This window comes from Cryptomeria japonica, chromosome 9 (assembly GCF_030272615.1).
Source record: "Cryptomeria japonica chromosome 9, Sugi_1.0, whole genome shotgun sequence".
In the NCBI taxonomy this organism is placed as follows: Eukaryota; Viridiplantae; Streptophyta; class Pinopsida; order Cupressales; family Cupressaceae; genus Cryptomeria; species Cryptomeria japonica.
This window is the reverse complement of record NC_081413.1, coordinates 738,048,578-738,120,666: the sequence shown is the minus strand read 5'-3', so window position 1 is coordinate 738,120,666 and position 72,089 is coordinate 738,048,578. Positions and strand designations below refer to the sequence as shown.

General features: G+C 36.5%; 2 protein-coding genes across 3 annotated transcripts; both read left to right on the top strand.

Moving 5' to 3' along the window:
* Positions 1-38,472: 38,472 nt before the first annotated feature.
* LOC131038681 (uncharacterized) lies at positions 38,473-66,362 on the top strand. 2 transcript variants are annotated; one of them, XM_057971199.2, is made up of 3 exons: positions 38,473-38,817; positions 52,667-52,760; positions 65,637-66,362. In XM_057971199.2, the coding sequence occupies exons 2-3, from the start codon at positions 52,688-52,690 to the stop codon at positions 66,107-66,109; spliced, it is 546 nt and encodes a 181-aa protein (XP_057827182.1). In that variant the 5' UTR covers positions 38,473-38,817; positions 52,667-52,687; the 3' UTR covers positions 66,110-66,362. The 2 variants fall into 2 exon arrangements, with proteins under 2 accessions (XP_057827182.1, XP_057827181.1); XM_057971198.2 differs by having other exon boundaries at positions 38,476-38,817; positions 52,670-52,760.
* Positions 48,842-50,125, top strand: LOC131858617 (uncharacterized). The gene is made up of 2 exons (XM_059211914.1): positions 48,842-49,651; positions 49,799-50,125. The coding sequence occupies exons 1-2, from the start codon at positions 48,857-48,859 to the stop codon at positions 50,123-50,125; spliced, it is 1,122 nt and encodes a 373-aa protein (XP_059067897.1). The 5' UTR covers positions 48,842-48,856.
* Positions 66,363-72,089: the final 5,727 nt, after the last annotated feature.

Here is a 72,089-nt window from a genome sequence, read left to right as displayed (position 1 = left end):
TCTGGACAACCTTATTCCAGAGTTTTAGCCTTCAATGATGGTTTGTGTTTGAGTTAGAAGCTCCAGTGTATTGAGCTTTATTTTATCAATGCAGGGTAGCCAACTTGTGTGGATAATCCTTATGCAGATTATGTGGATCAATTTTGGTGATTATTTTTGTGGTTCAGGTGCTTAGTCTGATGGTTGTGGCAATGTGTGAACAATTGTTTTGGTCCGCATTGGTATTTTGATTTCGGATTTAGCCGACAATAGGTACGTGTTTCATAAAATGCTAAGTGTTCTTGAAGCCAACATGTAGTTGATCTTATATCTTGTTGCAGATATAAGTGATGTATTTGATCATTTTAGAGTGTATGTAAATGCAAAAGGTGTTGGTGATCAACTGAGTGTAGTTGCACATGTGCATATTAGAGACTTATGCTCCAGATCAAAGCAAAATAGCATAATAGAGCAATATAAGGCAGTATATGAAAAGTTTGTATAATATGCTTAACTGAAACTATAATCAAATATTTGTAGATGCTATTATTTAGTTCATGTACTTCAATAATCTTATGTAACTCATTTTGTAGGCAATGAGCCTCTCTTTTTGAGCAGTGAGCTCTAGGAAATGTGCCTGAATGCATATGCATTCCATTGTAAACCTTATATTTGAGTATGCTCATCTTGTGGGTCTCATCCCCATCGTGGTTTTTCCCTTGACTGCGTTTTCCACATATAAAATCTTTGTGTTATGGTGTTGTGGTTGACTGTATTGTGTTCTTGTGTCTTTCTTTTGGTTCAATACATTAAGTGGTTGAATGAACAGATTAATAAAGTTAAAATTTGTAAAACACTGATTCACCGCCCCCCCCCCCCTCTCAGTGTTCCTTGATTCCAACATACCCCTCATCAATGAATGTTTATTTTAATTTTGTATTGCTGAATAATACATGAATGATAGATGCTTTTGGAGGCTGGGTTTTTTGCTCACAAGGATTTTCCAAGGTATATTGTGTGTCATCTTTGATGGGTATGTTGACTATTCTTTGCATGTGAATTCTATGTGATTATTTTTTTTAAATCTAAATTGGGCTATGTGGAAATTGTCATATGTTTGGTTGCAAGTTTCCTTATAACTGGTATCAGAGCTATGGTTTTATGGTGTTATAACCCTAGGCATTGAATCCATGAATGCATGAAAGAATGTAATACAAAACAAGATATGAGGATTTTTTGTAGGTTGTGGAGTTGTAGATTTGTGGGCTTTATTTCGAATCTGGTTTTATAAAAAAATATTTCAAATTGTGTCATCGTCAAAAAAAATAAAATAGAATAATTTTTTACCTGCTGGTTTGAAAAATCCATCAACTCTTGTTTAAATTGATTTTCTTTTTTTTAATAAATAAATAAATGTTGGGGACGTTGGGATTGTCCCCACCCCTTGTACCCCACTGCTACGACAGTGGGGGCCCCATCCCGTGGGAGAACCTTGGGGTGGGGTAACCCCAATTAAAAACTAAAAAAATATTTTTCTACCAACTTTTTAATAAAGTTTTTAAAAGAAAACTTTGATAATTTTTTTATAAAATAATTGTGCTAGCTAGCAATATTAATATGTTAGTTGTGAAGGGGTCCAACTAGGGGCCGACCCAATGTGATTAAAAACTGAAAATATTATTTTATGGCTATTGAGAAAAATAATTTATTGGAGTCCATGCTTGAATTTTTAGTCTAATTGGTTGTTTTTCTTCCATGGACTATAACTCGGGCATATGATGTCAGTTTTTCGACTTCTTATAGTTGTTGGAAAGTTGGTTCAACGTACTTTATGTTTATATGATTATTTTTTCTATATTTTTTAAATTTTGATAGAAAATATTTAGTTGGAAGTCAAAGTTACCTTTATGGCTTTGAGAGGTCTTAACTTGAGCATACAAAGTTGGATTTCAAACTTCGAATAGTCAATGCAAATATCTTAGAGAGCACTACAGTTTGGTTTAGGTTTGATATGATTTATTTAATGATATATTGATCTAATCTATTTATGGGTTCTTTTGACTATGGTGACATTATGTGTTTGTGACATGTTACATATTGGAGATTTACAGTTTATGTCATTGTACACTTAGTATGCATCTCGATTCCTCTTGTGTTGACTTGGTTATTATTTTTTATTTGAACATGTATGTTGCATTGTTGGGTGTATAAGTTGTGTAGTGTTGTAGGTGGTCTATACTTATAGGATTGCATTTATGGCTTGGATATGGGTTGTTTATAGATCTTTCTTTGTTCATGCATATTTAGATCAGTGGTTTGGTTTAGTCACATGGTTTGATGATTTTGTTGTCATGTTGAGGAGGGATATTTTTATCAGGTATAGTCACGATGGAGGACCTATGGTGTTGACTATCTGACACTGATAGATTAGACACATTGGGAGTTATATGTTTGTTTCGTGGAGGTGATCATGATGTCATAGATGTTCCTTGTGTTTAGGAGCTTTGGCATGACATGATTGGATTTGTAGGTACTTTTATTGATGATTATTTGATTTGGATTCCTGATTGGTTATGATACTATATCTTCTTGTTTGAGGATCATGGTTACTTTGGTTTTTGGGAGTTTATCATGTCGACTTTGATTTATTTGATTGTTAGATGGCTTTTGTTGATTCTCATGTAACTAGAGGATGGTTTTATCATGATGTCATGGATAGCTTGGTTACACTTTCAGTGGGAGATTTTGACAGTGATGATGTAGCGATGTAGGATTGGCTCTTGATTATTTCTTGGTGGTTTTGTATCTTCTTTTCTTGGAGTTCATGATTTACTTGATGATATTGACATTTCAGTTGTATATGTGTAGACCTAGATGATCTTCAATTAGGAGATGGTTATCACAATGCTATGGAGAGCTCGATATCATGGTTCAATGGGAGCTTATGGTAGTGATGTGTATTCACCATTGGATGGCGGATGATCTTCTTAGTGTGTAGATGTTTGGAGGATGCCTTAGATTCTATTGTTGTAGAAGGGTCTTTCACATTTGTAGGTACGTTGATAGGAGGTGTTGATCTTCATGATATTTGAGTATGTGAACATGTTGGAGGACACAAGGTTCTTTGGTTGAGGCATGGTTTATGCTTTCATTTGATATGTTATTCTTGTTTGATAGGATGGTAGATATTATGTCATGGTATACTCTTGATTGCATGCTTAGAGTTTTGGCATGATATGGTTATTTGATATGTTCACATGGAGCATGTTATCTCCTTGGAGGGGATAATTAGATCATGTTGTCATGTTTATGTTCCTGATTTTGCAGTTGGAGCTTTGACATTGATCTTGGTGATTCTCTTTGTATTGGGTACATGATTATTTTCTTGATTACTTCATAGTGATGCTATGTTGAATTTGGAGTTTGGCGTGGATTGATTGGTTATAGGTAGTCATGGATACATGGAGACATAGGTGATGCTGATATTCTCTTGTGATTAGAGATATGTGTTGAGATGATTGATGGTTTCCATAGGAATATCAAGGAGCATTCACCTGGTATTGAATTGAGAGGATATTGTTCTTACTATGAGTCATAATGACTTGGATAGCTTGATGAGCATCCTCATTTCCCACTCTTGGTCTACTTAGCGGTTTACTACTTGAGAGGTATTATCCATTGTTCCTTTCAGGTGCATTATGTTTATGCTTATCTTTAATAGATATGGATCTTGAGTTATGGATATATGGTTAGTTTTGGAGGATTACGTTTGAGAAATGTTTGGCATTGGTTATCTCCTTGTGCATTTGAGTTATTATTATGATGGCATTAATTGTTGATTGAGTTTAGGAAATGGTTTATTGGGCATATTCCCTTGGGATTGTGAATGACATTAGTTTGATCTTCTTGGCTGTGAGAGGCTTACATCCATGTTGATTACATGATATATATGTTTGTTTGGTCCAAGGGACTGAATGGTTTTGGGTGTTGTTATGGCTTTTCATTTGGGATTTTATGGAGGAGATCATACTTGACACTATTGGCATTTAGAGGTGTATGTAAAAGGACATGCTATAGGTTTTGATTTGTAGTGTTTCTATCTTTGGTCTTGGTTACATTTCTGGACGTTCAGTTTCATATTATATTAGATTTGAGGTTGTTTGGAGTTATGTATTCACTAGTTTGTGTTCATGTGTTGTCATGTGAGAGATGACATGTAACTAGTTTGTGTTCATGTGTTGTCATGTGAGAGATGACATGTAGGTTCCTTTATCTATTTATTTTGTTGCTTATGGAGAAGATGAGAGAGTTATAGAGACTTGTGGTGAGATTTGTAATTGTGGGTTATTGGTTTACAGGTTATTCATATTGTTGTGGATATTCCTTGATACTACATGGTTACAGTTACACTTTCTATGAGATGTTGTTAGTGGATTCATTGCAACTTTTACATTACATATGTAATGGGAGCTTCTAGGTGTGTAAATGTGACATGTATTGCACTTGGAGCTTATGATTGTATGTTACAAGTTGTATATGTTGATGATATGGGATTCACTTGATATGTATACTTTGGAGGTATGGATAGTTCGATACATTAGCACTAGTTGTGGGTGTTATTTCAGCTATGGTTATTAGTTCTTGACATTTACCTTTGTATTTGATACCTTTGGATTGAGTGTTTGTGTTGAGATATTAGTTGAGATGGGACTTATGATTGGTTGTGATAGGTTGTGTGGCTTTCTCTTTGGATGACCTTTTCTATGTCTAGTGGCAGTGGCATGGTGGAGGGTAAGAGCATTCACGTATTAGATGGTGGTCATTTTGTTTCTTATTGCAGTTATCTTCATGGAGCACATGGAGCACTCTAATTCCATGATGGTATATGTGTTAGAGGGATTGTTCCCTTTTTCATGATATGGTTACTTATTACCCCTTATGCAATGTATACAAGAAGTGGGAGAATTTTAGGAAAATAGGTGTTGCTCACCTTGCATAATAATGCTTATAATTGTAATATTTATTTATTATGTGATTTTCCCATGGACATGTAATGCAATATTCATTTAATTGATGTATAACATGTAGAGTTTCCTTGAGAATATTCTCGAGGCCACTTCATGAGTTGTATTGTAACATTGGGATATTATATTGTATTTATTTAATATTGGGGAAAGTAATCTAATAAAGTACCCAATATTAGATGTGGGGTCAATGGGGTAGTTAGCCTATGGTATTTGCACATGGCTTTGATGACATACCACTTGATAGTTTTGTGGGAGCTTGTGTCTATAAAAGCAACCACAAGGGTAGTTGTTTAGGTTAGCCGGGTTTAGTAATTGTGGAGGTTGGAAGCATGGCATGGGGTGTGTGGTTGCATGCTTATTCACATGGAGTGCTTGTTAATGGTTGAGGTTTCAAAGTCTTTTATGAATGTATTGTAATGTTACATTGCTGAATAACACATGGATGATGGATGCTTTTGGAGGCTGGGTTTTTCCCTCATGAGGGTTTTCCCTGGGTATATCTTGTGTCATCTTTGATGGGTGTGTTGACTATTCTTTGTATGTGGATTCTATGTGATTATTTTGTTGAAATCTAAACTGGGTTATGTGGAATTTGTCATATATTTGGCTGAAAGTTTCCTTATAGATAAATTCTCTAAAAATTTTAGTTTTTCATAACTATACTTGTCCAATCCTCATTTGTGCAACTTTAGGGGCTCTGTTTAGGCTCATACAACCTCCTTTTCAGGTGTCATTTTTTTAAAGTGCATGATTTTTCATCTACTTTATTGTGGTGCTATTAGTTATTCAATGTTATAAGTAGAAATATCACTTTTAGAATTTGATCTTTTTTGGCCTATTTTGGCACATGTAATGCTTAGATCTCAGTTGGTTCTTTTGCATCAATAATTTGAGTTTTCTATATCCTACTTAAGGTAGTTGCAAACCTAAAACTAGATGTCCAATTTGCCTTCGTTTGCAAGTGACCTCTTATACATGCACTAAGTACAAAGTGCCAAATCATCATCTTCTTCTTTTTGCAGCGGGTGAGGGGGAAGGGTTAGGGGTCTTTGATTGAGTGAATTTGAGGGGGTGTCTTGTTGTGTGATTGTGCCACTCTTTCTCTCCTTGTTCTCTTTCATTTTGACTTAAAGGTTCTATTAAATTTCCACTTTTAAGTCCACATAACTATGCAACATGGAAAATGCATGCTTGGAGTAAAGTAATCGACAAAGGACTAACTCACTACATTGATGAAACTATTGGAGCAACCAGAAGATGTGGTTAGATCACCGAATCCCTGAGGAAGTTGCAAGTACCTACTGACCGATCACTGAACCAGAGCAAGTGATGGGAATCACTTTTTAATTAACCTTGAGAGTCTTATGTAGGAGCATCGATCTAGTTCTTATCAGTTGGGAAGTTTTCAGTGGAATTGCTTGAGAGCCACGAACATTTCTTCATGTTTGAGTATTTAGCATTGTGTTTATTCCCTTGTGTTCATGGTCATTATAATGTTTGAGTTTCATAGCTTTTGGCTTTGTTTCCGGTAAGATGTGGATTCCAGTATTATCTTAGTTGGTGTGTTCTTATCGGTTAGTCTGGTTGTATGTTGAGCGAGGATGATTTTGGGTTGTGGTTGATCTCTGTGACTTGCGGATCATTTGAGGCGTTTCTTTGGGCCTTGGACGGTATTACCGGAGGTCGGTGCATCATTTTGTGCTTTGGAGTTTGTTCTTAAGTGATTTGAGCCGACATGTTACAGTTGCACGTTTCATGAACCGGTTGGTTTTTTTGGCCGACTTGATTGAGTTGTAATTGTTTGCAGATGGTATAAATGGAAGCTTGTGAATCATTTGAAGACAACAGAGAAGCTATGCAAATCTGCCTTGCATAACTGATTTGCTATGACTGACTTACACCTTTAGTACTACTTTCTCAAAATTGAGATCACATAGTCTTCTTTCGAGATCACTCCTGCTCAACCCATGTATGCTCTTGATCTTCTTGCTCGGTTCCACATGGTTGATTGCAAGCCTACACCAACTCCCTTTCTTTCAAGAGTCAAGCTTGAGGCCAAGTTTTCCACTCCACTTGTTGATGCCACTTTGTATCGTCAACTTGTTGGGAGTCTTAATTAGTTGACTCATAGATGCCCTAATATTCCTTTTGTGGTTGGCATGGTTTCACTCTTTATGCATGAACCACATGAGATTCATTGGAAAGCTGCCAAATGCATCATGCACATACATGGTACACATCACTTTGGGATTCACTATTCAACAAGTACATGACTTGACTTGGTTGAGTATATAGACTCAAATTGGGTTGGTGATATTGATGATTGTAAGTCCACATTGGGCCACAAATTGTATCTTGGTTTTGACCCTATTTGTTGGTAGAGCAAGAAACAACATACTATTTCTCTCTCTTCGACTAAGGTTGAGTTTGAGGGGTTGTTAATGCTGCCACCAAGGCTATTTGGCTTCATAATATTCTCCTTAAGTTTGGCTTCACCACTCCACGACCTTTAGTCCTTCATTGTGACAATCAAAGTGCAATTTAGATTTCGAAGAACTTGTTTCACCACTAATGAACCAAATGCATCGAGATCCATAGGAACTAAATCAAAGAGTTAATACATGAGCATACCATTGATTTATAGTATTGTCCTACAATAGAGCAGGTTGCAAACATCTTCATCAAACCCTTCATTGAGAGTAAGCACAATCACTTGCGAGTTCTCTTGGGGGTGCGTGATATTTCATTAGGGAGGGTCAATTGACTTCTCCATTTTCTCTTATGGAGGGGAATTTTTCCTCTCTCAAGGTTTTCTTTGCATTTTTCTTTGAGAGCATTCTATGATTTCATCTCTCTTTTGGGGGGGAGATTCTTCCCATTGGGTTTTCTTCCTTTATCTACTTGTGAGAGATTACATTGCATTTGCACATGGGTACCTATATATGGTGAAAATGGATAGCAATAATAACGATACTGAAAGGCTAAATGAATTCAACCACAAAACCCTAGCCTAACAATAACAAAGATCCACCATAACATATGAAGATTACCTAAGACAATGCAAATCAAATGAAATCACAAAGATTATACCATCACGTATCCAATAGGCTTTGGATCTCCATTCTTCCTATCTCCATTGATCTTGCTTGATATATTTGCTCTCAGATTTTATGTGCACAAGAGCTCAACAAAGAACGGAATGCGGTTGCAAGTAGGATCGCATATGTTCAAGAGCGTAGTGTAGTCAAGTGCATAAAATTGATTAGAATCCTTGATTAGGGTTTGATAATAAAGGAAGCATCCCCTTATATAGAAGACACTATATGAAATGGAGGGATAAGATTGAGAGGTGTAAAAGGAGGTCGGCTATGATTAGAGGGTAGGTAAAAGAAATAATAAAATAATGAAAGGGGTAGGTAGTGTATGAATTAAGAGATGAATGACATGTGTCATGGGTAGAAAAGGTTAATGAATTAATTAAATAAATAAAGATTTATTTAATTAATAGAAGAAGTGGGATCAATTAAATAAATAAGATATTTATTTAATTTAGGAAAAGGGTAATTTAAATAAATAAATGAATTTATTTAAATGAGAAATAAGGCTAGAAGAGGATAAATGAATTAATTAAATAAATAAAGATTTATTTAATTAATAGAAGAATTAAGCTTAGATAATTAAATAAAGAAAATATTTTTTTAATTAGACTGGACAATTTTGGGTGTCTACATTTTGCCCCTCTTTGAGACAATGCGGCTTGTCGCGTTGTTTCAAAGAAGATAATATGAACTGATACAAAGTTGCCCCAAGATGGGAATGATATGCCCCCTCGAGAGATTGGATGAAAAAATGTCTGAAAAGATCGCAGACAATCTCTCGATAAGAAAGATGAGATAGAATGGATTGACCGGATAAAGTGACAAAGTCACGGGATAATGAAGATTGACTCGGGAGACGAGGGCTAGGGCTAGGGTAGTCTATAAGATAGACCACGGGGGAAAATACATCCTCATTGTCATACACATCCATGATAGCAGAGTGCAAAGCGAAAATAGAGTAGTAGCAGTCAGTAGTGATGGCTTTGGTTCACAGATTCGACTGCGTTCGCCGATTCCAAAGGCCAGCAGAGGCAGGAGAGCCAGTAAGTACCATAAAACCTCCTTGTACTTTGATGCATTTATTGTTGTCATTAATGCATACTAGGTAATGTAATAAATGCGCTTTAGGTTAGGGTCCAAAAATGTCAAAAAATGTCCAAGTGCGTCTGCGTTGGTGCCAGGCGCGTCTATGCTCGCTAGGCACGTCTGTGTTTGTGCCAGGCGCGTCTGTGATGGAAAACGCGTCTGTGCCAAATGCGGCTGCCTTTGTGATGTGCAGGTGCATTTATGCCAAGAAGGCACGTCTGTGTTGCCCAGGCGCGTCTATGCAGAGCATAGGCATGTCTGTGTGTTTCAGGCGCCTCTGTGTAAAACAGGCGCGTTTATGCAGTCTTCAAGCGCGTTTATGTCAGGAAAGTGCGTTTGTGTCCAAAAAATGTGAATTTGCATCGTCTAGGTCAAATTGACAGTTCTGTGATGAACATACACTATCGGTTGGATAAGCTGCTGAGAGGATACACTCAAGTAGGTCCTCTAGGGAAGACTAGGATTATAAATAGGGCTAGGATTGACAATTCTGTGATAGAACATACGTTGCCAATTAGGAAACTACTCAAGAGGATTCACTCAAGCAGAGGCCCTAGGATAGGATAGATCAAGGCACTTTGTGATGAACAGTGAGTACCAATATATAGTACTTTGTGATGAACAGGGAATACTAAAATATGAGCAGCACTTTGTGATGAACAGTGAGTGCAAATGTGAGCAACACTTTGTGATGAACAGGGAGTGCAAAACACATAGTACTTTGTGATGAACAGGGAGTACCACGAAGATAATCAGCAACACTTTGTGATGAACAGTGAGTGTCACTAGGATAGATAGCAACACTTTGTGATGAACAGTGAGTGTTACTAAGATAGAGTATCATATGTACTTAGATAAAAAGTAGCATTTTGTGATGAACATTAAATGCCACGATGACTGACATGATTGATTTGCTTGACTACAAGAGTATTTGCCTATGTTGGAGTCACGGAAGAGATTCCCATTGACGCAGAGGTTGCGACCTGAGTTGACATTTGAGGACTGAGTTGTGATTGAGGCTATGGGTCTGAGACATATTCTGTATGTGCCTGAGTTTCGGGTGAACATGGGACTACTGACTGCACTGGCGAAGAGGTGGCACTCTGAGACTTGTACATTTCATTTGTCAATGGGTGAGATGACAGTCACCCTTGAGGATGTATACAGGATTATGCGGATACTGATTGATGGGGAGCTGATTCCTTACGATCGAGATGGGGACAGGGAGGCCCTAAGATGAGTGTTCCAGGACCCAGGACTGGAGATGAGGGCAGGGCATGTGGCTTGGGACACCATGACAGCTACAGGGTTAGCACTACCAGCAGTGATAGGAGGAGTAATCAGTGGGTTCCTGTGTCCTGATAGAGCGACACGAGGGTTGGTTGTGGGCTGGGGAGGAGCATTGGAGACACTGGTGACACAACACACTAGATATGCCTGGGGACTGTGTGTGCTAGCACACCTGTATTATGAGTTGCATCACTTTGTGTACCACAGGTCAATGGGATTGGGCTGCGATGTCACATTGTTACAGGTGTGGGCCTATGAGCATCTACTAGTGACGAGACCGATACATTTCAGGGGCAGAGGTCATGGACGCAGTTTCGTATACTTGTACGACATGATCACTTCGCAGCCACGGATTGGCAGGTTAGAGCACTGGCGGCGGGTGATTCATGACATTGATATGGTCATATGGAGGCCATACCTTGGATGTGAGTAGTGGGAGGATGATGTGGTAGAGCTACCTTACACCTTCCGGAGCAGGTATCTAATTGGGTGGACACCCTATGTGCTGGAGAGGCAGCTAGTGGACAGGGTGGGCAAGCAGTTCGGCAGGAGTCAGCGGATGCCACAGGGTTCAGGCATGTATGCACAGACTGTCAGAGATCAGGCGCAGTTTGGGCCTTTATTATCATATGATCAGGCTGTTACACAGCTTGTAGAGATGATGCCCCTACCCTGGGACATGTGGCCAGAGATCGAGGATGCCGGCATGGATGCCGAGTACACAACATACTGGACCGAGCATCTATTCCCACGCCTAATAGATCCAGGAGAGCTACTAGATGGAGATGGTGGTGGGGATGGGGATGATGATGGAGATGATGGGGGTAGAGGTCGATGAAGGAGGAGGGGGGCAGTTGGAGAGAGGAGGATGGCGTCATGGAGGGAGGGTGGAGAGGACATGTAGGCTTGGGTAGTGAGGGGTCGTGGTGGATTACCGCTACAGGGGCCAACAGCATAGGGTCCCAGACAGGTGTAGGTACAGGGACAAATACAGGGACAGGCACTAGTATAGGCACAGGCACAGGGGCAGGCACCCATACAAGGGGAGCCACAGGGGGCTGAGGCAAAGGAGGATGAGCTGACGGAGCTGACGGAGATTTGCCAGGGACAGGCAAATGAGATCCAGGAGCTGGAGAGGGAGAGGGATAGGCTCAGGAGGCAGCTCAGAGATATTGAGCGGGAGCGGGATCAGGCCATTCAGCGCTACACAGAGGCTGAAACAGCACTGAGGGCTAGGAGGCAGGCGACAGAGGATACAGGGGTTGGATATGCCTACGTCCTACGGGAAGGGGAGGAGATCGGTTATTGGTGGGATCTCTATTATGGTGCGGTGCTAGCCGATCAGTGGGCGAGGAGCTTCCATAGACCATCGCGGACAGCGACAGCTACAGGAGGGAGCTGGAGGAGACAAGCATCTAGTGGTGGAGTTATGGGTCCTCCACCACCACCAGATAGAGGGGACAAGAGGGATGATCCTGGGGCGGGTCTTTCGGGGGCTCAGATTCCGTCGAGGCCAGACGGCTCCGAGGGAGGGAGTTCATCATAGCCGTAGAGGGCTCCCTATGTATCAGTATTGTACCATTTTTGTATGATGATGTAGACACCTGCGGGTGCTTTGTAGCCATATGATTTTGACATCATTGTATCATGACACTTTATATATATATATGAGATGATTCATCTTTGCGGCAGCTATATGTATGTGTACCTATGTGATGAGATGTGTCTATGTGATGCTTATGATATGGACACAAATATGTACATGAGGAAATGGAATATTTTTGTTCTTTTATGTTTTATATGTGTATGCATGATGCAAATGTGTATATGTATGTAATGCAGATGAATATGATAATGCAAATGTAAATTGTGCTAACATGTGTTGTGTGCAAGATGTGATGCATTTGGGATATCTACATGTATGTGTGAAATGCTTATATGTAGTAATGCAGGTGAAACTACATGAGATGCAAATGTTTTTGGTGTGTCATTATACTCAGTCATGTGATAGCAGGCTACACGGATTCGAGAAGGACGATGGAAGTCAATCAAGAAAGGGAGATGAAAGACAGAAGATATGAAAGTGAAAGAGCTTCTTGTGCGTTATCATCATTGAGCTTTATTATGGCAAGTAGGTTATGACAATCGAGGCATATGTTCGACCCAGAAAGTCATTGTACCTTTTTGCATGGAGGTAAGACAGTCACAAACAAGGAATGCTCCAGTTCATACTAGACTCACAGTGTCCTCATATCCTTGGACAAGTCATAGCATTACTAAGAGACAATCCACAGATAGCAAATACAAATAGGTGATGATACCCCATCCTCGCCTTTCTAGTCAAAGACATCCTGGAGATAGAATCTCTAGTCAGAGACATCCCGGAAAAGCTAAAAGACATGTCACCAAAAAAAATGAAATCAAAAGAAAACCAAGACTCGACACCAACATCCACTGTAGTCTTCAAGTTTAATGTCTCTTGTCACTTGTATAAGTCTTATTTGATTGTGGTCACAATGTTTACTTTCACAAAAATGGATAGATAGCACTGAACCATATGTTGTCTGAGTCTGTTGAAAGATTTGATTTGTTGAAGCTCATTGTTGCTGCTGTGTCTCATCTGAAACTGACTGAATCTATGAAACTGATACTTTATTGTGGAGAAGATGAAACTTTACTGTGGATCTGTGATGCAAATGTTGCTTTATTGCGGATTGTGCGTGGATAGACTGAAGGAAGCTGGAAGAAACTGTACTCCTCGAAAACATGTGATGTTCTCAGTTCCACACCCATCACTAGACGTAGGATTTGCCTTAGCCACAGATAGGATCTGATTTATTATGGATGGAAAGGAGTGAAAATGGATGTTTATTATGAATGGCTAACCAATCTTGGGTAGATCAATAACAAACCATGATGGGAATGGGTAAGTTTATTATGGATGAATTGGTTGTGAGTGTGTGCAAAGTGAAAGGATGAAAGTGAATCCTGAAGGAGGGAGGAGCAATGTCTCTACGCATGGCGCTGGTGATCCAGTTTTCACCATGGTACTTGCCCAGGGCGCCACCGAAGTGGTTTTCACCGTTGGACGAAATTATTTCTCTTTATTTTTTTCGATTTTTCAATATTTTTTGTGTCACAAGGCGCCTGTTTGCCAGGTTTTCACCAAGTAACGATTTTTGTATTTTTTTAAAAAAATTTTAATTTTTTTGAAATTTTTGATTTTTTTGTATTTTTGAATTAGGATACTCTGAAGAGTTATGTGTAGAACCTGCGAAGGTGCATGTTGTTGATAGGATCCTCCAAAGGTTCACCTTTTGTAGTTGAGAGTTGATATGCCCCAGATCCATATGCTGCTGTAATGATGTAAGAACCAAGCAAATTTGGTTCAAACTTGCCCTTATTCTCTCTGTCTTGCTGATTTTTGGGGTTTTCTCTGAGAACCAAATCACCTACCTCAAATGTGCGAGGCTTGACCTTGTGATTGTAGTTGCGACTCATTCGTTGTTGATAAGCCTTGAGATGATTCAAAGCAGTTTGTCTTCGTTCATCTAGTAGTTCCAGTTCTTGTAAGCGAGAGACCCTATAGTCTTCATCACTGATAATGTTTTGTAAAGAGACTCGTAAAGAGGGTAGCTCAACCTCAATAGGAAAGATGGCTTCAGCGTCGTAGACAAGTGAATAGGGTGTAGCTCCTATAGGTGTGCGGACACTTGTGCGGTAGGCCCAAAGTGCAGGATTAAGTTGGATATGCCAATTACGGCCAACATCGTCGACTGTCTTTTTTAGGATTTTAAGGATTGTCTTATTAGACGCCTCAACTTGACCGTTACCTTGGGGATAATATGGCATGGAGAAATGATGGGAAATATGGAAGCGGTCACAAAGTTCACGAACATCCTGATTTTTGAAGGGACGCCCGTTATCAGTGATAATGGAAACATGAATACCGTATTGACAAATGATATAATTGAGGATGAATGTAGCAATCTGTTTTCCAATGACTTGTGTGAGAGGCACGACTTCAATCCATTTTGTGAAATATTTTGTGGTAGTGACAATGAATTTATGACCATTGGAAGAAGGAGGGTGAATCTTGCCTATGAGGTCGAGTCCCCACTGACAAAAGGGCCAAGGAGACGCAATTGTTTGAAGTTCTTGTGCTGGCGCATGTATGATGTCTCCGTGAATTTGACATTGCTTACATTTCTTGACAAATTAATATGAGTCCTTTTCCATATTGGGCCAGTAATATCTAGTCCTGATGAGTTTCTTGGCTAAGGTAGGACCACTAGCATGTGGACCACATATCCCTTCATGTACTTCATGTAACGCAATCTGAGCTTCGTCGCTTTCTAAACATCTAAGAAGAGTGCCATCTAGACCTCACCAATATAGGATATCAGCTAAAATGACATATCGAGAGGATTGGCGAATGAAAGTGCGACGTTGGTTATTTGATAGATCAGGAGGTAGGGTATTGTCACGAAGGTATGTGATAATGGAACCATATAACTGGGACTCAAGACCGACAACACATATCATCTTAGTAGGAATGATTTCATATGAAGGAACCAAAAGGTTATCCACCAAGAACTCATAGCGAGTCTCATTTGGAGGTAGATCGATCAGTGAAGCAATTGTAGCCATGGCATATGCGGCTCGATTCTACTCTCTTGTTATCTACTCAAAATCTATCTTTGTGAAGTGTTGTTTCAGGTCTGTTATCACTGATTAAAATTGGGCTTTTCTTTTCCCATAATTGGCTATAGTTTGTTGAAATTTTCGAATAGGGTGTAGTTCCAAGTGCTTCAGTTTTGTTCTAGACCTTAAGGGTTTAAGGGTTTTTGTTTTTAGATCCTATCTTATTTGTGTTAAACCCTCTGGTTTCTAATCTGTCGTTACTTTATTCACTTAAGTAATGGGTCGCGGGGTCGTAAGATGTGTTCCCCCTTGTTGTTTGCCTAGGCAGATTATGTTGATTAATCAAAAAATTTATGCCTTGTGTATTTTCCTTTTAAAGTTGTCGGGCCCGGTAACTAGTGCGCATCTCGCGGATTAATCCACGACTCGCGCTATTTCGCTAGGTGAAGTTGCGCATAGTTTAAAACCCGCGAAGTTGCGAAAACCACATGGCATGCCACATAGATGGTCCAGCTGGTTGTTGACAGCGAGTAAAATGGCGGCACATGGCATGGGTCACAACAGTCAGTGGGTCAAGATTAAAAGCTGAAAGGTGGGCCCCGGAGGTGAGTCAGGTTGCAGATGGAGATGACCTGGCAGGTACAGCTGTTAACAATTTATTGAAGCCCTATGTTTTCCTTCTGGCGAATGACAGAGTGACAAGTCAGCTCCGACAATGACTGGGTGTCAGGTGTTCGTGACAAGTCAACGGGCCCACCATTCCTGAGAGCCCTTTCAAAGGATTAAATGCCGATCATCTTCAGAGATGATCCAACGGCCCGCGCTATTTCGCAAGGGTAAAGTGCTCACTCTTTATGCCCGCGAAATAGCGAGAATGAACAAGAACCGTCCACGTGTCGTGATGATGACCTGGACTATAGGGCTGTTGAGACGAGAGTGGGGCCCCCGTGGTTTCCTTCTGGCGAATGACAAAGTGACAAGTCAACTCCGACAGTGACTAGGTGCCATGTGTTCGTGACAAGTCAGCGGACCCACCATTCCTGAGAGCCCTTTTCAAAGGATTAAATGCCGATCAACTTCAGAGATGATCCAACGGCCCGCGCTATTTCGCAAGGGTAAAGTGCTCACTCTTTATGCCCACAAAATAGCGAGAATGAACAAGAACCGTCCACGTGTTGTGATGATGACCTGGACTATAGGGCTGTTGAGACGAGAGTGGGGCCCCCGTGGTTTCCTTCTAGCGAATGACAGAGTGACAAGTCAGCTCCGACAGTGACTGGGTGCCAGGTGTTCGTGACAAGTCAGCGGGCCCACCATTCCTGAGAGCCCTTTTCAAAGGATTAAATGCCGATCAACTTCAGAGATGATCCAACGGCCCGCACTATTTCGCAAGGGTAAAGTGCTCACTCTTTATGCCTGCGAAATAGCGAGAATGAACAAGAACCGTCCACGTGTCGTGATGATGACCTGGACTATAGAAGAAAGTGTGGGCCCGTCAAGGTGGAAACGTCGGTATAAAAAAGAGACACACAACCAGTATCAAGTAGAATGCAAAGGAAATTTTAAGGCCAATGATTCGACGCCACATGGTATTATGCAGCCAATAAGAAAGCGGGACCCAGAAAAAGGCCAAAATCGTCAGTTAATCTAATGTTCGATCAAGTTTCTTTTGATCGAACGGTTGACGCTATTTCACAGGACTAAGCTGCCCGATGGTTATGCCTCGCGAAGTTGCGAAAGAGCAAAATGGAACACTTGCAGGAATGTTGTGACCCGTTGGGGTGAAAAATACGAATTTTCGTATGAATTCAATTTCGAAGGGACGGCTGAAGCATGCGGAATCAATGTTATAGTTAAGGCCCTGAGTACAAATATTTGATTTCCTAACTACCAAGTGAAGATATCTTTTAAAAATTTGCAGAAGAGCAGACGCAGAGTTATCTTCTTCATATTCAGAGCAAGACTGTTCAGTTGCAGAGAAAATTCCTTCAAGCAAAGATCAGGTTCTCTCATATTTTTGTAGCAATTCTTGTGTGGTGTACTAAGTAAGATAATTCTTTTGTTGCAGGAATTGTTTAAGAGTGATATTCATTTCATTGTATTTTCAAAATGGCTCCTAAAAGGGAATTTTCCAGCAAGGTTAACTATTTAGAAAGAAGTGTATGTGATGATTTTTTAGAACAATTGATGTTATCAACCAATCAGGCATCAAAGGCCAAAGAGTTAGTGCCCAGGGCTCCCCGTCTGAAGATAGGAGAAGGATTGTATGACAAAGGTAATTGGCTGAGAGACCCACAGGTTGGGCTGTCTGGGTTGGGGTTGTTTAAAGTTGGATTTAGAATGAGAAATTCTCCTGCTCCTCAAAACAGTATCTGGGAACTAGATATTGGGAAGTTAGTAGTCCCAGGGGTATTCATGGATACATACCTGTTAACCCAAATGGCATTAAATTATGATCCAGTCACGAGATGCATCCGGGATGTAAATGGGAAAACCCTTGTGGAAATTAATGCTGAAGAATTTAGGACAGCATTTGGACTTAATGAGTTCACAAATTTCCTGGAACCTATAAATTTCACAGCATTAGCCCAAGTTTATGGTGCACAGAGGAGTCATCTTAGGAATGGGCCTCTCAAGGAACTTTTTGTGAAAATAGGAGGGTTAGCAGTTGTGGGACCTAACACGCAAGAGCCCTTCTCATTAAGTATGTTTACCCTGAGGGCTAAAGGGATGTATTGGGCACTTTGTCAAGTTCTAGGAGAGGATGCTGAAGCAAATATGCCCAATCATTACTTGTTAATGATTGCCCAGATTTTGAATCCTTCTCTTGCTATCACATTTGATTATGCCTCTTTCATTGCCGATGCTATCCATGGAGGGTTGATAGGAATAAAGAATGGAAAGGTAGACAGACCTTTCAGATGGTATTCACTCTTAATGCACCTTTTTCTCTTCAAAGGTGGTGATTATTTCACCAGCGGACTAGACCTGGTTAAGGAGAAGGAAGGAGAAAAAATGCCAGTACAACTATGGAGTACTGTGTTGTCATGGGACAGAGAGGATGCTAGTTTCTTAAAGTTTGATAAATATTTTGCATCCAAAATAAGGACTCTCCTCTGCTCTGATAACCCAAGAGTCCCCAAGGTTCTTCTGGAGTTCATAAGGCCAAAAGAATTCGCAGAGAACATCAAAATTGTTCACAACTGGGGCGACATCTATTTATATCCAGTCTCCACAGTTTTCAGAGTTTTTGGTTTCAGGGGTTCTCCATTTTTGTTACCTTACCAGGTCCCTCTTAAAGTGGGAATAGCGGAGATCCCTAGGCAAATTGGTGGCCTACAAGAGGCAGAGTTAACAGGCAGAGGTAAAGGGACTATTTTCCCTACAGCTACCATAGCCCACCAATTCGTAATAACAAAGGGAGGCTGGAATTGCTTTGAGGATTTTCTCAAACCTTATCATTTATCCACTGCAGTGTCCAGATGTGCTGATCCAGAGGACTTCTTCAACGATGTGTTTAGGAAGAAGGTAGCATGCAGAGGTAAGCCTCATCAATTCCAATTTCCTGAAGACCTCATCAGAAATGAATTTGATCTAGATGAGCAGGAACTAAGGAAAGAAAAGTGGGTGGCTTATAAGAAAGCCTTGGATTTTGTGCATCAGTTTGATGCTAGCTATGACCCATTGTCTAGCTTCTTTCCATTGGAAGAAAAAATAAATTTTTTGATTGTTTGCTTTGAAGATGTGATGCAAACACTAAAGGAGAAGAGGGAAGTTGTGATTAAGAGCAACCCTGAAAAGGCCAGAGTGATCTTAAGTAGGTCAGCTTCTAGCAAAGCAATTCCTCCTGGAGATTACACATTGCATAAGAAATCAGATTACAGTGTGCTGGTGCCTACAACAGGAGAGCCCTCTACATCCAAAGGAAAGAGGAAGATACAAGATGTCATCGACATCCAGGACAGCCCAAAGAAGCAAAGGGTGGGGAAGGAAGTGCAATCAGATACACCCTTATATTCCCCATCCCAATCCCCTATCCATATAGGAGATGAACAAGCAGCAGCTGAACACCTCTTGCAGTTGGGTAGCTTAGGGGAAATTGCATATACATACGATGAAGTGGAGGAAGGGATGCCAGAAGAGCCCATTGATGCTGAAATGGATATTACCTCCACTGAACTCAAAGGCCAAGAGTGGGATCCAGAGATAAAAAAGGCAAGTAGTGCCTTTTTAGCTGATGACAACTTTGTCACATCGGAAGCATTTATGCAATTCATTTGGAAACAACATATAGATAGATATAATGCTAGATGTGAGACAAGAAAGGTTGAGCAGCCCAATAAAGATCCAGCCTCAGTGGAGGAAGAAATAAAACAAGAGATGATGGAGGAATTCAAAACCATCACCCCTGAGCAGGGAAGGGATATGGTAGCACAAGCTGGAGTGCTAATCTTACCAGAGTGGGATATTGTAGATGCCCTGGTGTTAGATGCAATAAGAAAAGAGACCAAACCCATGGAAGGAGTTACCTTCAATAAGGATAATGTTGTACTAGTTATGTGGTCTCTCAAGAGAAATGAGAGCAAGAAAGGCAAAGACACCTCAGGGTCAAGTTACCTTTGTGGAATGATGGTAAAAAGAGTACAGAGTATAGGGGTAGTAGAGGCTGCTAGCACTATGCTAGAAACTGCAAAATTCAGTGTTGCAGTGGTTGAGAAGGAAGCCAAAGAAAAGGAGGCCCTCCAAATTAAGTTGGAAACAGTTTTGAAGGCCTATGACAGTGCCAAGGAGGAGGTGAGAGGTAAAGATAGCATTATTGCTAAATTGCAAAGCCAGTTGATGGGACAACACCAACAAGGTGAGTCTTCAACATTGATGATTTCCTCTTCTCCTTCAAGACCTCCACCTACTAGCCCTATCATCGGATTTCCACCATCTCCAGCACCCTCCGGCTCTCAAATGATTGAGATTACTCTTCAAGAACTAGAAAACCTGAAACAAGCTCAGGCCTTATATGTAAGGAAATATGAGGAAAAGGTAAGGGCCACAATCTCCAGTTTTGCAGATACGATAAATGCCTCATTGCTTTACAACAATGTGGGAAAAATTATGGAGATATGGAATGAGCTGAGGAGAGATAAGGCCATTTTGACACCCATTTTTGACAGATGGAGGCCTAGGGAGCAAGATCTAGAATTCATGTGTGTATCCTGTGATGAAGCAAGAGCCAATCCTATTATCAAATCCACTTCTGATGTTGCTAAAGTCTTATTAAAATTGGCAGCAGAAGTGGATAATGTGGATAGAAAGGTCAATTTGTGTAAGAAGGAATACACTGATCAAGTTTTTGAGTTGCTCCCAGAAATTTTTGTTAATCCGGATCAGTTAAAAGACAAGCAAATATGGCTTAAGGAGATAGAAGCTAAATTGTCAGCAAGGGTTAAAGGAATCATTGATCTTGATGATACTTCTTTCTTTGTTGTGACAATACAGGAAATAGAGAAAATTAAATCACATTATGGTTTTCTTAATTCAGAAGTCAACAAACTGAGAAATTCTTGGAAAAGGTTGACTAAGATTAAAGATGATGTGATTAATTTTTCATGGCCGACAGAAGAGATATATAGTGAGTGGGAAATTAAGTATGCCACCCATGATCCGGAACAGTTAGAGAGTGCCCTTGAAAAGACAGAAGAGGTTGCAACCGAACAGCCTGTTGAACAGACTGCAGAGGCTGAAAAGAGCTTGTAACTGTTTTTTGCGGAAAATTTGTAACCTCTTAATTTTTGAAAAGAAATAATTGTAACAAACTCTCCTCGAAAGGTCCGAAGCTTTGTGCATCCATGTTGTTATAAATGGATACCAGGACTAGAAGAAAGGGGATCACAAAATTTTGTAAGAAAACGCTGCAGAAATTTATCTAAGCTTTTCTAAGTTTAATGGAGAATCAGAATTTATTGTAATATTTCTTGAACTGAATATCAATATACAGGCCATCGGTTTTGAGTAAAGCTTTGTGTTGTCTTCAAGTTCGTTCATAACTTTATTTACTGTTTTCATTCTGAATAATCCAGGGTTGTTCCGTTTGAATGGAATTGCAAAGCAATTTTAGTATAAGTGCTTGTTAGCTTTTCTCTTTAGGAGGGAAATTAAATACGCGAGATCACTCATACCAGTAATTTCATTGGGAGGAACTTCGAATTCTGAGGTCCATAGCTTAGTTTGGAATGCTTGAATTCTTGTATGTGTCAGGCATATATAAGGATTAATAGAAACCAAACGGACGAGAAATATAAAGATGTGTTGTTTAAGAAGTTTTATCTGATTTTAGATGACTCTGTGACCTTGGATAAGGCACTGGTATTAATTGAAGTTGTTTATTGCATGCTTTGTTGATCGAAATGCTGAAATTAATTACAATTTCCATCCTTTGTTTTCAGTTGATTTCAAGGTGAATAAATCCACTGGTTTTTTGGACTGGTTTGCTGTGGGTTTATGTTCGAAAGTTTGAATTTAATTCGCAAAGGTATACCCACCTGGGTTCCGAGGAAGCCCGAAGTGTAGAAGGTCTATCCAAACCTTGTCATATGCTGTCTTGAGAATTTCCTTATCTTTGATATCTCTTCTGCACCAAGCTTTAGACCATGTTAATTTGAGGATGTTAAAGGGAATCAGATTTTGAAGACAACAAAAGTGGCGACTCTGCTGGGGAGAGTTATAACAAAGATATAAATACTGATCTGTGCCGAGATTTGTAAAGAAATTTATTGTGTTCGTGGGTAAGACTGCTTGTTTTCATTTTTCCCATAGTTTTGTGGGTGGCGACTCTGTTACTATTGAACCAGTCCTTGCGAGATACAAATTTTTCTAAAAAGAAGACAAGCGAGATGCAAGGAAACAAGAACACGAGATCATTCATGAAGAAACATCCTCGTGAAACCTTGCAAGAAGGTTTGCTAGAACAGTCACGAAGAGGTCAGAAGATATATGTGTTGCATGAGCCATCAAATGTTGCGTGGGTGCAGAAAAGCAATAATACTGGTAAGATACCTGATCGACCTGTCTATGCCAAGTCTAATTCATCTTCTAGAGATTCGGAGCATGATATTTTAGGTTTTCATTCTGGATTATTTGGAAATATTGATGATGCACCTATTTTAAATCAAGATCTATCTCATGCTAGTGTTTCTGCAAAAGATAGAACCAGTTCAAATGCAATTAGGCACTCAGTTCCTAGGACAATAGATGGGAACATTAGTCTAATTGACATAGATCAAATTAATGCATCCGACTCTGAAGAAAACTTCCCTGATGAAGATAAGATGTCTCAAGAGATCGAGGATTTGAATAAAAGAGTCCATCATTTAATCTCCTTAAGAGCCCAAAAGGAGGCAAATAAGGAGAAGGAAGTTAAAGCCAAATTGATGGAAAGAGATTGGCTTCTTAGACAGATAGCTGATCTTGAAATGCTTGCTAAGGAAAAAGAAAAAAGCGATGAGGAAGGCCCTGTGATTAGGGAAATCCTAATCCCTAAAACTAGACAAGCTTGTAAGTCAGTAGCCCAGGCAATTAGAGAAGTGTTTAGTGACTCCCAGCTTCCTAAAGCTAATTTAGACAAAGGAAAACAGAAATGGGTAGAGGATGAAGTAGAATCTAAAACTGTAGAAGGGATTTCTCATAGGATTCTAGCACATGAGAGAGAGATGGAAAGGATGAGGAAAGAAAAGGAAGACTTCCAAATGGAACTGGAAAAGGCTGAGTTGGAAGCAGCGAATCAGGAAGTTAAAAGAAAGATTAATTATTTAAAGGCTCCCCCTATTACATTCCCATCGGAAGATCTTAGCAAGCCTAATCCCCAACACATTTTCGTTCCTCAGGTCAATACTCAACCTACAGTGCATGCTAATATTGCCTCAGTAAGTCAAATACCCTCGAATAAACAGTACACCCAAGCACCTCAATCTCCAATCCCAAAAGCTAAAATGACCATGGGAAGTAATAGTGCTATTGCCCCTTTTCAAAGAAGGCCAATTAATCTAGAACAATATAGGCAATTGTTTTTTGATGGGATCCCAGGATATCCAAATCATGTTCCTACTGAGCTAAGAGACAGACTCCATAAGTTTGCTGGGAACAATGCAATTAGTGCTGAGGAACATCTGAAATCTTTTGGGGATTTAATAAATGATTATGAGATAGCAGATGAAGATGTTATTATGAAGCTGTTTGTTCAATCTCTGGTTGATGATGCAAGAGATTGGTACAGAGGTCTTCTAGTAAATAGCATAGGTTCATGGGATGATTTTAAAAATTGTTTTCAAGAACAGTATGGCAACAAGACTAATGTAAGTTTCATGCTGAATGAGTTCAATAATATTAGAAAATCTGAAAATGAAATAGTCACTGATTTCAATGCCAGATTCCAGAAAGCTATGCACAGGTTGTATCAAGTGATGAGGCTAGATGATAACATGTGTCTTAATACATACTACAATGCATTTGATTCAAAAATGGCTTATATTTTGAGAGATAAAAATCCTCATAACTTGAGGGATGCTTTTAGAATTGCTATAAATGTAGAAAGCAATAGAAAAGCATCTGGAAAATTAGGAAGAAGGACAGATGGTAGATTATGACATGAAACCAAACAACAACCTAATAAAGTTGCTAAAGAGGATGATAAAATGGAGAAACTGGTTACTGCTATGAAAGATTTGACTGCCAAGGTTAGCAAAAATGATAAGCCCCATTATAACTGGCAAGATAGACCTCCTAGATTACATGATATGCCATATAATACAAACTGGAAGGATGGTAAACCCCAAATTGAGAAGCCCAAAATTGCCCAAAGTCAAGACACACCGGATCCTTTGAAGGGGAAAACTGTTAACAATATAGAAAATACTCCTTGGTGTATTGCTTGTGATGGACCACATTCTTCTCATCAGTGTGCAGTGGCTCAAGCTTTGGAAGAATCTATGAGACCAGAAGCAGAGCCTGACATTAATATGTTTGAAATTGTTGTAGAAAGTGATGAGGAATCTATGCAAAGTGAATACAGTGATGTGTTGGATAGTGAAAGGTTAGTGCAAGGATAGTTAGCCTTAGGTTGGCATCCTACATTAAATGTGGTAACAATTGAAGATGAAGAAGTTCATCTTAGGAGGCCTAGTGAGGAAGAAGTTAGAAATCTCACCAAGGCTGCAATTGCCAAAGCAAAACACAACTATAATCTGAGAAGCACCAAGAGAGATACTGATCAGGGTGAGCCAGGGTCTATGTTTGTAAAAGAAGTCACAAAAAAGGGGGGATCAAACAGTGCTTCTACTATTCCCAAGGTCAGTCAAGGAAAAGATGAACCAGTTAAAGATTTACCTAAAGGCATAGATGACAAAAATGTTGGTGATGTACCAAGAGCAGAGACAGTGAAAAAGGTAAGCCAATTCAAAACAGAAAAGGTTAAGGTTAATACTGAAAAATGTAATAATTCTACATTTGATATGGCTCAAGCTTTAACTCAAATGAAAGTCACTGTTCCATTAATAGAATTGCTAAAGATTAAAGAACATAAGGATGCAGCTTTGACTTTATTCTCTAGTATATCTGATAGTGACACAATATTACCCACTGGTTTGGCTAAAGTTGGAAAGGATCAAGAGTTCCAAACCCCATAAGTCTATGTTGGAACCACTATCACTCAGGAGCCTTCTCAGGTAGATCCCTTTTATGTTACTTTGTTAGTCAATAACCGGTTGATTAAAAACTGCATGATAGACTCAGGAGCTGCTGCTAATGTAATGCCCTACGGTGTTATGAAAGAATTAGGGTTATCAGTAACCACTGTGTATGGGAAATGTTATGCCATGGATAACAGAGAAGTGCCTGTGATAGGTACAATGAGAGATGTAGAAGTAAAAATAGCAGCATTTCCTGAAGCCACTTACAAAATGGATGTTATTGTTACTGATACTAAACCCCATTATGGTATGTTATTGTCCAGGCAGTGGGCTGCAGCAGTAGGGGGAAATGTCCAACTGGACTTATCTTATGCTACTATCCCTATTGGTGGCAACCAAGTCAAACTATACAAAGAGCCGCGAGCTCCTAAAGTAATTGAAAATGTGGACCCTAGTATGCTTAATTGTATGATTGATGTAGATTTAGATAACTTCAGACTTCAACCAATCTCACCTCAATTGAAGAATACTGACCCAATTGTAGTCGAGTTACAAGCACAGCAGTATGGGTTATGGCAGATGTATTTTGATGGAGCTTGCTCCAAAGAAGGATCTGGAACAGGTGTTCTTTTTGTGTCCCTGTCAGGTATAACTTTTAAATACTCATTCTCATTGGCATTCCAGTGCACAAATAATACTGCAGAGTATGAAGCCCTGTTACTAGGACTTAAGGTTGCAAAAAAGCATGGAATTCAACTGTTGAAGGTAATGGGGGATTCAGAGTTGGTTGTCTCTCAGGTGAGATCTAAATATGCATCCAAGAATGATAGATTGAAGCAATATAAGCATGTTGTTTGGGATGTCATTGAGCATTTTGATGCATTTTCTATTAATTGGATAGAGCGAACCAAAAATATTATGGCAGATTTCCTAGCTAATGTTGCTTTGAAAAATGATGATGCAACACTAACCGGTATTTCCATTGTGGAAATAAAATCTAGGCCTGCTATCCCTGATAATGTGTACAATTGGCAAGTTTTTGCTGATGATGAAGACATTCTTAGGTTTATCCAATGTGTTGATGATTATGATGGACAAAAGATTGATTGCAATGCATTGGTGGAAGTGGTAGATAATAGAGAGACAATGTTTGGAAATGATGTTGTCCAGTTGGAGACCAATGAGATACCTAAAGGGTTGGTGGAGCTAGAGAGCATGTTTAGTTATAATGATAGTCATTTACACCAGCAATCTACCACCAAGTTAGAAGAGTTAGAGGAGGTAAACCTAGGGACAGAATCATTTCCTAAGCTGGTATATATCAGAAAGAAATTACCCCCTCATGTTAGGACTAACCTTATCAATTTATTGAAAAGGTATAAGCATGTCTTTGCTTGGTCTTACGAAGACCTAAAGGCGTATAAACAAGATCTTTTTTAGCATGAAGTTCCTTTACTTCCAGATGCTAAGCCTTTCAGATAGAAACAGAGACCTATCAACCCCTCATTAGAAACTAAAATGCAACAAGAGTTGACCAAATTGAGAGAAGGGGGGATTATCAAACCAATAAGGCATTCTTCATGGGTCTCCAATTTGGTCCCAGTAAGGAAGAAGAATGGAGACATCAGATTGTGTGTAGATTTTAGGAATCTGAATGTTGCTTCTCTAAAGGATAATTACTCATCTCCAAATATGGAAGCAATGCTACAAAGAGTGACAGGTTGTGATCTTTTATCCATGATGGATGGTTTCTCAGGATACAATCAAGTGTTGGTAAAGGAGTCTGAACAGTTTAAAACAACTTTCACTACTCCATGGGGAACCTATGTATACGTGAGAATGCCATTCGGATTAAAAAATGCAGGAGCTACATTTCAGAGAGCTATGGATGTGGCTTTTGAAGAATTCATAAATATTATTATGGTGGTTTACCAAGATGATCTAACTTGTTTCTCAAAGAAAGCTGATGATCATTGTGCACATCTAGAGAAGGTGTTTGATAAAGCCCTGAAATTTGGTGTGTCATTGAATCCCAAGATATGTCATTTTGGGGTTACTGAAGGAAAGTTATTGGGATAGAGCGAACCAAAAATATTATGGCAGATATCCTAGCTAATGTTGCTTTGAAAAATGATGATGCAACACTAACTGGTATTTCCACTGTGGAAATAAAATCTAGGCCTGCTATCCCTGATAATGTGTACAATTGGCAAGTTTTTGCTGATGATGAAGACATTCTTAGGTTTATCCAATGTGTTCATATGGAGGAGGTCTATAATGATGCTGCGTATATGGACCACTTGGTATAGATTCATGTTGAGGAATGAAATATCTATTTTGTCCATGTATACCATACTCTATAGGCATGTCATGTTCTAGTGTGTTACCCCCAAATTTGACACGGGGTTTCCTTGTGTCCAAATTTTGAGCATGCCTTTGAATATCCAATTGCTTTGGTGGTTGATCCTTAGCATTGATATGTGATTGAGCATATTTCTCTGCATAAGACTTCCATAATGGTCTGCGAAGTTGAGTATCATATGCTTGACCATGTGTATGTGGGACCTCTGGTTTTTGAAACAAAGATGATGGTGATTCAGGTACCATATGTGGTCCTCTATTTCCTCCACTATTAGGCCTCCTTTGATCCATGTTGGAGTGAGTTTGTTGCAAAGGTCGATTTTCCATTATTTGAGACATGTCAAAATCATGAGGTATCTTGGCTCCACTTTGTGCCATCATTTGTAAGAAGTATTGTCTATCGCTCTTCATTATTTCCTCAATCAGTTGATTGAAGCGGGGGTCCATAATGGATTCTTCCACATCTGCTGAATGTACGGAAAAGTTGTCCATATCATCATTGTGTGTATCATTGTTATTTGTAGTGTCCATGCTCTCAACATTTGGAATGCTTCTATAGGCATCCATGTCAGGTAATGTAGTATGATCAGAATTGAAAAAGATATCATTGTCATACTCATAAGAACTCATGTTTGCGGACTCTTGAGCCTCTTTAGCTTCTCTCCTAGATTTTTGAAGACAGGTTTCAACCATGAACTAGGTATTGACCGAGATGTGTGAGACTAGATGAAAAATGGAAAAAGTATGGAAGACCAAGAGTTGGATGGAATGTAAATGAATCTGAGGTGTACTTGCAATGTCCAAAGTGTAAGACCAAGTATGTATGTAGTAGAGTAGGTGTGACTTCCAAAGAGAGGATAGTTTCTCTTGATGAAGTAAGTTGACTTGACTCTAAGTAAGACCAAATGAGACCCAAAGGTGATAGACCTTGATGAGGGACCACTTAGCAAAATGTTGTTGTATGTAGTGTGTTGACAAAGTATAGTGAGGACAAGCAAGTGACCTTTTGACTCAAGTTTAGACAAATGTGAATGTAATGTAAGGTGTAAAGCAATGATGGATTTTATGAGACCCAAAGACAGGTTGAATGCTAAATGAAACCTTGGAGAAATGACCTAGGAAGCTCAAGAATGCCAAAACTGACTGTGTTTGTTTGCTGGACTGTAACAGTTTTTCAATTCTGAACACAGACGCGCCTGTATACTTCACAGACGCGATTTCCTGACATTGACGTGGTTCAGTTTAACACAGACGCGTTTCTAAGATTTTTTCAAAATTCACTGTTGATTCTGGAAACACGGACGCATTTCTGCCCTTCACAGACGCGGTTATACAACACAGACGCTATTATGTCAGACACAGACGCATTTCTGCAAAATTTGTGCAATTTTTTTCAATCTGTGAAGTTGTTTTGTTGTGACCAAATCTGACTGTTTGACTGTTTTTCGTGACAAGAGGACATAGTGCTAATGAAGACCCAATGTTTGCAAGTGTCTAGACTCAAAATGACTCCAAGAAAAGTGTGTTGTTTGATGTAAAATTGTTTTGCATACACTCGAAGACACAAAAGACACAATGTTTTTCTGTTTAGTCTTGAATGTTTTGAATGTTTAAAATAAGTCAAGCATAATTCTTATGGCTGGCCAAGACAATAGTTGTTGATCCCACATGGGGTTTTACCCCCAAGGCTACGCTATTTATAGCGGATACTTAGATGCTTGACCTCACTAGCTCCACCCTCAGCACTCACTTCTCGGGTCAGCCAAGCATCAGTCCCCATGAAAACTCCCCGTGGCGAACTTTGTATCTCTACTAAGAACTGTATGTGTGTGGGCCACTACTAGAGGTCCGACCTCCTGCCCCAACAATTAGAAGGATTTGGGCTTCTAAAACAAAAAGGTGCTAGTAAGGGCATCCACTCGTGTGGCCATACATGCGGCACTTTCAGCTCTGTAAATACAGAAGGCTCCCAGCTGGTAGGGGTTACGCCCTACAAATGATTAAATAAATTTGATCAAACAGGTTTATGGGGAGACATAGTGTCGGTATGAACTAATCAGCACACGTTATCCATAGTTTTCACCATGAATATAGTTGTTTATAGTCGTTTAGAAGAGGTGGGTTTTCCTCGCTACCACTTGGGTCGTTCTCTTCTCACTAGTAGTCCAATGACCACACGGGAAGACAGTCCCTCTAAAGATTAAACAAAACGAGCCTATTGCTCAAGACACAAAAGACAATGATTCAATTTTAGTGCACCAATTGAAGTGTTTGCTAGTCTATGAAAACAAGGCACACAATAAAAATCCAAAAACCCTTGCCAAGGACCTGCAACAAAGAGTTGCTAGTAGTTTGGATTGTTTGAAATAATCACCCCTTCCTGCAAGCACACAAGTTAGGTAAATTTTAAATCCAAAAGACTTTGTGAAAATAGGGGCCTTCAACCAAACGATTTTGCTTTCAAGACAAGCTGCACTAATTTCGTTAGCTAGATCTGAAAATGTTAGCTCAAAATAAACCAGATCTGAAACATTAAATGCAAAACTTAAAACCAAATCAGTAACTCAAAATTTGAAATCGGTGCACACAGACACGATTACCTTTGACACAGACGCGGCTTCGTGAAGCAGACACAGTTCTGTGAGACATAGACGCGGCTTCAGAACCCAGACGTGACTTCTGGACACAGACGCGTCCAAAAACACCGCAGACGCGACTGAGGAACACAAACGTGATTTCCGGAACCTGCAAAATAAAATACTATCGATAACATAGACGCGGTTCTAGATGTCGCAGACGTGCCAAAAAATCAGAAACGTGATCCGAAGGTACGCAAACGCGAAAATATCAAAATGTTGTCGAAAACGTCAGATCTGCAACTTCAAAAACACAAAATCTGCCACAAAGATGTTAAATGCAAAAAGGGACAAGAGTCCCACCGCGCGTGCCAAAATGTATATGGTGAAAATGGATAACAATAATAACGATACTGAAAGGCTAAATGAATTCAACCACAAAACCCTAGCCTAACAACAACAAAGATCCACCATAACATATGAAGATTACCTAAGACAATGCAAATCAAATGAAATCAGAAAGATTATACCATCACATGTCCGATAGGGTTTGGATCTCCATTCTTCCTATCTCCATTGATCTTGCTTGATATATTTGCTCTCAGATTTTATGTGCACAAGAGCTCAACAAAGAACGGAATGTCGTTGCAAGTAGGATCGCATATGTTCAAGAGCGTAGTGTAGTCAAGTGCATAAAATTGATTAGAATCCTTGATTAATGTTTGATAATGAAGGAAGCATCTCCTTATATAGAAGACACTATATGAAATGGAGGGATAAGATTGAGAGGTGTAAAAGGAGGTCGGCTATGATTAGAGGGTAGGTAAAAGAAATAATAAAATAATGAAAGGGGTAGGTAGTGTATGAATTAAGAGATGAATGACATGTGTCATGGGTAGAAAAGGTTAATGAATTAATTAAACAAATAAAGATTTATTTAATTAATAGAAGAAGTGGGATCAATTAAATAAATAAGATATTTATTTAATTTAGGAAAAGGGTAATTTAAATAAATAAATGAATTTATTTAAAAGAGAAATAAGGCTAAAAGAGGATAAATGAATTAATTAAATAAATAAAGATTTATTTAATTAATAGAAGAATTAAGCTTAGATAATTAAATAAAGAAAATATTTATTTAATTAGACTGGACAATTTTGGGTGGAGGGGAATTTTTCCTCTCTCAAGGTTTTCTTTGCATTTTTCTTCGAGAGCATTCTATGATTTCATCTCTCTTTTGGGGGGGAGATTCTTCCCATTGGGTTTTCTTCCTTTATCTACTTGTGAGAGATTACATTGCATTTGCACATGGGTACCTATCATGGCTTAATTGTCGAGACTCATCTTCAATTGTTCGTTTGAGTACACATTCCCCTAAGTTGCACTTAAGGGAAGGTGTTGGTGTAATTAAGGCATTTTACCTTGGTTTCTTCTTTCCAAAGTCCTAATTACACTTTAATTAAGCTTACTTAGGGAATTGCATAGGAATAGTTGGAGCATCTCTACTTTAGGTGGACTCATCACTTTATCACATAATCATATCCATCTTTGGTGGGTGATCTGCCTTTAGTGGCATTATCATGTGATCACTTTTCCACTTTAGGTGGAAAGATAACTTTTGCTCTACTTATCATGTTATAAGACAACGACACTTGCCATTGTCTTAATCATTCACCTTGGCTATATAACCAAGGGGTTTCCTATGTATTTTTGACTAGTTCATTGGATCATTGATGAGAATATAATTGTTCTTGTATCTATTGCTCTTTCTTGTTATTGTGCTATTCAATAGGCCTCTAGATCTTAGGTGGCTACCTCCATAGCCAATTCTTACATTATTGAATAACCTTAATAACTATCATCAATATTGAAAACATTAAAATCTTGATACATTAAAATATTTTAAAATCATTTCTTATCAAATTATAAAAAATCTTTTAAACTATTATATTTATAAAATTCTTAAAAACTATTTTTTTTTCTAAAAAACTAGTATAACTTTGTTGACCAAACATTACATAGGATGATTATTGTTTCGTCACAAAACAATAAATTTCAAATTGATGTTTTTTAAAAAATAATTAATGTAACTTTGTTCACTGAACATTACATAGGATGATTATTACTTCGCCGCAAAACTAAAAAGATTAAAATAATGATTTTTAGATTTGACCGCGTGTTTGATTTTTCCATTAACATTTTTGATTATGCTCTATAATCTATCTATCATAATAGAAACTAGAAAAGAAAAACACAATATTTAAGCCGATAGGCTTTTTGTATGGGGTTTTGTTTACCGGAAAAGTGTCAGTATGTTAGAAAAATGTATTTCGGGCATAAAAGTGTCAGCCTTCCAGTAATATGTTTCCCGTCCACCATTTCCCGTTCACGATTCAGTTGGTTTCATTACTTAATACAGCTATCCGTAGATCTTTATTACCGTATATGATAATTTCTCGTATCTATCCATAGATCTTCATTTCATTTTCATGTGTACGAGTAGGATTGAATTAGGGTACTACCATGGGTTTCGCCCTCGACGGTCGTACCGAGATCGCTATTGGCTTTTATTTTGGCTGATTTGCGCTTTCTTGGAAAAAACTTACCTCTCCAAATGCTTGTGGCAAAGAGCAATGCTCAGATAGTTTTAATTAGATTTTCAAATGCTTCCATATTTTAAAAGAATTATGTTCATATGTTTTAATTGATAAGTTTCTCTATACTTTTTTGAAAAATTTAAATGTATTGTTTTTGTCTACTTAAGAATAGTATTGTCTTGAATTATGTTAGAGACTTTGATATAGCATGCCAATTTTTTTATGCCTCACTTTTTAGGGAGATGTTTATGAAATCAATTTTTTTTGTGTTAGTTGTTTATTTTTAAGTTTTTTTTGGGGTTTTATGGTATCACTTGATATAATATTTTATATTTTTATTATTTATTATTTACAAAGTGTATGAAAATCTTAGTAAGAAAAGGAGGTTTGAAGTTCTATTGAAGTTAAGTAAGGTTGTATATGTCCTTCCCTATTCATTTTCATCTATAACTGGATCATGAGGTTGAGGAAATTATTTTCCATTATTAGCTAATAGGCTTTATTGTGGGATTTTGAGCTTGGAATCTATAAGCCTAATTTTTTTTCAAATGCAGAAACTTGTAGGATAATAAATCTGCATTTAATGGGAAGGTGAGAAGTACCAATCGACAATTGTCTTAGCTACTTTTTGACGTGTTTTATTTTGGATTTTTGTTGTTTCATGATCTATTAGTACCGACTCACAATTGTCTTAGCTTCTTTTTGACGTGTTTTGTTTTGGATTTTTATTGTTTCACGATGTATTTTGGGATAACATTGCATTGTAATTCCAAATATAACGTTTTTGTCTTTTGTATATATAAAACAATACTATAATAATCTGACCTTAAAATACAATTTTGTTCTTAGAAGCACGCTAAAATGAAGGAGAAAAAACTTAAAAGCTACATCGTCTTTCTATTTTACTGTGCCTTAAAGATTAAATTATGAATTGCAGAATAATGAATTTGATAATTTTGAAAAAAATTAGGGTTATTTTCATTTTGTTTTGATGATCTAGATATTATATGGCCTTTGCTTTATGTTCTTTAAAGTATTCGCAAAACAAATCAACTAATAAATGTTATTCTATAAAACTATTTCGTTCATGTTATTTGGATCTTCTAAGAGTTTTTGTTAGTTAGTTTTCTTGCAAATAGTTGTTTACTTGTAAAATCTTGGTAACTTTACTATCAAATCCAATAGCATTGATTTTACTTTCAATTTCATTTGAAATTTGATTATTTAAATTATTACTAATAATATATGTCAAAATCTAATATTATACATTTGATTTTTACATTATTCAATCTACAAATTTATTAAAAAAATCAATTTGAGTCAACATACTTATGTGCACTATCATAGCGAACTATTTTATTAATATATGCAAAAATAAAATAAAAATGATGGTTAAATCTTGACAATTTTGTAAATAAGGGAATTCAATTTTTATATATATGATTCAATGTATAATGAGAGTATGATGATACTCTGTACACCTAAATAAACTTGCAATATTTTTTATTTTCTAATTGTAATGTTAAATAGTTTTTTTTTCAAATACAGGTAACCCATTTTTAATAAAATAGTTTTAATTTTGTTTGCAACTATTGAATATTAAAAAAGATGTTTTGCTTTGAAATACATGAGCCTATTTTTAATAGAATAGTTTTAATTCTATGTAAAGTTATTAAATGTTAAAATGCATTACATAGTATGTAACTAGTAGTAATATTTGTATTCTAAAGTAACTCTACATTTCTAATGATCTTTTCATATATATTTTATATTGTAACCTTTAATATCTATCTTCACTGTCAAATCTAATATCATTTCATCTACTTTCAATATTTTTTCAAGTTTGATTATTTAAAACAAAGCGTTTATTCATTTTGCAAAGTTTACACTCTAGAAGCCTTAAATTATTTGAATGGTCCAATATATACGTTTACAATTTCTTTTAGGTGCTTGGTATTTTGATATATGGTTTTGAAAATTTGGTTGTTCAAACATTTATTTAATTGATTTGTTGCATGAATTCAGTAAATAAGTCTTAGAAATCTTGTATACCTTAAATTTACTTGTAACCTCATCAATTCATTCATTTTTTTGAGAGGTTTCATCTCATATTTTACAAATACATTCATAAAGAAAAAATATTATTTCTTTTAAAGTGTTTGAAAATTTAGTGTAGATATTGTAAGACTATTTTTGGTTTAACGTGTACACATATTTCGAACTGATTTTATGAACTCACAAAATCTTTTGCAATGAATATTTGAACTTGGAAGGCCTTCTCTACTTTGAATTTATACCTTTATTTGAAAAATTTAGTTTTCAGATTGTTTTAATGCTAATTAGACAATTTATTTTGTCTGTTTAATAATTTTTTTATTTTTCCTTCTTTTCCACCTGCAAGCAATATCTCCTAATTATAGCAAAGAGATTGTGTTATTGATTTTGGCTTGACTTGCTGGATCTTGGAAATGAATAGTTTGTTGGTTATTCATGAACATCTGCTAATTTTGATCTAGGTATCTTAATCCTCTTCTTGAAAAATATGAATTAATTCAATCTTAATTTAGAAATAGTAACTATTGCATTCTTGTCTTTGAACTCTGAAATATTTTGACTTTTCTTAACAAGACATGGATAGGAAAAACAAATCACAGTTTCAAGTCAAGAAAATTATGTTTGAAAAAAAGTATAAAGCTACAATTTCCCAAATTGGAACATACCGCTACCAATATTGGGTGAATTGGCCATGTTGGAATTTTTGCAGCTTCTCATAATGACAAGTTGACATGTAGATGCATTGATGAATTTCTCAATTTTATGCACCCCTTTAAGGTAAAAATTTATAGTTGGGTCTTTTTCTTTCCTTTCAAATTGAAAATTGAAAAACCTTATTGCACAAGAGTTTCAATTCAAATATAGGACTCAGTCTAAGAGTAGTTATGAAAATATTCCCTAGCATTGGATACACACTAGTAGAGGAAATTCAAGGATTACACGTAGTTGTTGAAGGAAATGGCTCATCCCTACAAACAATAAATTCCCAATAGTTTCACCACTGCAACCTTGTAAGAGGGTTCCTTATACTTGGTTAGGAGTGGGCCCAGATTCTATTGAATTCTCACATTAAAGTGTGTGTACAATATCAAAAGGTGCATAACCCTCACACCCATTACCAAAATTTTAACACAATTACTAGAAGTTTTATTCTTGCATGCGTTCTATTTTTATTTTTTCTTGTAACAATAATTTGTTGGCGATAATTGACATAGTATAAAGTTTCATTGTTGGGCTGCAAGTAGACTCAACCCCTTTGTCGCTACAGCCACTATTCAAAATGTAGAGTCCTACAGTTATTTGAAAAATCATAAATCTAATTTCACTTTTAGATTGATGATGTCAAATAGAATCAACTAACACCAAACTATAGGATATTCTCTGTAAGCAAGGATTCAACCTGCTACTCATTTTGGTGTTTATTCCGTCAGTAATTAAGACCGCACCTGCGAATTTATGCACCATGTCTGCTTGCCGTGTCAACTTGTCAAAGTTTGTGATTTATTATTTTGAAAATAGTGGAAAACAACCTGTAAAAGTACGAACATTTTTTGTTGATTAAGGCTTAAGAAGGTTTCGCATGCAAATCGGTGACTTTGTGGTTCTTGCAGAGTTTAACGCTTCTCCGACAAATGCACATCAAATACTGGAAAAAATTACCACCGATTGGCATGTTTCATAATCACACGATCGCCTATCGGCTTTCCGTTGCACAAAAAAAACCGTGCAACTGCTAGTAATTAATTAAATGAAATTGGAAGTCAACATGATATTAAATTTCGATTAGTTATTAGAGTCTAACATACATTCAAGTGGCCGTTGGTTAAGGCACTGGTTACACAGTAGACAAAATGGCCCGCCCCATGCCATGTCTTCTCCATGCTCCCCATGCCATGTGTACGGTTTGATTGGACGTGGTGGCTCTTTCTATCATGCACATCACATCAGTACCTGCAGTCTGTTCAACCTCTTTTCTCCGTAAAACAAATTAAATGCTTTGTTTTTGTTCTTTTGGAATTTATTTTTTTCCAAATCATTTTCATTTTAACTTCTATCTTTTACAATAAAATTATTTATTTACTTAAAAAAAAATTAATTTAATTTAATTTATTTTTAATAAATTAAAAATGTTAAGAAAATTTAAATATAAATTAATTATTTTTTTGAAATAATTAAATTATTTTAACTTGTGTAACTTATTATCTTATAATATGTTAAATATAAAATTATAACAATTAAAATTATACAAATTATTACGAATTAAAATAAATGATTGTTATCTTTTTTATATTAATCTTTATTAATTATTTTTATTATTATAGTTTTTACAAGATTAGTACTATATATTATCAATATAATATGATAATTTTGTAGTAAAAATAAAAACTATAATAATCAAAATAATTAATAAAGAATAATATAAAAAACCATAACAATCTTTCATTTTAATTATAATAATTTGTATAATTTTAATGTTAGTCTTATGGTTAGGGTTAGGAGGTTATGGTTAGGATTATTGTTAGACTCGCAACCTGGGATTATGGTTAGGAATATCGTTATGGTTAGGATTAGGATTTACATTATGGTTGAGGTTAGGCTTAGATGATTAGGGTTAGGGTTAGTTTTATGATTAAGCTTAAGATTTAGGGTTATGACTAGGATTATGGCTAGGGTTAGTGTTGATGTCATGGTTAGGGTTAGGGTTAGGAATTAAGATGAAGTATTAATCCATTATAGATTTTTCTTTTCAATAATTTATTTTTTGACATAATTATGTAGATATCAATTACATTTCTACCATTTTAGGGATCTCCAAAGATTAATAAGATTCATTCCAAACTTTAGAGGAAGGAATATGGTTATGGTTAGGGTTAGGATTTACATTATGGTTGAGGTTAGGCTTAGAGGATTAGGGTTAGGGTTAGTTTTATGATTAAGCTTATGATTTAGGGTTATGGTTAGGATTATGGCTAGGGTTAGTGTCGATGTCCTAGTTAGCGTTAGGATTAGGAATTAAGATGAAGAAGCATTAATCATTATAGATTTTTCTTTTCAATAATTTATTTTCTAACATAATTATGTAGATATGAATTATATTTCTACTATTTTAGGATCTCCAAAGATTAATAAGATTCATTCCAAACCCTAAAAGAATCTTCCTCATTAATAAAAATTAATTAATAAAGAATATAATCTTTATTAAAAAAATTAATAAAGAATAATATAAAAAAAGATAAAAATCATTTATTTGTATTGTATTCATAATCTTTTCAATAAAAATTGTAATGATAAAGAATAATAAAAAAAATGATAACATTCATTTATTTTAATTTTAATAATTTTTTATAATTTTAAGTATTATAATTTTATATTTATATATTTCAAGATAATAAGTTGTCACAAATTCGTACAACTTGAGTTGGCCTAGTGGTGGAGAATTTGTGCTCTTAAAAGAGAGGTCACAAGTTTAAATCCCACAAAGGGGTAGGGTATTTACCGGCTTTGGCCCATTACCAATCAAAAAAAAAAAAAATTGCCACAAGTTAAAATAATTTTTAAATTTCAAAAAAAAAATAATAGCATTGTTATAATTTAATATTTAATATATTTTAAGATAATAAGTTACGACAAGTTAAAATAGTTTTATTATTTAAAAAAAATAATAAATTTATATTTAAATTTTTTAAAATATTTAATTTATTAAAAACAAATTAAAGTAATTTTTTTAATTTCAACCCTAAAAAAAATCTCTTAAACAAAATTTTTTTTTTTATTAAATAATTTTATGATTTATATCTTTTAAAATATTATTTAAAAAAAATTATACATATCTTTAAATTATTTGTATTATATTATTACTTACATTATTTATAATTTTGTTGTAAAGATACAAGTTAGAATGAAAATGATTTAGAAAAAAAAACATTCCAGCATTTAATTTGTTTTACAGGGAAAGACTGATGTGACGTGCATGAAAGAGAGAGCCGCCACGTCCAATCAAACCGTAGACATGGCATGGGGGCATGGAGAAGGCATGGCATGGAGCGGGCCATTTTGTCCGCTGCGTAGCCAGTGCCGTTGGTTAACTACTCCACCTAAACCCTAGGATAGCTGAGTAGGTGGGGTCTCGAATATCTTAACAAAACATAGATTCCAAGTTTAGTACATCACTTTTGCCTCACCATGTGCGCCAGTTCTCACCGCTTTGATGGCCAAGCGCTAGAAAGACCAGAATTATGCAATTCATAGCAATTGGACTGCTCTCGACTGCCACCTGTCTCAATCACTATCTGATCTTAAATGTTTTGCACTCCTATTTAAACATACTAAACTTTTCAATTCAAAGCTAAAATCCCGACTGTTGCAGCCATGGAGCTTCTGTGACTGTCCTTTCAATTTCTCAGACTTTGTTTACTTTTCAGCCGCAGGTATTTAGGTTATTGCCTCTCTAGATGTTAAATTAGATTTTGGCAGATTGTAGTACTTAATTTGTCTTTTAGTTTATGCGGGTGGTGTTAACAGTGCAGGAAAACCTCTGTTCTGTTTCTAATTCAAACGGGTGATTGTTTAATTGGTTTAAATTCTTCTGTTTTGTTTCTGTAATTCGCATGGGTCTTGTTTGACTGGATTAAATTCCCTGTTTTGTTTTTAAAATTTAAATGGGTGCTATTAAAACTGGAGATGATTCTTAGTATTTCGAATAATTTAAATGGGTGTTGTGAAAGTTGGGGTAATCTTTGTTTTGTTTTATAATTCAAATGGTGGGTTATTAAAATGGGGCGACTCCTGTAGTTGTTTTCCCGGTTTAAATGGGTGTTATTATGAGTTGAGTAGGTCTTCTATTTTGTTCTGTAATTTGAATGGATGTTGTTAAAATTGGAACAATTCTCCTTTTAAGTTTGCCAATTCAAAAGATTGTGTCAAAGCGCGAGATATCTACGTTAAATGGTTTTTTAACCACATCACTTGCTCTATTGCATATCTAGATTTTATTAGGCACTACCTGTTATACTTATCTAGGTATTTAATTTCTTTGCTATATATGGTGTCTCTGAATTTTGTTAAAAAAAAAATTGTAGACTACCTATGTTCTTATTTGATTGACATTTTTGTATGTTTTTAGTAAGGCAAGTAGAGAAAACATTAAGCAGATAGCACACAGTTTATCACAGAAACCCTGGTCAAGGGACCAGAAAGAGGAGTCTCTTACTTTACAATTCACTCAGGACTTGCACCTGGCCTAGACTTGTGGATGTCCTTTTCCTCAAAATTGTATAGTCAGCAGAGGAGCAAGCCCAGTGTATCTTGAACCTGGGCTATTGTTATGTTTATCATTCTTCATTAACTTGCTTTACATCGATAAGGGTTTTGACTCTCGGCTGGATTTGAAAACAATACTCCGAGTGAAGTACAACTGTGAATGAACTGAATTTGTAGATTTTGATTCCAATCCAACCTGCATATTGTAATTAATATGCAATCTGTATATGGTAAATAAAACCAAGTTGCCCAACATGATTTAGGATCATATTTCAAAGGGGTTAATATTCTTATCTTGAATACAGAAGTTCAGATCAAGATTCAAAGGCTTAGCTCCAATTGCATTCACAGCTCTCAAAGTTTGTGGAATTATATATGGGACTTGGCAGCTCATCCCCGTTGTGATAAGGAGAGGAACAATTTTGATTCAAAAAAATTTGGTTTGCCTATAGCAACTGAAGTCCATGTTGTTCCAAATTCTTAAGTTCAATAAACTTCAAGAGGTCTATATTTTTATTTTGTATCATCCCATTAGATAAAAGTGCATCTGCAGGCCTAAGCAGGCTTAATGATTTGCAACTTAGGATCTTGCTCTGAAATATTGTAATCTCTCCTTTTTGACACGGGATTTAATAATAAATTAAAAACTAAAAAAAAAATCAACATAATTAAAATTTAATTAAGTTCAATGAATCGTCGAAAGGCATGAAATGAAGAGTTGTGACTCCCTCAAACATGAGATATAAAAGAGAGATCATTTCATTTGAGAAGCACATCCATGACTTATCCTATCAATATTCAATTGGGAAAGAGAACATCAATCAATTTAGAAATAAAGGATTATTCTCAAAAGGCAGCAATGAAGTGAGGTTACTCAATTCTTACGAAGGGTGGTGACTGAATTCTTGTGAAAGGTAATGACTCTTTCACCAATAAAGTATAAAGGGTAGATCAATTGAAGAAGCATCATTCAAGCAAGCAAACAATCAATGAACAAAGATCAAACAATCATCAAATCTGCATCAATCATCAATTTATCTGGGGATCAAGAAAACAAACAATTCAGCAATCAAGCAATTCAGCAATCAAGCAAATCAATCAATCATTCAAACATCAACTATTCAAGCACCAACCATCAAATCATTCAAACATCAATTCAGAAATCAATCAACTAGAATGAATAAAAGAGACCAACTCACAAGCAATTCAACATATATATTTAGAACTTCATATTAAAAACTAGTCAACTCATTCCTTGTAAAGGGTGGTGACTCATTACTTGTGAAGGGTGGTGACTCCTTCAAGGATTGGATATAAACAGAAGCCATCATTCATCCAAGAAACTGAATCAATCAGAAATTCATCCAAGAATCAATTCAGGAATTCATCTTCAAATATCAATTCATTCAGCTACATGCATAATAAAAAATTCATTCAAGAATCAATCTTTAAAATCATCACTCATCAATACATCAGATCATCAAATCAAAGGAAATCATTCAATCGTCCATCAAACATCAATTGGGAAATAAGGAATCAGTCATTTAATAGCAATGAATCAATCCATCAATTATACAAACATCAACTATTCACTCATCAACAATCAAATATTTCAAATGTCAATTATTCAAACATCAATTCAGAAATCAATCAACTAGAATGAAATGAAAAGATCAGCTCACAAGCAATTCAACATATATATTCAGAACTTCATATTAAAAACAACTATAATTCAGCCATATGTAATTGCAGAAATTTATCCAAGAATCATTCATAAAGCATCCAAGTATTCTTCAAGCATTAAATTGTCAATCCATCAAGAAATTAAAATCAGCAATAGTCTAGCAAGTACATCAAGATATCAGTTTTGAATTCTAGGTAGTATTTGCAAATCGGACAGGGTTTGGGCTCATGGGGTGGGCTAAGAGTTGAAAGGATGAGGTCTTTTCATGCCCTTGACAAGGTGGGGATGGGGTCCTTGGTATTGTCATTGTTGAGTTAGGGATAGGGTCATTTAATTCAACAGTTTTGCAAAGTACTTCTGGAGAATTCATGATTTGATCAACTTTGGGTACCGTGCTATGATTTATTGACCTGAATATTATTAAAAATTCCTAATCTTTCATAAATCTATTATCATATTTTTGAAGTATTATTGTTTTAAGGCAAAAGTAAGAATATCCTAAAAGTGGACATTGCAAATGTTTTGTCAAGGTGAGGTTTAAATATATATTAAAATTCTGGGAGAAGGTTATGAATTCAATTTTTGGTCTTCACACTTATATGGATTTTGTGGAACTAAAGCTTCAGCTATAACTTGTACGTTTTGAATAGAAATGCAAATTTAAATCAAGTGCAACTGTTTGAGTGTGAAAATTTGATTTAAAAAATTGAATGCAATATAAACAAATTGAAGAAAACACACACACTTATATTGAGAGGGGGGGTGAATCAGTAAGATCAACTTTTTCAATTTACAATTTTAGCAATCTTAAAGCAATGAACAAATCATTCTCACACAAGAAGACAAGATGCACACATGATTTTAGGTGGAAACCCATGCAAGAGAAAATCATAGCAAAATATTGCTTTTTATATATAACTTCTTACAACTTCGTAGGCTCCAACCCATAGGAGACTCCAATCCCCTCCACTGAGCTCCAGCTCGGCAAAGGACTCCAATCTCTTGAATAAGAGTCTCCAACGTCAAATCTTGCCAAGTAGAAGGCTCCAACCTTCGAAATGTATGGTATTAATCATGTTGTTGGATCTGCCCTAAATCCCTGGAAAGACTTCAACAATCTGTCCTCTTTCCTCATGAATTTGCCTTGAAAATCTGCTCCAAAGTCCTCGCTCAGATCCCAAAAATAATATTCAAAGGTGTGCTTGACAAATCTGATGTCTTCCTTTATAATAAATCTGCACTAAGTCTGCTATATTCCTCACAAGATATTCTCACACAACTTGCGTGAATTTGTCCTCTAGATGAGATTGAATGAATCTCATAAATCTGCTACCATACAGGTCTGATTTTTCTTCATAGATCTGCTCTTGTAATCTGCCATTTTTCTGCTCTTCAATGGATAGATATTCAATGAATTCGTTGATTCAATTGCCCACAATAACCTTCCTTTTATACCCCACAAAGTGTCTTATCATGCCGAAAGTTGTGGCCTTTTGAAACAGGTCGGTCAACTTAGAGGAATATATTCATTTATATTTTTATTAATTAAAATCCCTTGTACTAGGATATGCGCACCTTTCTATGGGGGTCAGCCTTCTTGTTGAGGCAAAAATAAATGAAAAATTATTTTAATTTCTGTTTACAAGGTTGGCCCCAAGAGAGGGGGGTCGTTCCTTTTTAGGGAGGGCTCAAAAATATTTAATTTTAAATGCCCTTAAGTCGGCCCAAAAGGTCATAATGATTATATTTATTTAGGGCAAAATAAAGTCTCTGATTTGGGTTCCAAAACTCAATTAGGTCTGCCACTAATTTGCTCAGAAATCTATTTATTCAAACTTTGCCAAAACTGCCATTGACATCAATGACAAATATTCCAACAATCTCCCCCTTCCACATCCATGTACAATCTGTACGACTAAAATCTTTACTTCTCAGATACTACAATCCAAAATCCATAGTCCCCTTCAAATATATCAATATTTTTTTGACTGCGTTAACATGGCTTTCCTTTGAAGCTGCTTGAAACCATGCCACTAAACCAACTACTTGCGTAATGTTGGGCCTTGTAGTTGTTAGATATAGCAAGCTTCCAATCATGGATCTATACAAAGTTTGATTTTCTATAGGAGATTCATCATCTTAGCTCAACTTACAACTAGTAACCATGGGAGTACTCATTGGATTACAATCCTTCATTCTAAACTTCACCATTTTTTAACATATTTGGTCTGAGAAATGAAAATTCATTTATCTAACTAGGAAATTTGCAAACCAAGAAAGAAAGCTAGCTCACCTGGCATTAACATCTTTAATTCCTTCTACATATTTGAGGCGAAGTCTTGGCACATCTTCTCATTGTCACCTCCAAAAATGATGTCATCGACATATACCACTATAATTAGTAGCGTTTCTCCTTCACTCTTGATATACAGATTGTTATTTGCTATTCTTCTTCTAAAGCCTTGTTCTTGGAGATATTTGTCTAACTTGAGTACCAAGCCCTTAGGGCTTGCTTTAGTCCATAGAGGGCTTTCTTTAGTCTACACACATAATCCTCGTTAATGAATCCTTCAAGTTGTTCAATATACACTTCTTCAAGATTTCCATTTAGAAAATCTGATTTGACGTCCATCTGATACACTTTGAAATTCTTGAAACTTGTAGTAGCTAAGAACATCTTGATAGCCTCTAATCTTGCAACAGGAGCAAATTTTTCCTCGAAGTCTATTCCTTCAACTTATACATAGCCTTTGCACACAAGCCTTGCTTTATCCTTGTGACTTCCCCATCTTCATTCAACTTGTTACAAAACACCCACTTAGTGAACCAATAACATTCTTGCCCTTGGGTCTTGGTACAAGCTCCCAAGTCTCATTCTTCTCTATTCGATCCAATTCTTCCTCCAAAGCCTTGATCCATGTTTGTCTTCACTTGCTTTTGAAAAGTTCTTTGGCTCAATTTTGGAAAGCAAACACAAATTTGCTTGTTCAGTTGTATTTGCAAGTCTTGTTTGAATTTTTGTGTCTCTGCCTCCGATAATCAAATCTTCACGATGGTTCTTTTGAACAAAACTGGATGGTGTCTTGGGTGGTGCCTTTGATGGTGTTTTTGGATTTCCTTGCTCAACTTCTTTAGTTTCCTTTTCTTCCTTTGTTTCTTCTTTATAACTTTCTTCCTTTTGTAATCAGTCTCTTGTACTATCTCCTTCTGATGCCTTTCTTCGTCTTCTCTCACATTTGCACTTTTAACAATTTTGTGTAGTCTCTAGTTATAGCACCTGTAAGCTTTGCTTCTTGTGGAATATCCAAGGAAAATGCCTTCATCGCTTCTAGAATCAAATTTTCCCAAATCTTCATCGTCCCTTCCTATGTAGCATTTGCTTCCAAAAACTTTGAAATGCTTTACTAATGCAGGCATTCCCATCCAAAGTTCATATGGAGTTTCACTGTTGTTTACCTTGATTTGAGCTCAGTTGGAGATGTATACAGTTGTATGAACTGTTTCTTTCTAGAAAGTATCCACTATCTTGGATTTATTGAGCATGGCTCTTGCGATGCCTTGGATGGTTCTATTCTTTCTCTCCACCACTCTGTTTTGTTGTGGAGTTCTTGCTACTGAATATTGTCTTCTTATCCCATGCTTCTCACAATATTCTTCAAACTCATTTGATGTAAATTCTCTACTAAGGCTTTGAATGCCTTAAACTTCTCTAATGCTTCAGATTTTTCTTTAAGAAATGCTACCCATGTCATCTTGGAATAATCATCAATTAACAAATCACCTTGCAAGCTTTTTGTCTTCATGGGCCAACACAAATCATTGTGAACAAGTTTCAAAGGTTTTGATGTAAAATACTCCTTCGATTTGAAGCTTGTCCTTGTCAGTTTCCCATATTGACACTATTTGCAAATGGTATTTGAAGGCTTTGCAATTTTTGTTATGTCCCTTACAGCTTGCTTTTGTTGATCTTTACAATGTTATCAAAGTTCAGGTGACCCATCCTTTTGTGCCATAGCCAGCTCTCATCTTCTTGCCCCATGTAGCAATTTTCACTTCTGACCTCGTTAAGAATGTAGAGATTTCCATCTGTTCTATAGGCATCAATGTAATGTCCCCTACTAGGGTTTGGTCTATTTTAACCATAATTAATCTATTTCCAAAATACTCATGACTTAATCTAACTTGATTAAGAGTCAAGTCTATCTTAACGTGAATCAAATCTGTGATATTCTATCTTTCTTTAGTCTATCAAGTAATTGCCAATTTTCCATACTAATAATTAATCTTATTCTGATTCATTTATAAATCATTAATTTATTTAATTAATTACTAGTTGTATGAGTTATTATGCATTATTGCAGAACAGTTTCTAAACATATTATATTAATTATAATTATTATATTAATATCTATTATTATATCTATACCTAATATTATTCCTTATTCTGATTTGAACATATATACAAATAAATACATTATATTATATTATAAATTATATATATATATATTAGTTACCTAATTATTAATTTACCAATTATTAATACATTTGCTAATTACCTTTTGTATAAATCACTAATACTACTACTGCCTAAAAACATAAACTGTTAGTATAATGGTGGCTGAAAAGGCAAACAGATCTGACATGTGTCGGATCTGGTCTGCCACTAGATGTTAAACATGACCTTCATACCTATTGCAGACTTTATTAATATTACTATTAAATTCTGCATAAACACGTTATCGGGCTTCATCTATTAAACATACTTATTAAATACATCCCATGCCTACAACCAATAACAAGGATGCTGCTGTTTGTAATCTTTATGACAGTTCTTAATTAGTCTTTCTCTCTCCCTTTCTTCCTTCCTTGAAAATGATTACAAATAAGTATATATATCTATATACTTGTCTCTTCATGAAGAGACACACCCAAATGAAACATAAAAGACACCTTGCTTGGATAAATCGATCAGCCATCAATTAGTAATAAGAATTGATCTTCAAGATAGTTATTGAACACTTAAATAATGTTATCGCTGCATATTAACTAATGCTTTGTTACCATTCTATTTAAACCGTTTCATTATTTAGAGTCTTCGATATGCTGTTAGACTTATTTAGATAATACTTATGATTTTGACGCTAACCAGAAGCATATTCGATGCCATTGATGCTCTCAGGTCTGTAATCTTTTTAATTGTATTAGTTCCATGGTAGCAACGATCAAGTCTGCAACGTGGATGAGGACGATGAAGATGTAAATTATGTTTATAATATATTAATTTATTTTTATTTGAATATTTCTAGAATATTATTAGTAATAAATATTAATTAAAGAATAATATTTAATAAATAGATAAGTTTCAAATAATCATTCGTTGGTAATTATTATATTAATTAATAACAATAATTGCTTTGTTTAGGTTATATATAACGATCAAGGTTGGGACATGACAATCCGTCCTTCCCGAAATTGCTTGTCCTCAAGCAATTGACAATTTCCTCAGACTAAGTCACCTCCCAATAAAAATACAAGGTATACATATGTAAATGTGAAGGCATAAAGCATACATACACAATACATGTAAGGTAGTAAGGCATGAAGCCTGAATACATATAATACACGAGAGTAGATGCAAGGAATGATGTATGAGGCATAGGAGTATGCAAGACATGAGGCATATACATTGGATATGAAGTAATACACACAAGGCTTGAAATATACAGGGAAGTCTTGAAGCATAGACAAAAGTAATACCTGTAGCAATATTCACAAATACACATAAGATATGCAGTGTACACAACACCTGGAGATGCAAAACATGTATAAACACTCCATGTACAAACCCAATACATCAAGCATACTCTTAAATACATAAGACCTCAGTCATACATACAAATACACATAAAGTGTAAATCCAAAGCATATAAGGCAAGAATCATCTACATTAAACATGGAGTATACACATGAATTATACACAAGGTGTGAAGCATATGTATAATATAAGTGAATACAATGAAGGCATGCGACATACAAGCGAAATACATGTAACACACGAATCGTATAGGGCATAAGAATGAGTCCACTTAAGTTATGAAGCACATAAAGTATGAAACATGCACATAAATTCTCTTAGTCATGAAGCATGTATGTGAATGTATGAGGTTATGAGAGAGGCACTTATGTAGAACAAGCATAAGCTAGATAGGAAGCAATCGCATGTAAAACATACATGATACATACAATTAGAGAATGAACATGGGGTAAGCATTCTGGAAACACATCAGTCCTGAAGTAACTATATTTAAGATATGAAGCATTCGAGAAAGGCATATAAGATGCACATGGAACAACACATTGAATCATGATGCGAAGCGTATTCAAGACATAAAGCATACGTTGGGAAGGTGTGTGTGATATAGTCATGCTGAAAATGTGACAAACATGGAGCAATCACATAATTATATTTACACTTATAAAATATATAATGGAGCAGACATATTGAAGACACAACAGACACATAAATATCCACAAATTATGAAGAGTGTATATACATTTAAGAGAAATTTTCATTAGGTACGTTAATACCTAGGTTACCGGGTTCACCCTTGGACCCCCTTGGTACGGGTCCTGGTTCGAACGGGTCCGTGGTTCGGGTCTGGTTCGAACTGGGTTCGACCAGGGTTTGAAAAACCCAGAGGTGGTTCGTCCCTGGTCAAACCTAGTTGAACCTGAGCGGACCTAGGTCGAACCCGAGTGGCTGGGCGGCTCAAAAAGGCAAAAAAATGCAAAGTTTAATTTTTTTTTGAATTCCGCCTTCTAAAAAGTGAAACTTATATCCTAAAAGTGACTTCTAAAACATTATATTCACTCATTTCACCTCATTTGTGTTTCAAACAAAAGTTTTTTGAGAGCAGGTTGAAGAAAGGGTGAACAAAATTTGGCTTCCAAGATCAAAGAGGAGGAGTTGAAGACTGATTTTTGAAGCTTCAACAAGTGTTGCAGCATCATTTCCATACATTTTCAAGCTTCCATTGGCTGCAAGAGGTAGGTTTTTTAACATTTTTTTCCAACTATTTTTGTTTCACAAATTGTCAAACATGAAGCTTGAATTTTTTTTCATTATTTAGTTTTTTGTTTTTTAATATGTTTATATTATTTCTTGCCATAGGAACTAGAATGGCATCTACATCTTCCTCCATTGGCAATGAACAAATAATTGCAAAACAAAGAAATGATCCAAATTCTCCCTTATGGAAATATGTTGACATTATAAAACAACTTCCAGGAGGTGGGGGATTCCGTTGGAGATGCTAAGGATGTGGTATTGAACGTAATAGTTCATATTATCGGGTGGTAGGCCATTTGTGTGGAATAAAAGGAGAGGCATCAAAAAATGCCCTGGAAAAGATGGTAAACCTATACCAGATGAGATAGTGATGAAATATATTAGGGAGCATGAGGCGGCAGAAGAGAGAGAAGCCCATAGATTGAACCAAACCGCATCAAAGAAAACAAAGGGAATGCAAGGCCCTTCTAATCCCAGTATTGTAGTAGAAGACCACCTCTTCTTTGCCACAAATGAACCTCAAAGTGAACCACCCTTGACACGTAAAAGAACAAAGGGGCCTTTAGAAACCGCATTCCAAAATGAGAGTAGAGACAATGCTGACGAAGATATAGTAAGGTGCATTTATGCAAATGGGTTGTCTTTCAATGTTGTTCGCTCCCCGTATTGGAAGCAAATGATAAAAAGTGTTAATGAGGCTCCAAGAGGGTATAAGGGCCCCGGTTATGAGAAGGTACGTGGAACATTATTGGAGAAAGAGGTGAAGAGGGTTGAAGATGCATTGAAACCCATAAGGGATTCATGGGTTGAGACAGGTGTAACAATTGTTTCAGATGGGTGGAAAGATGCTAAAAACCGTCCCTTGATCAATGTCATAGCGGTGTCCCCTAAAGGGGCAATGTTTTTGAAAGCTATGGATTGTGAGGGCCAAATAAAAGATGGCCAATTTGTTGCAGAAATTCTCATCTCCGCCATTGAGTCAGTGGGGCCCCGCAATGTTGTCCAAGTCATAAGGGACAATGCAAAAAATTGTAGAGCTGCTGGTTTGTTGGTTGAGCAACGCTATGATCACATCTTTTGGACACCTTGTGCGGTACATTCACTCAATCTTATGCTACAAAGGATTGGGCAAAAAATAAAATGGATCAGAGATGTGTATGCAGAGGCTGAGGACATCCAGATGTTCATCACAAACCACCACATGTCTCGAGGGATTTTTAGAACCTATTCGAATTTGGAGCTATTGAAGGTTAAGTGAAATAGTAATTTAATTTTACATTTTCTGAATTTTTTTTAATTTTCAATGTTCATAATATCATTGTGTAAGCTATATTGTGTATTATTTTTTAAAGTTTGACTTTATTTTTTATTCATTTGGCATTAATTTGTGTTATAGGTTGCTGAGACCCGTTTTGCATCAAACACAATCGTCTTAAGACGACTTGTGAAAGTTAGAGTGGCACTATGCAATATGGTGGTTAACACCAATTGGACTATATGGAAGCAGAGTAGCACTGAGAGGGCAGAAAAAATTAGGGAGAGAATATTGAATGAGAAATGGCGGGATCTTGTTACATATCTCCTAAGTATCACTGAGCCCATCATGAGCATGATTCACTATACAAACATGGATAGGCCTTGCATAGGTGAGATTTATGATGGCATTGACTCAATGCTTGAAAAAATAAAGGTGACTATAAATGTAAAAGAGAATGACCCCTAGGAGAAATAATTCAAAGAACTGGAAGTAATTATTGTAGGAAGGTGGAATAAGATGACCACTCCTTTGCATCTTCTTGCCTATGCCTTGACACCTAAGTACTATAGCAATCAGTTTCTTGATAAACCGGGAAGGATTCCACCATGGAGAGATCTAGAAGTATCTGATGGGTGCAAGGCAGCATTTCTTAAGACTATATCCAGATGATGATTTGTGAGATGTTGTTACAAATGAGTTCATAGAATTCGCAAATGGGAATGGTCTCAGTGTTGATGCACTTCATCATAGATCCAAGAAGGATGCTCATAGCTAGTGGTACTTCCATGGCACATGCTTCTAACACCTACAACCCTTCGCTATAAAAGTTTTATTTCAAGTAAGTTTAATTAATTAAAATTTTAAATTTACAAGTTCTAGTTTATTTATAGTTTACTTTGTCTTCATAGGTTGCTAGTTCATTTGCTTCAGAAAGAAATTGGAGCACATACTCTTTCATCCACTCAGTAAAGCGCAATAGGCTGTTATCAAAAAGAGTGGAGAATTTAGTATATGTGCATTCCAACCTACGTCTTCTTTCACACAAACAACGTGACTACACACAAGGGGAAACGAAGATGTGGGATATAGAGCCAGAGCATACTGATTTGGATGCTTCTGCTTCTCAGCTTCTTGCATTGACACTTGATGACTCGGAAATTGAGCCAACTTATAGTGCAAGTGCAAGTGGCATTGGCTCATCTAATGTCAATGTCAATGAGGAGGAGGAGGAGGAGGAGGAGGAGGAGGATGAATTAGATGATCCATTTGATTATTAAACTTTATATTGTTGAAAGTTGAAACAATGATACTTGAATATTTTGTCATTTTGATATTAAACTTGATGTATATGATGCTATTATGGTATCATCATGATGCTATGATTACAAGCTTATGTTTGTTTTGTTGTTTATATGATGCTATGTGACATGCAAATTTTAATTCATGCTTACAGGCTTCACAAATATCAATATATATATATATAAAATTTACATGTTTTTGTACTAACAAACCCAAACGAACCCAAACCCCTTTTCAAAATTTTGCCGTACCGGCATACTGGGTTCTTCGAACCCGAACCGGTGCCTGAACTTGAACTGGTAACTTAGGTTAATACCCTTAAAGCATGAAGCAATTCACTGAAATACATATCAGACATGTGGCACAAATCCATAAGTATATACACAAAGTATGAAATAGCACACATGTAAACATGAAGTAGCATACAAAGTAATATATCAATACACTGAGGCATAGAGTATGCACATAAGACATGTAAGGCTTGAAGCAATACACAAATACAAAGCATTGGTAAGAAAGGCACTCATGGAGTGGACATGCTGAAGATACATCAGTCATGAAGCAACACAAAGACACAAGGCATACATACTGAAAAACATATTAGACATAAGACAATCACTCAAATTCATGCAGTATATAAGCAAAGAGTACATAAAGCATACATTAGGAACGGACAAGATGTAATCATGCCGAAAACATGATACTCTCACAATCATTCATACAAGACATACATGTATATAATGGAGCAATCAGGCATATAGCAAACACACAGATATATGCAAGCCATGAATATAAACTTTCATTCGGAATAGGAGAATGCAAGATAGATGTGGAAGGTGATATGCTTAGATCTTTAGAATGTAAGATTAAGCATAGTGTATCAAATATTATTCTGAATGTTTTTTGTGTTCTGAGTACCAATATTTCCAACGTATGCAATAGGTAGAGAATAAAGTATATCAGGTAATAGTTGTTAAACTCAAACAATAAACCAGAGGCTTTAGGAAATGAATTTCAATTTCTTTTATGTTTTGGATATTTTAAGAAGACAGTTTTTTAATTATGCATCTCTATAAATTCCCCAGCTTTCTGTTATATTGTTTAAATGTCAGCTCATATGCCACAAAAGTCATTATTTGCAGGTGAAACTAAAATCTTTATTTTATATGTCAACTCTTTGGTTTCAAAGAATCGGTGTGGTTACATTTAGTGGTCCTGGAGCTGAATTAATCTGGCTTGGAAGAGTAATCTTTAGCTATGGTGTCTTATGCAATATCAGAGAAGGTTCGAGAGAATATAAAACCATATTTGGCCTTAATTTGCTTCCTTAAACAAAACATGAGCTGTTGCATCTCAATTATACATTTAGGTCAACAGGTTTGATTGTTTGTTAAATCCAGTTCTCTGTCCTTTCAGATCTTGAAGTTAACAAAAAAACTGATCGTATTAATTTTCAGAGATTAATCATCCAAACTACTTTTTAGGGTTACCTGCCGTTTCTGTCAGAATCTTTGAAATATTTGCAGTTTGCACACATTCAGAATTTTCTTCCATGTTCAGGATTTATCAATCAAAATTGATAACTGCTTTTTATCAACAAGTCTTTGTAGTACCGTTCTTTCTTAATTTGAATACCAGAACACATCAAAGATTTTTCAGCTTATTTTTGGATTTAATATGAACGACCAAAACTTTTTTTGTAATCAGCAGGTTTCGAGTCATTTCACAATGGATCAGGTTTCTATAAGTGCAAGTCAGTTCCATGCATTGACAACACACAATGTCAAAATAGTTCAACCAGGTTTGTCATCTTTGCTCTCAGTTTGTGTGCTTATGAAATTTGAGAATGTGATCCATCTTTTCTTGCAATGACACTTTGACATTATTACTTGATTTTAAGATTTTGCAGGCCATGGATTTTCTCAATCTTACTAGATTTCTTGATGAAGTCAAGCTTTCGGTTCTTGTTTGTTACAACAATCTGTTGCCTCTCATACAGAAAGAGATTCTGCATTTTCAACATAATTATGAAAATGTCGAAATGCTTATTAACTTAAGGCACATCAATGAATTATTGATGTACCTCAGATAATTACTGTATCTCTGGCTAATATATGGCTGAATTCCATGTTAAATCCTTTGCTGAGCATATGCTTACTTGATCCCAAGATAGCTTAAAATCAAAAGAACAAGGTGAAGGAAGCCAAGCATTAAGTTTCTAAAACTAATTTGCCAGTGGTTTCCTTTATCCATAAAAAATTATCTTTACTCTTTCTTGTATAAACATCAAAGAACTTGATTGGATACAATTAGCTAGAATGCTTTATTAAATTTAATGATTTTAACAACAAAATTCTTCTTAGTCCTTATAGCTAAACAAAAATACCCATCTCAGTTAGTCTCTCCCATACAAGCAATATTCTTTTTCACATCACATTGACATTTAGAGAACACAGCCCAAAACATTTAGATAAATGATAGATTTTGCAGAGCCCAACAGCAAAATTTGACCTGACTAGGACTCCCATCATTGGGAGTCCATTCCAGATAAATGGTCATTTAAAGAAAGAAATTTTAGGTTCAAAAGGAAAAGATAAGATCAGATCATGTTCATATTATTGTTGATGACATAGGAACTATAGAATGATTTATGAATGCCACAAAGAAAGGGAATTTATCATCCAGCTTAACCATTTTCCATCGTCTAAATACAAGTTGAAATCAAAAGTTAGGAGGGAAGGAATCATGTAATGTCCTGTTGTTCAATCTAGGCATTTGGGAGAGTTCTAGTAGCCTTTTTTATTCCTGTAGGCTAACTTGGAGAATTAAAAAGGGAATAATTTATATAATTAAAGGGAATAATATAATTAATTAAATTAAGTTACCTTAAATAAATTTTGTGGGCAACTTGCATTTAATCAATTTGTATAATGTGACTTAAGTTCAAAAAGCAGAAATAATATAAAGTCACTTTATGTGGGCCTTGTTGACATGTTTTTTATGACAGCGCCTAACACAGAATAAAGTTGCCCAACGGTCACTTTACTCTCGCTTGATCAAAATTCAATTGTATGCTAAGATTGCAATAAGTTCAAACAATTGACTCCAAGGTTTCGATTATGCAATGGATGTGATTTAGTTGGTTTGATGTGATATGTTGGTAATCCAAGGGGAATTACGTTTGGATCGTTCTTTCACTTCTTTGTCGTGGTTGGAACTTCATCATCGGATATAGCAATTCTGTGATGCTTCTGCTTCCAAGGAATTGAACTGGAATGGACTGAAATTAAAGGGGAAAGGGTTAGAAGGATCTAAATCTACTCCTAAGGGCAATGATATGAATAGATAATGCTCTAATGGACGAATTCCAAATAAACCAAGTTCTACTTTGCCAAGATTAACTACAACTCCACAAGAACTGGTGCAATCTTCCAAGGATGTTGAAGGTTTTTCACATCGAGAAAGTGCATTTGAATACCCAAAACGATGCAATCCAAATGACTATACACAATCGAACTTAGCACAAATTTAGTGGCTCAAGCTAACTTTACAATGCAACTTATAATCAACAAGATGCAAAAAGTATGAACCATGAAATTCATCAAACACCATTACATTCTCCATTGAAATCCAAGCACTACTCTACTTCTACTCTAAGTGAGGAAGGTGAAACCATGCAAGTTTAGAAAAATAACTTAAGTGGACACCATCAGAGAACAATGTATCATTGTTATTATCTAAAAAACTTATCGCAACAATTTCATACAAATCTCCCCCCTTTTACAAATGAGGGGGTGACCCTCTTTATATAGGCCTTCAACCTTGATTATGTGCAAAATCCTAATTAGGGTTTGCCCCAAAAGATTCCACACACATGATGGAACAAGGTGGGAATATTCAATAATTGCCCATTATACCCACTAACAATTAATTCCTGCATGCCCAAAATGGTGTCCACTTGTGCATTAAATGCACCACTTTCCATCAAATCTTCCCAATATGTCATAAATATTCCTTATGCAAAATCACCCAGGATGCCATAAATGGCCCCATCATCTCCTAAATGTGACGGCTACGTGCAAAAGATGCTCCACTACCTATGCATGCATTGACCTAGCTGCCACTTGGTGAAATATTCTAACCATGCATGCGCCATCTTGCTGCCATGCATTCAATAGATTCTCACCATGCAAGTGGACTTCACCGTCATACGAACCTCTATGGAATATTCTCTTTGCATGTCGCCAACTCATCCTTTACAAGAATCTCTCCATTCCAGGCCCACAAAAGACATTTTGTAAGATTTTCCTGCCTTGGAAGAATTTTAACAATTTATTCATTCCTGCAGGAATCCTACACATTTGGAATTCTTGGAGAGAGAAAATTCTTGAAGAGAGAATTTTGTCCTTAAAGAAAATTTTTGTGTACACTTTGTCTTGAAGGAAGATTTTCTTGACCATTGACCATTTTCCATGCCTAAGGAATTTTGTCTTGTTCTGAGCTCTAGAGAGAGAAAATCTTCTTACCTAGCCAATTTTCCTTGTGCTTTGAAATTCTTCACCTTGGGCACTCATTTCTTCCTTGAGGAAGGAATTTCTTCAATCTTTAGCCAAATTTCACATTTTCCAAGAATTTTGTCCTAAAGGAATTTCCAACACTTTAGCCAATTTTTCACTTTCCTGGAATTCTGTCTTGAAGGAAGGAATTTCTAACACTTAGTCAATTTTTTAATTTCTTGAAATTTTGTCTTGAAGGAAGGAATTTCCAACACTTAGTCAATTTTTCATTTTCCTAGACTTTTGTCTTGAAGGAAGGAATTTCCAACAAGTCAATTTTGTTGTTTGTAACTAGGTAAAAATGGGTTCGGATTGCCTTAAGGCAACATCCGAACCCATATAGGACTGGGTCCTATCCTAAAGGGGTAACGTGCCCTCAAGTTGAGCCCAGCCCTATACCTCCACGCCACCCTAAATACTCCACGCCACAATAAATAAATTGGCACCAAAAGAGGGAGGCTGACTTGGATTTAATAAAGGCTAAGGACTCATATAAATAAAGGTTAAATTGCAAATGCAAATACAATTCAGTTATCCATGAAATCAACGATTTAGCTCTGCAAACAAGAGATGCGAAATCACCAAAGAAGGTTGTGCGAATTTGTCCAAGGATTGGGCGAACTTATTCAAGAGGATATAGGGCATTTTGGTGCAGTCTTGAAGCATGCAAAAAGGGTAGATCTGATATATAAAGATCAGATTCAGAAAAGCAAGCTAAGTATTGTATTTGTGCAATAAGAGTGAATACATAATCTGACTTGTGGGTCTTTAATGCTGGGTTTTTCCTCCTTGGAGGTTTTCCCAGGGTATTTGTGTTTGTCTCTTGGTTCCTTGTTTCATTCTTGAATTTACTTGATTATAGTTTACTAAATTACAAATCTGATTAATAAACTAGGGCATGATTAAATGTTACAAATCTGATTACTGATCTAGGGCACGAATTTAACAAATTTTTCACTTTCCTGGAATTTTGTCCTGAAGGAAGGAATTTCCAACACAGTCAATTTTTCACTTTCCTGGAATTCTGTCTTGGAGGAAGGAATTTCCTAAGGAATTTCCTTGAGTTTTTGAATTCATCAATGTCTTGGAGGAGATTTTTCATCAATTTTCAACATTTCCCTATTTTTAGGAATTTTTTCAAATGAGTTCCGGGGTCCAGGAGAGAGAAAATTCTCTCCCTTGGCCAATTTTGTCATCACCTCGAAATTTAGGTGAATTTTCATGCTTGAAAGAGGATCTTTTGAATTTTTTTTCCCAAGGGGATTTTCCTTTCCAATTCATCCTTGACTTCAAATTTCCATGCCTTGGAATTCAACCTTCAATCTTGGGCATTGGAATGACCCTGTGGAGGAATTTTCTTCGGAAGGAAAATTCCTCGACTTCAAATTTCCATGCCTTGGAATTCAACCTTCAATCTTGGGCACTGGAATGACCTTGTGGAGGAATTTTCTTTGGAAGGAAAATTCCTTGACTTCAAATTTCCATGCCTTGGAAAGAAAATCCACCTCAAATTTCGATGCCTTGGAATTCAACCTTCAATCTTGGGCACTGGAATGACCTTGTGGAGAAATTTTCACCTTGGAAGGAAAATTCCTTCCTTGTCCAGCGCTCTATCTCTTCCTGGGTGTTGTTTCCATGTGGTGAAGGAATGTTTGACCTTGTTGACTTTTCTTGCATACCCTCACTTTGGTGCCCCATACCTAACTTGGGCGTTGATTCCACATGGTTAAGGAATTTTGGGGGTGGAGGAAAATTCCTCCACACCCCCATTTTGACACCTTTCTTCATGCCTAGGTGTTGATTGCTAAGGTGTAGGAATTTTGGGGGTGGAGGAAAATTCCTCCACACCCCCATTTTAGCGCCCAACTCCCAACATGAGCACCATTTAGACCAACGACAGGAATTTGGCCTTGGAAGGAAAATTCCTCCAAGACCCTGTTTTGGCGCCCACCTTCCTTTGGATGCACTTCTTTGGTGAAGGATTCCTGCTTGGCCTCTATCCAAACTTAGCCTGTTTTGCACACTTTCCAAATCGGCTTACCATCTTGGATTTAAATGGATTTGCATGCCTTAGGAGAATTTTTTATGCCTTTCCACGTTTGGAGTGAATTCAGACAACCATTTTTCGACCAGTTAGCTTGCCTTTTCAAACTTTCCGGATTTAGAAATGTTCAGGAATGCGCAGTCTTCAGTGTGAGGAGCCCTGCTTGTGAAGAACCTGCCAAAAATAGACTTGCCATAAATAGTAAGTACTTTAGAATGTCAAGATTAGGGTAGAACAAGACGAGATGACACTAAAAATAGAAACTGTAAAAAATAGTAAGTTTGATTTTTGGCAAAATAAAAAGGCAATCTAGGAGGCAATGAAATCCCTAAAAAATAGAAAGTTGCTCAAAATTCGCTCAAATTTCACTGGCGGGTTCCTTAAAGGGTCTTGATTCCAATGCAATGTTTAGTTTTCCCAAAACCCTAAAGGAAAGGCCTCAAATCCAAGTTTGAAGGGCAAAACCCTAAAATGGACAAAATAGGTTCCAAACTTAGCCAAATTTATTCAAACGACTTGCAGGCCTGATCAAATTTCATCCCAATCACTTGCAAACTGGGGAGATTGAAGAGATTGTTGTGAAAAGACCCAGAGAAACACAACCAAAAGACCAAGAGGACCTAAAATGTAGGGGGTCCCCATTTGCAATGGGGCGATGTGTGAAAACGTCACAAAAGGCCTAAAGGATTATTATTTTTAATAAAGGTGAATTTAAAGTATAACTCAAAAGTTCTTGTAGAAGTAATAAAAGAGGAATGAAGGAGCTCATTTACACATCTTGGCAGTGTTACCCAGGAACACGTTTCCTGGGTAAAACTAGGTCGTCTCGGAAATGGAAACGTCTCGGGGATGGGAGGACGGTAGGGGGTGGCCCCTCATATATTAACTATTAAGTTACATCATGTATATGAATTTGTAAATTTCAACTCTCATTTGAACTCTCAATTCAACTCAATTGCTATCTTTAATGTTACGATGAATGATTTATCAATGTTATCATATTAATATTTGAAATTTCTCTATATATTTTAAATTTTCCCTTTATTTATACAGCCATCCCCTCTGTTCCCAAAAATGGCAAAAAAAAACCCATCCCAGAAACCCGTTTCCCTGCCCCATCCCCCCATCCCAGAAACTTGGGGTAACATAGCTCTTGGTCATTTTATTTCTCTATTGTGAAGTTTGGACTCCGAAGTTCAACTAAAACCTTAGGACGAAAACCATGAGTATTTGGATTCAGAGTTGAATTTTTTTTTCCTAGTCAAATTGGAGGTGGATTCAAACAGGATTCACAATTGCATTTAATGGAGAAACAAATATATTGTTACTGGTTGTAGGCACAAGGAATCTATAGATACTAATTTATTGGGATTTTCCAGCAAATAATAAATTTGTATATGCAGTGTGTGCGTGTGAAATAGAAACATAATTTTTAGTGTTGTGTTCTATGGAGAAAAGAATCGAAAATGTTGTATTTTTAGACGAGCTTAGTTACCCTAGTCGTACCCCTCTCTGAATCCCCAAAGGGTCTGTACACTTATTAAATTCCTGTTGTGACGTTTTCACACATCGCCCTATTGCAAATGGGGACCCCCACGGTCCCCACTTTTTCTACTTTCTAGGATAGTTGTAGAGTCTTTTAGCTATTAGCTTTTATCTAGAAGAAGTGCAAAGTTGAAAAATTCAAAAAAATTGGCTAAGGCATGAAGTGGTTTGGGCTTCCAATTTTCTCGCACCCCACTTCCAATTTTCTCACACCCCTTCCAATTTTTTTGCACCCCCCTTCCAATTTCACCAGCACCCTTTGTCAATCCCTGCGAGAAGATTGGAAGGAAAGGGAAAATTTGAGCAAGTATAAGTTCAAATTAATTGAATGAAGGTGACGATGTCGTGATCATCATGATGAATTTCATTCAATAAAGGTAGAGAATGGGGAACAAAGCACGTGCAATGATTCAATGATCGATAACATTATCTTAAGACTTGTAAGTTTCCACGATGCAACCTTAAAATGCATTCAATGAAAATTTTTAAAACTCGAAGAGGATCACGATGTGAGTGCAAAAGCATTTGAAATGGTTTTAATTTCGAAGTCAAGTGATTGCAATACATTTAACGCTGACCTTTGTGAGATAATCGCAAGTGGACGGTTAAGAGCAAAGTTCAATGCAATTCATGAGTGACTAAGAAACATTAAATGATTGGATCACATTTAATATATGATGCTTGGCGATTCAAATTCAATTGATCAATTTAAAAAAAAAGTAGTCATCCAATCAAAGGACATAACACGGCAATTTAAAATATCAATAATGTCATTTAAATTTGGTGAATGGATATTTAATGAAGGTGGACGACTTGCTTATTATCCCGAATTGAAATTCATTTAATGGAAATCGCTCAAGTTGTGATGATCTAGCAATTGCTATAAGCGTCAAATTGATCACTACGTTTGATCAAATTGAAATTGACTTGCTTCTGTCTGCCCATGATCGAATTGCACACAGCAAATAAATACCTCAGCGATTCAAGTTGGGATCAAATTCTGATCACCAGGACAATGATTCTGATTTTGATATAGGCGAGTTCATCTTTGAAGATCAGCGATTAGAGTTGGATTAAAGGTGGAGCAAATTCATCTCAGACATCAGCAAATTCACCTTTGGACATCAGCGATTTTATTTCAGTCACATGGCAACTCTATCTCAAAATTGATATCAGTGAGGTAACAACAGCTCCAAATTGATATTAGCGAATTGCTGACCAGCGACTTCAATGAGTTCATAGGTGGTGATTTTGATTCCATCAACAAATTGTATTTTGTCCAGTCCAAATTCAAGTCCCACAGGGATCTCATCTTAGACAGCGAATTCATCTCTGCATTTTGATCATCAGCGACTCTACTTTGTTCAGCGATTTGGTTATTAATTCAGGCTCTTGATTAGGATTGATTTGTGTGTGGAGCAAATTTTGAATCGATGCAATTGAAACAGTGACCAGTCTATGAAGTGCGATCTTGATTCTTGCAATCAGCGAACACATTATTGGTGATAATCTCACACGCGATCAGAGTGGCATCTAAACTGGACGGTTTTGAGATCAACAAAGTGGCAAATTGACGTCATAGTGAACAATATCAAGTGCAATCCTTGACAGCAATTTTGACTTCTTCCAAACCCCACAAATTGATTATCATCGAATTTGGAAGTAAAGTTATTGTTTGGTGAAGCTTGGAAGGAAGACAATTTACTTCACTTATCTGATCATTAATCTGTTCTGAGACATTTCCAGGTTTAAAAAAAAAGGGGTTGATTACATTCATTTTGGGTCTTGTTATAAGGTCGATCCAGTATTTTTTCCATCATCTATATGAGACCTTTATATAGTATGTTGAGATCATTTTAGACACTTGTAGAAGTGCAGTTCATAAACTCGACTGATCATATTCAGCTAAGGGTCTGAGTTACAAGCTGAGGGTTCAACTTAGTTACCTAAGGTTTTATGCCATATTATAGGTTTATGATGATTTATCTCTTAGATTATTCTTAGCCGAAGTGATGCAGGAGCATCCCTGGTTGATGAACAATCTTGCATCAACCAAAAATATTTCCTTTCAGTTTTATTCTTGTCTAGTTCATTGTGCAGTTTTCTGTGTTCTTACCGGTTAGTACCGGTAGTTGCTTGCTTTTCGTGGCAGATCTTATTTTCGGTTTTTAGGCTGGTTCATGTGTTTAATTCCAGATTTTCAGTTCATTTGGGTTCTTTTCCGGTCAGTTATCGCTTCCGGTTGACTGTTTCTAGGTTTTGGGACAGTTCTTGTGCTTACCGGTTGGTTTTCCTTCATTACCGGTGCGATTCTTGGCGTGTGGATCTATTTTGGGTCTTGTCCGATGTTCTTTGGTGTGTGGCCGACCTTCCTGCTGAACCGCACCTCTTGATTGTTATTTTCCGGAAAGATTTCGTTAATTCTTAGGGCTGACCTAGTTATACGTTTCATTTTCCGGCATTGGTAAATGTAATCTTATGAGGCCGATCCGGATATGTTCCGGTGGGTATAAATATGATATTATATAATCATTTGTAGGGGCAGAGGAAGTAAAATGGAGAATAAGGATTGAGATTCGCATTTTGTGATCCGGTTGATTCTTAGAGACCCGGTTGGATTGTATCTGGCTTGAAGCCTGCATGTAACCGGTTAACTATCGGATGTTCTTTGAGGATTATATGATGATAACCGGATGGTTGCCGGAAGTTCTAAAGCAATAATATGATCTGTTTATGTAATCTTGCTGCTTTCGTTGTGTTACTCTTCCTGCATAAGCCGGTTGATTCTTTTTGAGGGTTTTATCGGTTATGGCTGCATCACTAAGACTGATTTTTATTCACAAGCAAATATCATATTATGAAACCAACTTAAACAACTCTCGCAGGTAGAAAATGGCTGGAACACGGTTGACCGTAACCAAGCGTAGGAATGCATGCCTTCAAGGATGAAATTTTCCTAATCTTGGATTTTTGAACCTGATGAAGCTCAAGAATGCAAAGAGATAGTTTCAGAAGAGTTAATCAAAGTTAGAAGATTGGCATGATCAAAATAATCATCGCTTCAGGAGCTCAATAATGCTGAGTATCAAGAGATATGTCTCATTCATTCACAACTTGTGATGAGTTACAGAGACCAAGCAAGTTGAGGTGGTGCCCAGTCGTCATTTATCCAATCATATCATTTTATGATAAGGCGTCCAAATTCAATGTACATAACTCATCCATCAAAAGAAGATAACTACCACTTGCAGACACAAAGTTCCATGCACCTACCACTGTCACCTATTGGTTGAGTTTTCAAAGGACATGTGTCCTATCGAATGTAATTTTGTCATTGGTCGAGCATTAGATGCTTTGCAATGGATGTAACCAACCCTAATTAGGGTTTCTATCTTTCGATCTTGGCCATTGATTGTGAATTGATCTAAGCCACTGGAGCACTATATAAGGCTCCACTTCTTCATTTGTAAAGGTTAATAGTTAGTAGTTGAAACTCAGATGGATAGCAATTAGAATAGGAAGAGAAGGCAAAAATTGTTGCCTAAGTTGTAAATAAACTTCCTTTTCATTGAAGTTATGGTGGAATGTGTTGTTTCTTCTACAATTGCATGGCTTCTTGTTGGATCTTCATTTTAGATATTGACAATTAGAGGAATGGAAAAACTTTGTATGATCAATGGTGAAATTCGTACATCCATACTACTAACACTTTGCCAATGGTGAAGTGCCTTCCGTGGTCAAATGGAATCATTCAGCTAAAGCTTAACTTCAATTATCGCTTTTTCATTGATATGCATCAACTTGATGGTGTCTATGCTTGTAGTGATGATTTGAACATCATAAAGCTATCCTTAAAAGATCGCACTAGCCTTGTGGAGATGCTCGCTGCATGTCGAAGCAAGACTTAGTTGAGTTTTATCAAAGCTCATCCATCACTCTTACATTCCTAGAGTTAGATCAGCCTTCTAAACCCTTATCCCTTTTTCCTTTTTTTTAATCAAGTGAATTCCACAATCCAGCATCGTTCAAGCATTCAGGCATTCAACATAAGTCCACCTTGTGATACCAACAAAATCACATCAATACCGTTGAAGCTATCCAACACGTTAAGACCTAACATTAGAGAACCTTGGAGTCATCTCAAGTGATCCTTTGCAAATCTTCAGCATTTGAGTGTCTTTGTATCAAGAGAGGATAGAGTGCCTTTGGTATTTATTTTGAGTTGTATAGTGCAGAAAAACACCATCAACAATTCCATATTGAAGGAAATCGATACACTTTTACTAAGGCATTAAGCCTTTCAATACCTAGTGCTACTCTGAGGAATCCCTAAGTCAGCTGCAACAATTATATTAGCTGTTGTACTTTTGTTTGGAGTGTCGTACCACTAGTTTAAGCTGCTATTTCATGCATAAGTGTGCTGTACCCCTCCAAGGTGTCGTTCATCTTCTTAGGGAAAATTAAAGTGCTGAAAGGCTGCTGATTATATTGTTGAATAATCTCCACTTCAGAAACAGTAACATTTATTTGTGTAATTAAATCTGAATGGTATTTCTGATATACATATATCAGATGCATGCAATACTCATTATTTTAATCAAAGAAATTTTTTATCAGCATTTGAAATTGGAAAAAATAAATTCTATGATGGTCATTTATGATAATTTACCAAAACAATATTGAATTAGAATATCAAACAAGTTGAATACAAATTGTTTTACGAAATGCCTATAGAGCAACATTTGTGAAAAACTGTAAATTTTGGTAAAATATTTTGGGGCAGTATAGTAGCGGTATTAGAGTAGTGTATCATACCAACCAGTGGGAATTTGAGCAAGTTTTCACTAGCACTTAGCAGAAACTTCTTATGCAGCCAGGGGGTTCACACAGGTACTATTTTAGAAGAATGGCACAAGCAAACGATCCACTAGAACAACTGGAAATTGAAGTGGAAGTTCCTATTGTAGATTTTTTTGGTGAAGGAGCTACAGGAAACATGGGTGATATAAGAGACTGTTTACTCCCATAGAGAACTATTCATTTACTTATGTAAAGTAAACAAAAATCATTCACAGAACATGACACAATACAATTTATCAATGTAGAACATAACATAGGTGTCAGAAAGATATTTCATTGATCACCATATGCAATGTGCGTACAAAATCATTGCTGGTTCCTGAGACACAATGAATACATAAATAGTGTCTGGCAGTTGGTTTAGACAGCCAACCACTAGGAACTGCCAACAACTACCCATTCGGGAACAAATGACATTACATTGCCAACTACAACATTTTATTTATGAACAATAGCAAAACTGCTGACTAACCAAAAAAGAAGTCGTCTTCCAGATGACAGAAACAAAATTGGGGCTATGTACCACAACAAATCACTAAGGAGCAGGGTGAGAGGATGTCCCTAGACAAGTAAAGGATGTTGGGATAGATGTGGCCCTAGAGGTGGAGAGCCGTTGGCAAAGATGTTGCACTTGCTCCATGCACAGCCTCAGGTCTCGTTCTGCTACGAGCGCTCGCTCCCGTGACCTCTTCACCATTTGCACTGCCTCCATCAAATCCTTCTTGGACTTCTCCAACTCTTGAGCCATGGCTTTCTAGCGCTCCTCCAGCTTTCCTAATCTGATAATCCTTCCCGCCAAGGCAGCCTTCTGCTGCTCCAAGTGATTCTTACGCTCCGACAATTGCTCCTCCAAAGCCATATGGCACTCTTGCTCAGTGGTGATAAAGCTGGGTCTACTGAGCAAGCTGCTCCTGCCAATGGGTCATCTGTGCAGATAACTCCTTCCTAGCAGCCTCCACCTGGGTGAGTGCATTTGCCTTCATTGTCTCAGCTTCCTCTATGGAAGTGTTTTCTCTGTTCATCCGGTAGAAAACATCCCGAAAGCAAGTCTCCATGTTGTGGAGTGCAGAGAGCACTCTGCCATGCTTACCTACTGGAATGGGTCGCGCTAGGTGCCAGGCCTCCTGCATCTCTGGGTTCTCCATAGCAGGTCATCCATGCTCCCCAGCAACTACTTTCTGCTCTACTCCTTGCTCCTTCTCTCCTTCAACCGCCAAGTCCACAGTTTTCCCCCCTTCGGCTGGCAGGACTTGGATTAATGTTAGTTTCTGCCAGAAGACATTATTATCGATGCATTTTGGAATAGGATTTTGGTGATTTTTGCCTGTTTTGCTTGTTATTATAATTTAATTTTGCAACTGATAGATATTTAGCAGACAGTTCATTTTCTGCCATCTGCCCTCTCTTGTTTAGTTTCTCGATGCATGCCCTTTTTGACCCTCTTTATCTGGGAAGAACATTGTAGCATGTTGTATTATGAATGAAATTCAAAGTTTGATAAAGATCTCCCTTTGATAAGCCATGCACATCATACATTTTGATATTTGCAAAAAATTTCTTCTTGTATGTTACTATAGCTTGACATATCTTCAATCACAAGAGACTTAAAGAAAAACGCTTTATTCTTCAATATGCCTTTGTGGTGACCTAAATGAAAGTTATCCATTTGCAGGTGAAGGCATCAATTTATGGTTTTTTGGAATACTGGTTACATTGAAAGTTCTTGCAAATGAAACTGGGAATTCTTACTCCCTATTTGAAGTGACAGTCCCTCCTGGATATGGTCTGCCCAAACACATTCGAACACAAGAAGATGAGAACTACTACATGCTTGATGGTGAATTAATTTGGATAGTTGGAGACCAGGAGTTTTATGCTACTAAGGGTTCCTTTGCTCATCTTCCTCGATTTGTTCCTCATACATTTAAAAACAAAACAAACAGAACTGCATATATGTTGTGCTCGTGTCAACCTGGTGGTTTTGAGAAATATCTCCTGGAGTTTGGTAAAATGCAATCAGCTTCAGATTACATGCCATCTGAATATACTGATAATGAAATTGATCTGGCTTATAAGATGGCTGAGGAGTATGGAATTCTGTTTGTAGGCCATCAAGAAAATACAGATAACACTTTGTCTGCATAGTCTCATTTAAAACAGGCCCTAATGGATCTTGTGCTAAAGAATTTCTTTTCCTTCGTTCTTTCAGGCTTTCAATATCTCATTTCTAAGTCCCTCGTTTTATTTTACTAATGTATATCTATGTTCCTCTTATTTGTAACAAATGTCTTTTCTTATACAAGACTTAAGCCATATTCTCCTGGAAGTATACAATTCAGAGGCAAAGGATGTAGAACTCAAAAGCATTTTTGAATTAAGACACAGGTGTTTGGTAGAATTTTCTGCATGCCACTTTTCTTTGTAGTTCAAGTCATGTCTTGGATGTTCCTCGTTGCTTACCTGCTGGTCACAGTCAAATCATTTTGTTCAGTGGGGAGAACGGTATACATTTGAAAATTAAATGATTTGAACAGTGATTATCTATTGATTGATGTAATTAAGCTAACTTGATCTTCTACTTTCCATGGTTGGTTGCTTCTTAATGTTCCATTGGGATCCGTTATGAACACTGAGGTTGCCTAGTTCTTGAGGCATTGTTAATCACTTGTTCATATGGGAACCGTGGTTCATAGATTCCACATTGTACATGACACATGAAAACACTCCATATGGAAGCATACCATAGAGGACAGCAATGCTTTCCACTTTTGAGTGCAACATGCTGCTTTCTTCATACTAAGGAATGACAAATTTTCTGTCCTAGTTGCACTATTTAACCACTTGGCTGAGATATGGCTGTGCCTCCCCAAGCAACACAACCCTTTTAAGCTATATCTTGTCATTGATAAGATTTCACTAATTTTGATGAATACATTTGCCTGAAAAGATTTAGTCTATTTTATTATTCTATTCTGACTGTGCAGTCTAGGGAGAAGATGCTACTTTTTAGCCAGCAGCATTCCTTAATTTATAGCATATTTTCTTTCCATGTGGTTTACTGCCATGCTAAGGTATAGAACAGTTGCCTGTGAGAATCTTCTTTTTGTCATGGTTTTCTGTTGAGCTTCTTGTTGAATAAGTGGTCAGATGTTACGGGCAATCTTTCATTTTTTGGGAAGTCTGTTATCTCAACAGTGGCTGCGCTAGGTGGTATAGTTTATCAAAGCTGAAACCTGTGTTCATGAGGATTGAAAACCATCAACAGAGGACAATTGGCTGTATTGATATTTTCCAGATAAAATCATAGTGGTCTTCATTCTCAACTTGAAAATCATCAAGCTGGTCTGATCATATATTTTCTGGATTTGAGACACTGGATACAATGTATTCTTGATCATGTTGAATTCTTATATAGAATCTGCTCCGTTTCCAGCAATTTAACATCGATTTCATGAATTCTCCTTGTTCAATATAGTGTTCAAATCATTGTTTTGAACTAAAGGTGGTGGATGGATGCCCAGCAAAATAATTATAATCGCTGTGCACTGCTCCATTGCTTAGTACATACATATATTTTGCTTAAAATTTCAAAACTAAGGCCATGTGTTTCATTGTTTCCAAAATGCTTCGAGCATAACGCACTCATGAGTTCGTTGGAGAATTGGGATCTTAATTCAATCCTCTTCAAAAATCACCACAAACCTATCCTAAATTCATCTTCTGAATAAATCTGCAAATGCATGTACTTTGTTAAAGTATTCTAAAAAATCTACTAAATCTTCATATCACAAGAAAAATTTCATCTACACTGAACTGAATGCCCAGTTGAGAGTTCAATTCCAACTTTCTTCTCTACATCAATTAGCCAATAGGCTATTTAGTGTGAGAACGGATCCAGAAATGAACTGAAATCTTCTCACACCGTTTTTCGTCAGTCGCTTGCTGTTTTCTGCCTATAAACGTAGATAACTCCAGAGACAATGTATATGGCATGGTAATTAATCTACTAAATCTCCTAGCTGTAATAATATCAAATCGTCAGTGCGGAAATTTAATTTGGTTAATGGAGAAACTATTCATCGATTTATGGGTCTTAAAAGGAAATTAATGAAAAGGAGCTCAATTCCTTAGACGTGTAAGGTGCAGATTAATCCAAAATTTAGTGCCAGAAAAATCAAGGCCAGCAAGATATTTTACAGACACAACTGACTAACCAAAGATATCCACTACTTGACATTTGCTATTGACTATAGTCGTGGACTCGCTTTAACCACTCAATTGTGATTGCCCCATTTTTGAAAATTTATTCAAGCTCAGCTAGAAATATTTTTCAACCTCAACTGTCATAAATATATAATTTAGGCGCTGATTTGAGTGCCTCGACTTTGGGCTGAAAATCCAAGGCAGAAAATGCACCTGCTACAACAATGAACCCTTAGATTGTTTTCAATCTGTAGAGAGCATGATAAGCAGCAATTCCCATTTGTTCAACTGTTGCCTTCACCCAGTTCACATTTTCAGCTTTCTCAGTTGTTGGTAGGGTCACAGGTTTGCATTCTTGGGTCTTTTGTCGCTGCTCTCACCGACTGAACAATTGCAATTTGGACAGCTGCTTCTTCCCTCACCCGGTTCTTTGTTCCTCTTGTCACTAGCTGAACACTTTCTCTTTACTTCATTTTAGAAGCAGCCCATCTTTTCTTTTTACGATATCCTCATTGTGAAGGTTTCGATTTTTTCATTTTATTATGGTAACACTAATTTGGTGGTAGAATACGGTATAATTGCACTGAAAAAGCTATTTTCAACATGTGAATAGAGCTTAAGCTCATCTTTGTTTATATATATATATATATATTATTTTATATTAAAGGACTAATATATCATTTAGATGGTGTGCTTGTTGACCAACATTGTTGATTAGTGGACATCAAGCATATCAAATGTAATGCAATACATTAATTTCTTTCGATTTTAAATCTCAAACTATCTATACACAAGTGAGGTATCTACACTTAAATTTATATGTTTTGTATAATTTATGGGTTGGAATTCTTATTCTTAGAAAATTGTGACAACCTAAAGCTTTTTATTTTTGTATTTTCCAAGACAAAATGGGACATTTGCTTCTCCTCTTATGTAAAGATATGAAAGTTTGAGAATATCTCTAGCCCAATTGTCACTCTCTCTAAGATATAGACGACATTTTTTTATGAAATTATGAGAGTTCAACTACTCATTTTTCTCCCATCAACAATAATCCCTTGATGTCATTGAATATAAGAATCCATTCTTTCTTGGGGATGAAACCGAGGAGATGCTCAATGATGATGATGATCATGACTTCATCATCAATTGAAGGGGTTTTGGGGGGTTTGGTGTATGGAAGGAGCTCCATGATACAACCTTACAGTGCACAAATGAAGGTGACATTGTATACCATCCTTGTTATGTTGAACCTCTTCACTTAACATCCATCACTTTACATATGCTCATGAGTTTGGTCATTGTCTTCGACAAAAGGCAAAAGCTTGTTGTATATGTGAGTTTTCGTTTAAAGATGATTTGAAGCTATCAACTCAAGATTTAAGCTTGTTACTACATATATAAGTTCTATTGTTGTTTTTTATTGTATGGATAAAATAGGTTTTGAAGGAGCCTTGAGATTTTTTACAAAAGAATCAACTAGACAAAAAAGGCTTGACACTAGCACAATTGCATCCAAGTTGCTCCAATACGATAGCTAACCAACACAAAAAGTCAATTCCAAAAACAACCCAAGAAGTTGTCTAAACAACACCAAGCCTTTGCCTAGTTGACTATACACTTGAATCATGTGTGTTAGAAACAAACACGTTTAGGAAGATCTTTTTTTCTTCTTTAGATGATAGTTCAAATAGGAGAGGAGAAGTTTCTATTCTTGCCTTGACTTGCTCTAACACACAAGGCCAATAAGGACATCTAACCAAGGAAGACATGGTGGTGCAGGAGCACCCTTCCAAGCTCTTCCTCCTCCTTCGTTTTGTTGGTGTTATGCTTCTTTTGAAGCCATTGTACATGTAATAAGAGCCATGAGCTCATTTGTTCTTGACTAGGTCCTAGTTTTAGGTCCTTAGTGTTTTTGTTGTGATTTCTTGTGCAGGAGAGGTTGAGTGTGCCTTGGATGTGTGTTAGGTCTTATTGGCATGTTGTTGTCCTTAGGATAGCCCAAAATAGGCCTAGGAGTCATGAAAAGCAACAATGGCAAAGTTGCTCAAAAGATGCAAAAGTTGCATGACAACTTTTAAAAGTTGTCAAGCAACTTTTCCACCCAAAAGGTCAAAGACCCTTATTGAGCGTGGAGAGCCCTAATTTTGGCACACCGATCGAGGTTTGGGTAGTATAAGATGTTTCAAACCCTAAAATATGGGGGGGTTAATCATTGTTGTACGACCCAAGTAAGAAAAACTTGACTGTGACTGTTTTGTTGGTTACTAGTTAGTTTGAATGAAGCAATAGAGAAAGTTATTGGTTTGATCTAAAGACTAAACTGTGTGGAAAGCTTTGTATAGTGTTTGATCTTTCATTTTTGGGCAACTAGATAGTGTGTGTGTGCAGGTTTAAGTCCTTTTTTAAATAGTTTGTGTAGTCACATAAATCTGTCCATTTTAATTAAATGAATATTTCGTATTTATTTGATTAAAAATCCACTAGCCATCAATTAATTAAATTAATATTTAATTAATTTATCCCCAAACATTCTTCTATTAATTAAATAAATTATTCTATTTATTTTAATTAATTCATTAAACCAAATACAAATCAATTAAATAAATAAAATCTATTTATTTAATTAAATCCCCCTATTCCTCTTTTAAATAAATTAAATAAAACATTTATTTAAATCATTATCCCCACCCCACTTGCATTTTCCTACAAATGCAACTTGCACACATTTTGAAATAAATGAATTTTTATTTTAAATAAAATCCTATTTTCCTTCACCCACCAAATCCACTTGCAAAAATCTAATCCCCTTCTAGATTCTTCTAACCCCTTCCTAATTAGTCTAATCCATCCCCTAATTATTGTCACATTCCTAAGCAAAATGGAGTCACTTCTCAAAGACTCCAAAGTCTTTGAAAAGCATTTAATGCTTTGTGTGTTCAACAAATTAACCCCCAAAGTTTTCCAAGACCACTAATGGCTCTTACATGACCATTTATGGCTCTTACATAACCATTTATGGTTATTTCAATCTTGTCTCCCCAAACATTTATTGTTTTGACTATATTCATCCATTTCACATTTGCACAAGAATTTATCCATTGGATAAAAGCTTTATTCTTTGAATAAAGAGTTTATTCATTCAACCAAGCTTGACTCAAAATCCCAAGGTCATATCAGGCATTTAATGCTTATTCCCTCTCCTCTCAACCTATCTCACATTGACACTTGTCATCCCGAGATTGGGTTGAAAGCCCTCACATGGATTTGAAATCATTCAATCCTGACCCTTGTTAAGATTACTCAATCTCAACCATCCATTGCTCCATTTTTCCTATAAATAGAGCCCATTCCTTCATAATCCAGATCCTGAAAACTTGTATGCATCTAAGCTATAGACATTTTAGAGAGCATTTTAGCATAAACAATCTAATCTTTTGTCTTTTGGTTAAAATATATCATTTTAGCATTAGCATTAGCTTTTCATTTCACATTTAGAGCTATATTACAATCTCAATCCTCCATAAGCATCCATAGTGCAAAAAGCTGCTGAGAGCTACACTATTTTGGAACTTGGAGAGGAGAGGAACAAGGGAGAAGGAGCTAATCTCATGCTAAGAGATAGTTGGAGATGTCTCATTGTCTTTACTTCTTTAGTTAGATTCATTAGCATGTTTTTAGTGTCTCTCTTGGAATGCCTTCATATGTTCTAGTTTTTGATTGACTAACGCTAATGCTTTGTGTATTTTGTGTTGTTTGATCTTAAACTAACTATTTGTGCCATTTAGGAGGGCATCATTTGGTGAACCCGACGTGAATCCAAGCACTTAAAAAACAATTTTTTTTAACCCAACTAACATGTTTGAATGTTGAACTTGACACACAGGTCGCGCTTTGGCGCTTTTGTCGCGTTTTAGCGCTA

Excerpts from the sequence above, each read along its gene's own strand:
- LOC131858617 (XM_059211914.1), top strand. The coding sequence starts at position 48,857 with ATGCAAGGCCCTTCTAATCCCAGTATTGTAGTAGAAGACCACCTCTTC. Across the intron at positions 49,652-49,798 it reads CGAATTTGGAGCTATTGAAG|GTTGCTGAGACCCGTTTTGC; the intron begins GTTAAGTGAAAT and ends TTTGTGTTATAG.
- LOC131038681 (XM_057971199.2), top strand. The coding sequence starts at position 52,688 with ATGGATCAGGTTTCTATAAGTGCAAGTCAGTTCCATGCATTGACAACA. Across the intron at positions 52,761-65,636 it reads TGTCAAAATAGTTCAACCAG|GTGAAGGCATCAATTTATGG; the intron begins GTTTGTCATCTT and ends ATCCATTTGCAG.